Here is a 72089-nt window from a genome sequence, read left to right as displayed (position 1 = left end):
GCTTGTGTTTTTCGCGAATTTTAAGCACAAAAAGAGCAGAGCTTCTTTGAAGTTGACTGATACTGTTATTTTCACGAATTTGTTCATCGTGATTGTCTTGGTTAATTTTATCAATTTCATCATAATCATTAAAGTTTTGATCTTGAAATAAACCATCTACGTTAGCTACAATTGGTTCGCCTTTCTTAAAGTGATTTCTATAAACGTGAGTCTTAAGGGATTCGAACTTTAAAAACAACTTTTTGCAACCATGGAATGCACATAAAAATTTTCGATTAGGCTCATGAGAATGGCGAATTCTTAGGTGTTTTATCCATAAATGGGCCGTTTGTCGGTTCACTCCACAGATGGAACATGAATATGACATTGTCCTTTTCAGTTTGGCCACGACCTTGCAAATCAAAACCAAAAAACAATACTGAGCAACATCTAAATCAGTTGCTTTATTTAGTAAGAGCTTGTATATAAGGGAACGACGTTGCTATTGGGTCTTTGCGCGTGACGTAAAGTTACCTTCCCCCTTTCCTCTCCCTTGCCGGCTGCCCGCTCTGGCCACGTTAGGACGCCATGTTGACATCCCCTGAAAACCGGTTTTCGCCCCTTATTTCTTCTCCCTTTTTACGCTCGCGGAAACACCCTATAGATAGTTTTCACACATGGAGGATTCATACCATTTACACCAGGAGGCCGGGCTATCTGGAGGACAAAAACCCGTCTTTTGTCCTCCAGATAGCCCAGCTTCCTGGTGTAAATGGTATGAACCCTCCATGTGTGAAAACTATCTATACATAGCAGTGAAACTACTCTATTACGGCCCAGCCCTTGGGCCATCTTATTGTAAATGACTTTCAAGTTACTTAAACTAAGTTAATAAAAATTATCATTCTCCCATAAATCTTGTTTTTATATCCATTAGGATTAAGGCCTAATAAACGTCCCTGCAATATAATACCCATAGCGCTAAAGCTATGAAACCTTGGCGTCATTTCCTATTCTTAATGTTAATTTTTGTACAGAATTTAGAAATCATCACTTACCATAAGCTTGTTCACGGTGTTCTTAATCGTTCCTCAAGATTTAGCAGTCTCGGAAAACATGAGAATTTGCCAAAAACCTGCTTCAGGCTGTTTAGGATATTTAAGCCTAACGGTGTCGAACGTTAAGAATTCGTCTAAAATATAAACGTAGTTTTACTCTTTGTTTAGAATCAACTTTGATTTTAGATTAAAAATAGAAACTAATTGCTTACCTATTTTCCTTTGTCTTGAAGCGTTGATAAAAATAATTTCACCTCGCCGTACAGAATTTAACAGAAACTGAATAACCGATTACCGATAAGCTTTGAAATAATTTTCTGCCTCCGAAAGCTTCGGACCGAACCCTAGATCCTAGCCTAAACTTGTGATAATGCGAGGAGGGGAGGGGTATCGAACGGCCAAAAGAGGTTATCGTAAAAACCCCTTCGCAACTCTCCCTTTTTCCTACACAATAACACTTGGGACTAGGGAGTCTCGCTTTCTACCTGCAGCATGATTCTCCTGCAACATTCCTTTCTATAAACTCCCTCCCCCCGGCAATATGGAAAGGCCTAGAGGCTGAACTCTTTTTTTTTGGGGCAGAAAAGTAAACATGAACTTTAGCACGTAGTCCAAACTCCAAATACCAAGAAGCGAAGTATGTGTGTGTCACGTGGTCCCTTGTTCTCCATATACTTTGAAGAGTACACGAAGGTCACGTAGTCCATTTCGGGGAAAATAATCGTTAAAGGGAGAATGAACCATTCAAAGGAGGAGTGAAATATATTATAAACTCTCGGCTGATAGAATCTGTTGTTATCACAATTACATTGATGCAACAAGGTCGAGGTTAAAACATCATGACCGGATAGGTTAAAACATCATGACCAGATAGGTTAAATTATCATGACCAGATAGGTTAAATTATCATGACCAGATAGGTTAAATCATCATGACCAGATATTATATTAAACTATGGTGAAATATATTAAATCGTGATAAAATATATTAAATCAAGGCTATATGAAATAAATTAATTTAAGGCTATATAAAATAAATCATGGTTATATAAAATAAATCATGAATATATAATATATAGCATGAGTTTGATAGCTTTAAATCATATCCAGGTCGCGTTTAGATAGAGTAAATCATATCCAGGTCGCGTTTAGATAGAGTAAATCATATCCAGGTCGCGTTTAGATAGAGTAAATCATATCCAGGTCGCGTTTAGATAGAGTAAATCATACCCAAGTTACGTTTAGATAGATTAAATCATATTTAAATATATTAAATCATATTTAAATATATTAAATCATATTTAAATATATTAAATCATATTTAAATATATTAAATCATATTTAAATAGATAGTTAAATCAAGTTTAAATAGATAGTTAAATCAAGTTTAAATAGATGGTTAAATCAAGTTTAAATAGATGGTTAAATCAAGTTTAAATAGATGGTTAAATCAAGTTTAAATAGATGGTTAAATCAAGTTTAAATAGATAGTTAAATCAAGTTTAAATAGATGGTTAAATCAAGTTTAAATAGATGGTTAAATCAAGTTTAAATAGATGGTTAAATCAAGTTTAAATAGATGGTTAAATCAAGTTTAAATAGATGGTTAAATCAAGTTTAAATAGATAGTTAAATCAAGTTTAAATAGATAGTTAAATCAAGTTTAAATAGATAGTTAAATCAAGTTTAAATAGATAGTTAAATCAAGTTTAAATAGATAGTTAAATCAAGTTTAAATAGATAGTTAAATCAAGTTTAAATAGATAGTTAAATCAAGTTTAAATAGATAGTTAAATCAAGTTTAAATAGATAGTTAAATCAAGTTTAAATAGATAGTGAAATCAAGTTTAAATAGATAGTTAAATCAAGTTTAAATAGATAGTGAAATCAAGTTTAAATAGATAGTGAAATCAAGTTTAAATAGATAGTGAAATCAAGTTTCAATAGATAGTGAAATCAAGTTTCAATAGATAGTGAAATCAAGTTTAAATAGATAGTTAAATCAAGTTTAAATAGATAGTTAAATCAAGTTTAAATAGATAGTTAAATCAAGTTTAAATAGATAGTTAAATCAAGTTTAAATAGATAGTTAAATCAAGTTTAAATAGATAGTTAAATCAAGTTTAAATAGATAGTTAAATCAAGTTTAAATAGATAGTTAAATCAAGTTTAAATAGATAGTTAAATCAAGTTTAAATAGATAGTTAAATCAAGTTTAAATAGATAGTGAAATCAAGTTTAAATAGATAGTTAAATCAAGTTTAAATAGATAGTGAAATCAAGTTTAAATAGATAGTTAAATCAAGTTTAAATAGATAGTTAAATCAAGTTTAGATAGATAGTTAAATCAAGTTTAAATAGATAGTTAAATCAAGTTTAAATAGATAGTTAAATCAAGTTTAAACATATCAAATGAAGTTTAAATAGATTAAATGAAGTTTAAATAGAATAAATCTGTGCAGTTTTGGTAAAGAGCGTCCAACACTGGCTGATTATTTAAGAATCTGTGCAGTTTTGGTAAAAAGCGTCCAATACTGGCTGCTTATTTAAGGATCAGTGCAGTTTTGGTAAAGAGCGTCCAACATTGGCTGCTTATTTAAGGATCTGTGCAGTTTTGGTAAAAAGCGTCCAACATTGGCAGCTCATTTAAGGATCTGAGCAGTTTTGGTCTGAAGTGTGCAACGTTGGCTGCTCATTTTAAGATCTGTGCAGATTTGGTCGAAGAAGTGCAAAGTTGGAAGACCTCTGGTCGATTTTTTCTAAGAGTGTAGCTTCTGGTAATTGTAAACAAGAATGGAGTATTAAACAGGCTGGCGACGATTTTCCACCACAACCAGAAAGAAACCTGTGGGACTCCGGTCCAATTACATGTTTGTACGCTACGTGGGTCATCGTCAACTATCCGGGTAGAAAAAAGGCAGAAAAAGACATTCTGCAATGTTAAGAAATTTATAAAAGTGAAATTGAGAGTGGTATAATTTCAACATGAAAATGTTTAAAATGTACCAAGTTTTTGTTTGGGAAAGTGATTCATTTTAAGTAGTCCGGTATTAAAAACACGTTGCCTAAATGCATCTAATTCTTTGACATCAAGTATTACTGAAAATTCTAGAAATTTAAATAAATCTGAAATAAAATTAATTTTTTCAAATGTTTTTGTAAAATAGAAATCAAATTGGTATAATTTATAACAACGGCATTTGGTACACGGAATTACGTCATTTGAATTTGGGCAGCGACGATTTACATAGTGATATTCCATGGTTAGGAAGGTTGAATAAGAGAGAGGGGTCAATGTGCCTAAAATTTAAATAGAATAACAGATGAAGCACAATAGATTTACATTGACCCAGAAGTTCATATACGGTATGATGACACTATCTCTAGTACTTATTCAACCTATCTTATGACTCCCAACGGATTTGTTCCGTAACAATCATACCAGCCTTCCCGTGGCGAGAGTCGTAAGTAGCCAGTGTTTAATAACTGTTGTGAAATAATATTATTTCAATATTAGAACGGATTGTAGGCATATCGCCCGAATTTACGGCATTAAAACTTCCAAAGAGGTAATACTGGGAGAATACGCCAGTGGCTGATCCCTCGGACGACGACGTTGTTTTCTCGTTGACGAGAGGAAAGCCACTCCGTAATAAAGTGTTTCTGAGGGTGTATTACGCTAGTTGCCTGATCCCTCGATCGATGTTCTGGGCTCGCAATGTTCGACCTTCGTCTAGGCGCCTCGCTATCACGGCGATTCGATATTATGTACGTAGGTAACCTCGTATTTTAAGCTTAAGATGATTACCGAGAATAAACTAAGGGGAGATTGCAGCTTTGAAGAAGACCGCGCGCTATTAGGGGGCGCCTCACCTTTACAGGGAGACGGGAGTCTTATATTAATGTACGCGGGAAGCTAATATTTTCATTGCCGACTGACGACGGCAATGCTCTAAGCCTTTGCTAAACTGAATTTTCTACTTTGATTTAAATATTAAATTTTCAAGCTGAGTATAATTTTTGTGATATAAGTGAGACCATTTTGTTCGTAATATATTGTTTTACTAATAGCTCCTTAGAAGGTTGCGTCAAGTGTTGTTTATTTACTACTTTAAGATGAATTTTAGCTTGACCATTGACGATGGTCAAGCAAATAGTATGAGGCCATTGCACAACGTCCACTGAGCCGCTTAGTCACATTATCTTACATTATCACATGTTATGATAACTCGGATCTTCTGTTGAGATTGTTTTGAAGTTATCTAATGTCTTGTCACACTTGAAGTTCCGATATAATTTTATAAACAGATTAGCATCATTAGCCGATATTGTAAATTAACCGATGTCAATATCAAAGCTTAACCAATAATTTTAACTCAATGAATGAATAACAATATAATATTAATTTAAAAAATATTCAGGTAGTATTTATGAAATATTAATTAAAAGACGCAGTAATTGTCTCGATTAGTAAAATCAATTGTCGGCAAGAGTACTCGTACAAAAGGCCATTTGATTTAAGTTCCTCTATAGAAACTAGTTCAAATAAAACGAAAATTATATATTTCTACTTTAATATCACAAAACGTTGAACTTTATATATTTAAAGAAGCTGCCAATTTTTGTGTCAGAAAATAGTAAAATTTATCTTTATTTAAATTCTAACATGAGATATTAAAGTTAAAGAATAGCTTGATATGTTTCCCAGTAGATAATTGTTTGATATTGATATTTTAGTTTCATTGATTTTAAACAAATTGTTATTGACATCGGTTAATTTTTACGATATTGGCCAATTGATCATCACTAATAGTTTAAATAATTTCAATTAAACGGTTCAAAACCTTTAGGAAAAGCTTAGTTTTATAATGAGTAAAATTCTTATTTTTAATTAATTTATCGTAGATAATTAATTTATTACCTTAGAGTAATCTATGCTGAAATAAAATTACGCAATGAAAGAGGAAGTGACGTACAAATGTTTGGCGGGGGATTAAAATGTCGATTTGGATTCGGGTTAGAAAAGCACCCTCTCCAAATGGACCCAACCCTATTGTATAAATTTGGGTTTCTAATCATTTAAAATTTTAGAGAATAGTGTCCCTGGATAGTTTTGACGTGTTTTCCTTATTTCCACTCTCGCGAATTTCCTGGAGGCTGAAAGTATTTCGCCCCTTTTCAACTTTGTCTTGCTGAGAGTTATCAGGGTTCATACAAACCTGGAAACAGGGAAAACTCAGGGAAATTTAGAATTTTTAGTAAAATTCAGGGAAATCAGGGACGTTTGCGTAAAAATAGTGCCAAGTAATTATGCAAAATGTTCATAAACATCCCCTCCGTAGAAATAACATTACACTATACTTTGGAGGCTCATAACTCTGGTTATATTAGAGATACGGGGATGCCCTTTGATTATGTAATAGTTCTATTTACCCCTCCTGCTTCGTTAATATTTGCTCCATAGGATACTCCATATACGGGAAAAACCTGGAAATCTCAGGGAAATTTGTTTTCCAAATGTTGTATGAACCCTGCCTATTATGTTGGTTTTCTTCTTAGCAAGGACGGAAATAAGATAACTTTGAGACACCTATAGGGCCGGGTCACTGCCTTACTGGACCAATGTCCTATAAATTTATTAGGTGTTCAAAAATTTTACGGTTTTGCTGGACAAGCTTGTTCCTTTTAGTTTCCATCTCTGCGAGAATTACCTTATAAATTTTCATGGTTAGTCTGTGCATGAACGCTGGATCTCTAAAGACACCGGAAAACGCCAGTCCTACGCTGTTCAAACCGAGTCTCGTTAAGTAATAGCATCGGGGGGAGAAATGGGGACTGCGAATTTGGGAACACTCGAGGCCATTCGGTCTTTTGTGATTATTAATAAACCTATTGAAAAAAATTAACGACCTTGGCCGTTCCCGCTTTTTTATTCTTTTTCAGCCACATCGTATTATACGAGAGGCTTTTAGTTTGACCCGAGCCGTAATAGAATAAGTAGTAGTTGTGGCAGGAGTTTTCACTTCGTTACCGTCAGATTTTAGCTTAAAAGGAACTGTTTAGTACCTCAACCCACCCTGAACTCGGTTAAGGCGCATTCAGATTACCCAACTTTTGTCCTCTGACAATTGTGCTCCGACTAGTCTGTCGGACAAAACTGTTGGTGTGAATATACCGTATGAGCTGATTTTAGTCATGTCGGGGACCCGTTTTTAATCACCTGGGGACCTAATTAATATTTTTTTGAGGTTTCAATGCGAAGTGGGTCTGAGGACCGCGGCAAGGATGTGATTATTCAGGTTTCAATATATGTGTAAGCAGGGGAAGGAAATGAGGTTAACTTGGGAGGTGACGGACGGGGTGTGGGGGTCAAGTCACCTCCGACGGACACGGGGCAGTCGGCACCTATAGGGTAGGATCGCCGACATGTGTCTTATTCCCTCAAACTTTGCCGCCCAGAAGCTTGGCTTACAGGAGTGTGCCACACTCCCGGCTGGGACCTAATTAAATTCGGGCTGACAAAAACCGGGTAGCTCAATAACAAATCACAGCACGACAGATTATGTCGTCAGAATCACGTGACTAACGAGCTTTTGGCTCGCAGACGACACTCCTCGAGTTTAGACCTAGGCTTAACGAGTGTGATGATGGCTACGAAGAATAAAACGGTAATGTTACGATATTTATTTGTTGTGCATGCATATTATAATGCGTTTAATTATTTGTAGAAGTTTACTTGGGGTAGCTCCGATAGCCGACGTTTGATAGAAGTTATTCAATCGCAATAGTTTTTTTTTTTCAATTCGAAACATGTGGACTATAAGAAAACGGGCCTGAGAGATAAAGGTTTTGAAGACGCATCTACTTTATTCGGCTGTTCTGTTTTTTTCATTCTGTATTTATACATTTGTTTGTTAAAACGTGTATATTGTTGGCGTTATGGATATTTTATGTTCTTCGGGCTTGTTGTTTTTAAAATCATCTTTGCAACCCAGAAAAGCTCGTTCTAGTCTCGACGTACTTCTTCCGAAGGGTGTGAAACCAGTTCGCACGGAAGAAAACAACAGGCCAACATTTTCTAGTGATGAAATTATTGGGCCTCTTGAAATAGATTCTGATTATGATGAACCTGATAACGAAAGCACCACAAGACTCCCTTGCTAATTACAAATTGGTGGAGAAAGTTCACGAGCAAGTATGCATTCTGAGTACGCCACTTTTGAATGAAAGAAAAGGAAACAAACTACCCTCAAACCCATTACTGATGATTTTTTGGGAGAAGCACTGTCGTGCCTTAAAACACCGTCGCAGCCTATTGAAAAGGCAAAGGTTAATGACGAGCATGATATTTTTGGAACTTTTGTGGCAAGCCAAATGAGACTTTTGGAATCAAAAGATGCCGACATACTCCGATGTCAAATCATGCAAATGATTTTTGAAAAAAAATATGAAGTTTAATGTTTAAACTTGATTTGATTACCAATTTGTACACTTTTCCTTTGTTTGTTTTTCTTTGAGGTATCCTAAAGTAAAGGACATATATTCTTTTACCTTTTAGGTTGGGTTTGTGTGTCAAGGCTTCTGGATACCTTCCAGTGCAATTTAACCATTGAGGTGCCTACGTTCGAATGTGTATCTACTTCACACCTCAAAACATTCATTTTATTGAAATAATTTACAATGTTGAAAGACAACAGTGTCTTCCATAATAAAAAATGGTTCTCATTTTTCATAAACCTTTTCAAAGCATCTCATTGAAATGAATGTTTAAACGTATTTCATTAAATCAAGTGTATGGCACGCCGAACAGGACATAATTCAGCTTTAACATTTAAATACAATTCAGGATTTATAAAACGTTTTCAGGGTTGATAAAAATAATTCAAGATTTATAAAATAAATCAAATCAGGATTTATGAAAATAAATCGGGATTTATAATTTAATTAATTTATTTATTTTTAAAAATTTTGAATTATAATTCCTGAATTATTGTTAAAAATCGTAAATAATTTTTATAAATCCTAACTTATTTTTAAGTATCCTGAAATATTTCGGTCCGCGACGATTTGGTCTCGCCGTTATGGTCTTGCCGATTTGGTCTCGGGACAAATGGGTCTCGGGACAATTGGGTCTCGAAGCAATTGGGTCTCAAGGCAATTGGGTCTCGAGGCAATTGGGTCTCGGGACAATTGGGTCTCGGGACAATTGGGTCTCGGGACCTAACCCAACCCAGCCTTGTTTGGAGGTAAGAAGATTATTTATATGAGTATTAAAAGCCCGCCTCTTGCCACGAACAATTTATTAGCAATAATAGAAATATATTGGAAAAGGTGTCAGAAATTAATGGGAGAATATTTTGGAAAAGGTGGTAACTAATTAGTCGGAGAATATTTTGGAAAAGGTGGCAGCTAATTAATAGCAGAATATTTTGGAAAAAGAGGCAGGTAATTAATAGGGGAATATTTAGGAAAAGGTGGCAACTAATTAATAGGAGAATATTTTGGAAAAAGTGGCAACGAATTATCAGAACCATTGTTTTGGAAAAGGTGGCAACAAATTATTGGGACCATTGCTTTGGAAAAGGAGGCAACGAATTATTGGGACCATTGCTTTGGAAAAGGAGGCAACTAATTAGGTGACCAAATAATCACGATACCAAATAGTCCCGAGACCAAATAGTCCCGAGACCAAATAGTCCCGAGACCAAATAGTCCCGATACCAAATATTCACGATACCAAATAGTCCCGAGACCAAATAGTCCCGAGACCAAATAGTCCCGATACCAAATGGTCCCGAGACCAAATAGTCTCGAGACCAAACAGTCCCGACACCAAATAGTCCCGAGACCAAACAGTCCCGAGACCAAACAGTCCCGAGACCAAATAGTCCCGATACCAAATAGTCCCGATACCAAATAGTCCCGAGACCAAATAATCACGATACCTAATAGTCCCGAGACCAAAAAATCACGATACCAAATAGTCCCGAGACCAAAAAATCACGATACCAAATAGTCCCGAGACCAAAAAATCACGATACCAAATAGTCCCGAGACCAAAAAATCACGATACCAAATAGTCCCGAGACCAAAAAATCACGATACCAAATAGTCCCGAGACCAAAAAATCACGATACCAAATAGTCCCGAGACCAAAAAATCACGATACAAAATAGTCCCGAGACCAAAAAATCACGATACCAAATAGTCCCGAGACCAAAAAATCACGATACCAAATAGTCCCGAGACCAAAAAATCACGATACCAAATAGTCCCGAGACCAAAAAATCACGATACCAAATAGTCCCGAGACCAAAAAATCACGATACCAAATATTCCCGAGACCAAATCGGTGAGACCAATTAGTTCCGCGACCAAATCGGCGAGACCAAATTGTCCTGTTCCCAAATATTTTTATTACCGGCCAAATCGTCACTTTTCGCCTTTTTCACCCCGTTTCTATTTGAGGGAAAAAAAATTTGAGAGTGGGTCCTTTTTCGTTGTAATTTTCATATTTTTTGAGGAATTGCACATGGCTGGATTTTAAATATAATTGTAGGTTTCAAGCCTAATTTCATAATTTTCCACCTTTTCATCGTCCCACAATCTATTTCTAAACTTGGCACTTTTTTTAAGAAGGTGAAATTACGCTAAGCCTTACCGTTGATTTTTGGCATTTATGAAAAAATAATTTTTCCCCTCTTTTTAAGCTCCGTTACTTGGCCATTTCGTTGCGTCGTATTTTTAAAATTTAGACTTTAAAATGAGTGCCTTGTTTTCTCAAATATTACATAATTGTAGAAAATTTCAATATTACAATTGCGCAAAACGTACGTATATACGAATTCATTGTTTCCTTGTTGAAGGGACGCGCCTTGCATCTGAATTTGCTTCCCTCAAAACTACCCCCTTTAACCGGCCGGTGGTTTTTTCTTTATCGCCCTCTATTTGTTTTAGGTCGCTTCAGCCCCGAAAACAGCTGTAGTGAGAAATGCTACTTACTAAAAATGTATGTCTTCAATGTGTTGTTTTTGCATTTTTATGCTTCTACTCGTGGTGCGCGTCGAGGTCTACAAATGCAACGTGTTTTGCGAAATAAAAATCAAGGGTGAACACTTATGATCTATGCTTTAAAAGGAATTGGTCGACTCATCTATAGTGAGCCTTCGTCAGATTATCACATATCAATGATATAATAAATTAACCCTTGGATATCCTGTGACGAGGAGATTGTTTTAAAGTTACTACCTTTTTTGGAGGTAGATACTGTCTAGTGACACTTGAAGTAACGATTTAATCTTATAAACAGACTATCATCATGAGCCCATATCGTAAATAAATCGATGTTGATATCAAAGCTTAATTGAGATACATACATCAAAAATTATCTACTAAAAGAGATATCTACTAATATTCCATTCAAATTTCTCGAAACATTTCAAATTAACGAATAGAAATGTGCAAATGAAGTTGAAACCGATTAATTGGGAAAATTGCTATATTGTCACCGTTACCGATCACAGATAGATTTGCGTCCTTCAGTAGTGTTTAGTATGCTTGTGAAATGGTAAGCGAAACCTGTGATCAAAGTTTAAAATTGACATGGGCAAAAAGGGTTTTATTCATATCAACACGATTACCGATTATCTAAATTTGACTAAAATTAACAAAATATTCTCCTCATGATTAAAAATCTTGTTTGAAGCAGCAAGCCATCTAATCCATATTTACCTTCTTTTGAAAAAAAATAGGTTAATACCTCTTTCAGTAGATGATTGATTGATATTTCAGTTTCATTGAGTTTAAAAAAAATTGGTTCCACGTTTACAGACCAATAGAGTTGTCAATGCAGCGCTTTTTTCCAGAAAGTCACATGACCTTCTGTGCAAATTGTATGTATCCTCCTAGTCTGAAAACAATTTATAAGTCGAAATCGAAAGGGGAACTAAACGAACAAATAAAGCGAGGTCAATCTGTAAGGGGAACTGAAGTTTCTATTTTTTAATTAAAATAAGATTACGTGAAAGCTATATTTCATAGCTTATTGTTTAGTGTACGTACAATATGGGTTTGCTCTAAATAACAGTTAATGTAAATTTTTATGAATATTTAATTTTATTCCATTATTTCGGAACCGCTCAAACACCGTGTATTGTAGCGAGAATGAAAATAAAATTTCACTGTTCTTAACGTTTTATACTTAGTGTGCCCTTTTGATCAGTTGAACAGAATTTAATCAACACTGTTTTAATACACACACTTGAACCTTGAGCATCGTAAAATTTGGCCTTTACAAATGATATTTGCGGGAAGGGATACTTATTAAATTTTTCGCTAGTTTGTCAGCATGAGTCAAGGGTTGACATAAAAGGTTTATGTGGGACTAGACTCTAAAAATTAGGAATATAAATACTTGTAGCTCGAATTCGCCGATCAATATCTATTGTCCTATCCCTCGGCACGCAGCTTGGGTATAGCTTCATTAAAGATCTAGCCACCACTTCCCACGGTTCCGTTTATTTAACGAATGCGACTCATAGTTTTATTGTAAGTCACGGTTTCAAAGCAAAATTTCGTCACGAGTCGCTCTTGTTTTAAACGGTATGCGTTTTTGAAGTAATTCGGGAGCTACGCCGAGATTTGCGCTTATGTATGGAGAGTGAATTCTTTTTACGCTCTAGAATAATTGCTATAGCAATCTTTAAAAAAAATCATTATATTTTGCTTTCTACTCTGCGATTAAGATAACAATATCTCTGGTATTTCTCGTTTACCCATTATGGTACAAAGTTAGTCACCTTTAACTGACAATGCTCGCGTAACAATACTTCCATTTTGGTTCTTTAACCGTTACATATTGGTATCCCTAGCTTATTGATAGTAACAAATCAATTATATATTTATAGGTTGTTGGAGTTAGTGTTGATCGCGACTCAAACGAACTTGACTTTGTATATTGGCAAACCGGAAGAATGCTCGACACTTTTGAAAGATACCCAGAACTTCTCCTTTGCGACGCCACATATTCTCTGAACCTTTGTAAAATGCTGTTGTACATAATCGTGATTGTGGATGGGAATCCAGTGAGTGAAATTGTGGGTCTGGATAGGGAAACGTCACAATCTGTTAATTGCTTATTCATTCACGGCAAACATTTACAGAGAAAACGTTGAGTGCATGCTCCGTGATGAACGGTTTGCAACTGTATCAGCGTTCGTCAAGTATCTTCAGGACAACTTGTTGTCTATAAAGGAAATGTGGGTGATGTTCTACCGAAGACAACACTTTAATTTCGGAGATACTACAAATAAAAGCCGGGAATCGCTTAATCTGAAAATTAAAAGCGTACGCCGTAGAAACGCACCCCTAGACGAGTTCTACAGCGATCTGAAACTCCTGTATCATTTTATTGAAAACCAGCATGATTTCGAAAAATTCAAAGCTAAAACCAAGACAAAATTTCAAGAAATAGACACGAACGACAAAGACGTCCGCCACGCCAGTAAAGTAATTGCTGAATTGTGTGTACCGCAGATGGTGGATAGAAGAACAAAAAAAATTATTAAAAGGCGTCACTATTGCCGATTGCTACTCAATTGACAATAGTAGAAACTTCATCGTTAAAAGCAAAGGCCACGCTGATGCTGTCTCTGACGGTAATACTTGTTCGTGTTCAAGTTTCACGATGCTACAAATACCATGTATTCATATATTTTGCGTGAGAAAACAACAAAACAAAGAGCTGTTTAGTCAAGAAATGGTTACTCCTTGCCTTTGCAAAAAGAGATGGGTAGAGGGAATTGCATCGAAAGCAGCTATTCTAGTAAGCTAACAAGTTTTCTTATAAAAGAACAAGCAAAATACAGCACCAAAATCACGTGGATGTCAACAAAGATATTCGGAACTTTTCCCTTACGTAAAGACCTTATGCGATGTGGCTTCAACGTCAAGTAAAGAATTATTTTCGAAAAGAAAAAATATCATTAACTTATTGACCCAACCTTGGTCGGATCAAAAGAATGTTAAATTACAGATAGATGGGAAAGTATTCGAAAACAGACCAAAGTTTTCAGTATTTTTTGGTATCACAACATTCAATTTAAGCTATTATTTCATTATTGGTCTTCATCATCTGAAGAAGCGCAGCTTCAGTGGTATCTCTACGACCTTCCTCTATTCTTTAGGTTGGAGGTCGGCGTCAGTATCTTTGTCAGAGGCTCTTTCTGGCATGTTTGTCTTGGTAGAACTAGATGTTGATGCATCACATATGTCCTCGGTGCTAATGATAAACTCCCGAGCATCCGTAGTTATTTTTACGTTTTCTCCACTAGTATTTGTCAAATTGTCTTCGGTTGTGTTGGTCACTTGTTCAGCAACTAAGCACGTTTTACTTGACAGACTGCTTGTGGTCCTATGTAAAAAATCACGATGGTAACTAAGTAGCAATGATGCATGATTAAACTTTTCTTACGCTCTAAGTTGAACATTGTCGCTCAAAAACGATAGGGAATCCATTAATTCCCAAACCTTTTTGTTCGTCCTCCCAGATCCACTAGTTTTAATTTTATTTATCTGCTTTTCTCTCTTGTGTACTTATCTCGAATTGATTTCCAACGATTCTTTGCTTTATTACCTGATTATGGATATAATATGAAAACTACTGTGGATAATTTCCGATTATGGATAATGTAAACAGAGCCAAGGCTTAAATGTATAAACGTACTGGAGCATCCCATCGTTATTTTTATTTTCATCTAGGAGATTTCTTTCATTTTCGTCATCCTGTAGCTTTGGAGAGAAATATTCCGCAATTCGGGCCTTTTCCTAACCTCATTAATTAATAATTGATCGTTAATTTCTCGTGGTAAATGGTGTTTTTCCATGTCAGACGCCATTTTTAGGAAGGACTTCTACGACATCAGTTACGTGACCAAGATAAGGTCGCTGATTGGATGTGCGTCGCGTTCGCTTGCGAGACCGACGCAAAAAGTTGAACATTTTCAACTTCGTTCTCTCTCTCTCGCCAGCTTCGTCGAGTACGCTGAGCGCGGAAAATTTTGAAGTGCGTACAGCTGGTTTTCTCGGCTTGATTGGCGAGCGTAGCGAACGTAGCAAACTTAGCGCAATTTTTGGCCTTTTTCCTTATTTCTCACTCTGCTTAAGTCTTTAGAAGGAAAGTTGTATGCTGCGAGTTCTACTGTTAATATTAACTAGTCTCGCTCAAAAAACTTGGAACATATAAGCCCCCTAGAATTACACATCAAATCTACGCTTCGCGCACCCGGTTTTTTCAACAAGTGTACTTTATCTTTCGTCGGTGGTGCCATCTATGTTTGTGGCGCATAACTAGAATTTTCTGTATTTTTTTGTTGAGAAAAACACTTTTTTGTGCTAATTTCAAAGTGTGCAAGTACAAAATGGGCAAAAATGTTCAATTGAGGAATGTAAAAATACACGGAAAAATAAAAATATTTTTTCTTTTTTTGCGCTCCATTCAATTGACGAGCATGGTGTCAATGTGGGATAGACAAAAACATGATGATGGTGGTATTAATTAGCAAGTATATACTGACTCGTGTCCGCTTGGGATAGACCAGAGGATGGTGATGATAGACAGACATTGGACCAATATCCATTGTAAAAGGTATACAATTTTTCAAATTTCCGGGAACTGTAAATGCTGTACGGAAATTTAGAACACATTTGCTCCGATACGCAAACTGCGAACGCGGTCCCCTGGGTTGTAACTAGTAACAGATACGTCGAAATTAGAACCTTTCCGTGACATACGTCACTCGGAGAGGTAAAAAAATTTCTTATGGTACGGATAAGGATGCAAATAAATAATTTTGGGGTATTATTTTGACCACCTCTTCTTGAATATTTAAATTGATATGATTAAAATTATATATTTTGCTCAACAAATGTATGGAATAAGATACGTTACACCGTAATAAACCAATACCGTTCTGATTTGAATCGCGCATTAATTAATATTATGGTTTGAATCCGAGCATACCCCGTCTGCCGCCATTACTGTCATGTTGTACTATATAAGACTCTCAGTTATCAATGCATTATAGCAATATCACATATTCCTGAACTTTGAAAAGTGAATCAACGCATTCACACTGGGGAAAAACCATTCAAATGTGATCAGTTGGAATATCTATTTTAATATTTCCAGTATATCTCTTATAGTAAATATATTTTACTAATTCTTCTTTTATACATTGCTTTAATTAGTTTCTTTTCACAGCTCCACTTCTTGTTTTCATTTATCCCTAGTTTATTTTTGCATATGTATTCTCTACTGGAGTCTCAAGTAGGCCACCACAAGAGGCCCGTGTAATTGTCCATGGTTTCGTGTCGTATGTTGGGATGGCGTAGCGGTTAGCGCTTTCGCCTCGCAGCAAGAGGATCCCGGACTGTGGCACCGGGTGAGAATCTCGGTACAAATCCTTCTGCGTAGAGTTTGCAAGTTCTCTCCCCGCTTGTTAAGAGGAGTTTTCCTCCGCGGTCTAACCCGGTTTCTCCTTTCCATTAAAACTTGCAGAGGTTAACGGTAATAGTTAGTATAGGGCGCTGTAGGTTACCTGTAGTGTAGGGGCTAGCCACCACCCCTCTATGCATTGTAAAGGGACCCACCTGTAAATAAGCCACAGGCGTAGTGTGGAAATCCCTTCGTAGACAAAGCTTAGATTATTATTATTATATCTGAACTGGCCTCGCAATTAGGCCACTTAAAACGCCTTGATAAAAGATCAATGTATCACCCCATTTATATTTTCCTGTTTATTCACGAAAGGCTAAGCATGCGCCTCTTTTCACGGATAAAAGAGTAAAATAGCAATATTATGGAAAAGGCGGTAATTTATGGTTAGTGGGCACAATGTAGCAATTCATACTATTTTCTCCAGAATAGGTTTTGGCTTTCCACGTAGGGGGAATACTACTATTTTACTTCTATCCTACTAAAACATTTCCCACTATAATTAGGAACGAGTCTTAATATTATTCACAATAAATAATTTGTAGAAACACGATATTTAAAAACATTTTCATTACCGCCTCTATGCGCCTAAATTCATAAGAAAATGAAACAAATTCAGCTTCAGCAAAGCAGACGACTGATAATTATTTGGTCTCAAGCATTATAGATGGCGCCACCAACGAATGATAAAGTCATCGTTTAAAAAAAGTGGGCTTGGAAAGTGAAAAATTCGAGCGTGGCTGTGTAATTCTAGGGGGCTTATACGTTCCAAATTCTTTGGTCTCGCTCATTACTGGAGGTTTGGCGTCAAGGTAAGAAATTTTTCTCTCATGCTCGCTAATATAGCCCCTATTGTTTCACTTTTTTATTATCTTACATATCACGCACGAGTATCCTTTCTGTTGGAGCAGATTGTTAGATCCTTAATATTTTTCTGAATAAGAACTTTCTTTAAGCTTTATCTCTATCAATTCTCTGATTTTTGGTTAATTATTCCCAAAAGGTTACCGGTGGTTCTGTAGGTTTTGGCTACTTGTAAAGCCCCGCATCTGACAGTCATTTATCATCCTCCTATCTCTTTGTATTACAAAAATGTCCAAGTGAAGGGTTTTGGGTATATAAGGGTTAAGAAACTATTTTTGTATTTAGGCGGCTTAGGCCATTTGAACTTTGATTTTTATATTTTGTTATATTCTAAACATTTATTGTGTTCAGACGGTTCGCAACTTAAGGTCGCCACTTGATGGCATTGGTACCAGACTATTTGCGTCATAAGGTCGCCACTTAACGGTTCCAGACTATTTGCGTCCTAGGGTCGCCACTTAATGGCATCGAGAATACTATTCCCTTATTGCTCTCTCGGGTCGCCTTTGAGCCGATGAAATAGCTCTCTCGCGCGTGACCTACGTCCTTACTTGAGTTCGGCGAACTTATACAAATCAGACAGGGACCCGCTACCTTATTGGTTTACGAGAATAGTCCTGCGAAAAGGACAGTCAAGGGTCATGGTCCAAAAAGAAAAAGAACACACACTTAAGAAGAAGAACTAGACCACGAAGGAAGCATGGTGTTCACCCCTTCAAAGAGGGACAACCAGGCTCGAGATCTAGCCAATTTGGTAGAAACTCAAGCTCCGAGACTCCAATTTAAATCGGCGAAGAAGGCATCCAGTTCCTTTTTGTAGTAAAATTTTTGCCCAGCAAGGTTAGCATCCTTAAAGGATTAGTTTTGCTAACGCTAAGGGGCGTAAGTTTTCTACTGTGTTGAATTTGAATGTAGGACATAATCCCCCTGGACATAATCCCCCGGCCAAAATCCCCCATCAGGGAAGAAATGGACATAATCCAATCACGTATGCGATAAAATCCCCCGTACAATTTCCCCCGAATGAATGTCTAGGACAAATTCCCCCCGGCCCCAGGTCCAATCCCCCCAGCCCCAGGTCAAATTCCCCCCAAACGGCAATTGATAGGGAGGAAAATCTCTATTATATTAAGTATACAAAATACAGAAAAATATTTTGCAAAAAGGAGTATTGTTATATCGGAAGTAAATTTAAAAGGTAATTTTTTGGAAAAAGCATATTATTTTGGAAAGTGAATGAAGATAAACAACAATATTTTGAAAACGGCATATTATTTTGGGAAGTCAATGAATATAACAAATAATATTTTGGAAATGGCATATTATTTTGGAAAGGCATATTATTTTGGGAAGTCAATAAAGATTAACAACAGTATTTTGGAAAAGGCATATTATTTTGGGTGTTGCTATTTTGGCCGTTTCAATATAGTTTTTAAAGCGATTTTTTTAGAGTCCCCACTTCCCATTTCCCACTGCTAAATAGGGGGTTTTGAATCATTGTTATGGTTTTAAAGATAAGGTGAACAGTTGAACATAGCTAGTCCAAATAACTGAATGAAATTCCTGTAAAAGGGCAGTGATGTTAACTGTAATATTCTGAATACACGTCCACCACAGAATCAATGAATTGAGCCTTTAATATTGCATAAATATATGTATAAATCAACAATACAATTGTGGTATGAAACTTTAAATTTTCCTCATGTGAAGATATGGCCACTGGTTTATTGTAATTTCATTTCATTTAATGTTTTACACGCTTAGTCTGGCATGCGCTTTTATTGTAATTTCATTTCATTTAATGTTTTACACGCTTAGTCTGGCATGCGCTTTTATTGTAATTTCATTTAATTTAATGTTTTACACGCTTAGTCTGGCATGCGCTTTTATTGTAATTTCATTTAATTTAATGTTTTACATGCTTAGTCTGGCATGCGCTTTTATTGTAATTTAATGTTTTACATGCTTAGTCTGGCATGCGCTTTTATTGTAATTTCATTTAACTTAATGTTTTTCACGCTTAGTCTGGCATGCGCTTTTATTGTAATTTAATGTTTTTATTAAGCATGCTCATGCTATATTTAAAAACGATTACTCTCATTATTTTCTATGGCAAGTTCTTGATTTCATGGTGTGCCTCGCACCTTTATAGTCTGTAGGAGGTTCATGCTTCTCACGTTTCTTGCGTTGCGTAATTGTTAAAAAACATCTTTTCACCATTGCAAATTCAGCCTCGTCCTAAATATATGGAGCGAGAATAATAAGCACTCACTTTCTTCACAGGTTCAGTTTACATCATTTTGACCATCGTCCAATCACATAGGTTCATCGAAGATACGCTTAACGTCATCAGCAACGAGCTACACTCATTTAACAGATATCTATTTTATTTGGTCGTAAATGCTAATATATTTACGTCCATAAATTAATACATTTCCTTTTCAGCGTTACCAGGCTCTACAGAGAAAGCTTGAGCGATATGGGAACCATCTCTGGTTGTAATGACACATTTTTGGCGCCATCAAAGGCTTGAACTGAACCCTAGTCAGGAGAGTGGAACCATAGACGTATGGACAGAGTGATAGGCTGGACCAATGCCTGAGAATTTGACGTGGCGATTCGCATTGTGTTTAATTTGGATGATGACGTCACATTAGTTAAAGAGACGCATAAGACGCCTTTCGGTTACATTCGCCTCAACATGTAGTCTCAAACCGGGATGGAAACTAAGCTGCTGCGAGTGATAAGTTTACCATTTCTGTGAGATGAATCATCCAATGTAATGTGATATTCTACAAAATCTGATGATCATTATTTCTTCAGTTCATAATTGAAACAGACCTTCTGATAATGTGCTTAAGTTATTGAAGACAGAGGCATTGTGTTGACGCGTTCTTCAACTATGTCCTCACGAAGGGTAGTAATTGAGTGTATTGCCACAATTAACTGTAACGTCTGCTGTGATTCGCCATAATCGCTGTAGGGAAACAGACAATTTCTTTGGCAAACCTGTACAGTGGCGATGGCTTCAATGCTGTAAAGGCTACCATGAAACGTGATATGGACATTGCTAGAAGTTAAGTCGTCTCTGAGGTAAGTGGTGTTGGGTTCATGTAGTGATTCAACATAGAACACTCAGGGCTCGTAGTGTAAAGTGTCAAATAAGAAAGGACAGACCTTCACTGTACAATAGTTCCCGTTGATGAGGTTTATTGGCTTGCCACTGTCATCACTACTAAGACGGTAGGTTGCTTAAGTTTGTTGCAAGCGTTGTAGATTTCTCAGTCATTGTGTATAGAGAGTTCTAGTAAGTTGTCTTGTCAAAGCTGAACGTTCTATATATATATATATAATATTTGGGAAAGGCCAAAGTGTGGTTTCCAGTGCAGTACATCATGATCATTAACAAACTTAGCCGAGATGTGTTTGTGATGCATAAAAAGTGGTCTCGCCAGATCGGCACGTCCGTCTATAATGAACAATTATTATGGCTGTTGAACAGTTGACGCAAACGAGTTCTTTGAATGTTCTCTAAATCATTATCTTCAACCAAGAATGGTTCTACTGCGCTGTGAGCCACATCTCATTATCTAATTAGTGACGCGCGATACGGAAATAATGAGACTCCAAAGTTCTCAACTAATGACCCCGAATATGATTAGTTGTGAGATCAAAACGTTTAGTGTAGCTTTCAACTGAGCACACTATGCAACCTTCCACGAAGAATGGGTCTGTGTGACCGACACAAAATATTTCGGTTTAAAGCGTCGTGAAACGTCCAGGTCAAATTGTTAAGGGTTATTGTAGACGCATTTTGTTGCGTAGTAGAAGCTTTATCTACCGACACAGCTAACTGACAGCGTCCTATACAAACTATTACTGTTAACCGTAGCACGTTTTGATGGAAATGCGAAACAGGGTGAGACCACGAAGGAAAACTCCTTTAACAAGTTATGGGGAGAGAACTTGCAAAATCTACGCAGCAGTAGACCGGTTCCACAGTTCATGATCAAAATTTCCCACTTGGTGTGAGGCGAAAGTGATAACTGTAACGCCACCCCACTTTCATGATGCTAAATGCTGTGCTTCCACCCAACGTCAGCGTTTACAGCGCTATCAATGTTTGCCGAATCGTTCGTCCAGCTTGAAGCAGCTCATTGTGGTCATGGGCTTGTTCTGCTTCAAGTTCGTCATCGGTGTCATCGGTATTTGGTTGCTGATTTAATGCAACTGGTGCAGCTAAAACAAAAACCTTAGATTAAAACTGGTTCTTATCAAATGGAGTCATGAAGCTGTTGTACCTAATTTAGATTAGTACACACCCTTTACTGACCATGGGGTTAACAGTTAGATTACAGGATGATGCGTAATCTGAGAGAAAAGCGCACGCTTAATGTATCATAGCTCAGGTCGGATAGGACCCCAAAAAGGGGGGAGGAATCGCCGGACTCAACACTAAGGGCTACAGATGAGGCAATTACTATTGAATCCTACTCTTTCTTCCCCATTTTTGGCTAACCATCCAACCTGAGCTGTGACACATTAAGCGTGCCGGTTTCTCTCAGATTACGCATACTCCCCCCATCATCCTAAAAATAATATATCCATGCACATGAATAAATTTAACATTCAACATATATAACTATAATTTACCTTGCTCCCTAGGCATTGGCTCATCCAAACAGAAGTTCTGTAAGATGCAGCAAGCATCAATTATGTCAGTGACCATTCTAGGGTTATAGCAAAGGGCACCTCCTGATATGTCTAGGCATCTCCAAAATGCCATTGACGGGTTCAATAACATTCCGACCTAAATGTTAATAACAATTCATTTACTAAGTTAATACAGCAACACTAGCTTTGATTATGTGAGGTATCAACGTGACCAATTGTTTAAAATATTTTTGAAAATATCACAAGTGACAACTATCTCTTAAATAGTTAATGTCAGTCAATAGCTATCACTTGCGTAATTGGTCCGAAAATTGGCCAGAATGGTCTATGTTATTTATCAATTACAGAACTAATCAAAATGCAATTACCTGACATACGACGCTGATTATAGCGTTGTTCATTTGGTGTTTCAGGGTGGAGTATGGGTGTCATTAGGAATGGCTGTAACGGGTAACCACTATCGCCCAAAAGATACCCTTGTGGCATTGTTCCAGCCTTAAAACGTCCAAATATGTCGCTGAAACGCCAAAAAATTGAGTCATGCGTCACACCAGCATGTTTTGCCACAACATCGGTGATACGCATTTCATTATCGCAAATCTGGTACAGAAAAAGGACTGTCAGTATGCACATTGTCATTCAAGGAGGACACCATTTACCAATTGGCCATTAAGGGAGTAATTTCCTTTCCTATCCATGTGGGCATTTGGTTCAACAACTGGTGCTTTGATTAGCACATGAGTGCAATCAATTGCACCCAAAACATCTGGGAAAAAGCACTTGGCTCTAAATGATGCCTGTAAAAACCATAGGAGATACTTAATTTTCAATATTGTCTCTATGTTCAAGAAAAATGGAACTCTGAATTGAAGTTAAAATTTTTGGCTCCATAAAAACTTTCTTGCAAACTTAACTTGGCATGATGAAACCCCATTTAAAATGCATGAAAGTACATAAGCAAATATCACCAAAACTAAACCAAATCACATTTCCGAAAAAACATTTTGATTGCCTCTGACCAATTCGCGGTTGTTTAACATGAATATCAACGTAGTTTTCAAACAAATGTCTATGCTGGGGGAGAAGCTACGATCGAAGAATACTTTAAACGGCTATGCTTCTGATTTTAATACAAAAGTAAAGTTGAAACCCCGCATGCCCGCCAAAACCGTGCTAACACTTTGGAAGGTTTCTCGTATCACATAATACCAACCTATACCGCAGCCACTTCAGCTTCACCAGTCGGAAAGTTTACGAGCTCCTTCATGGAAATAACGATTGCCTCGGTAACATTCTTTATGGCTCGGCTCCCAGATGGCTAACTCATGCCGTGCTCGTAGTTACTGGCGAGCACATGCAGAAAGCTATCGGAACCTTAAAATAGAAGGGTCACATGAACTTGGTTCTCCACCTTCAAAACATATTTCTGATTGGGATTATTCCCAAGTTTGGGTCTTAAAGGGATGTAAAATCCGTTATGTATGGGCAGGGCCTATATCAAACTTATCTTCCATCAAATATAGCTCTACTGAGCATGCGTGAAGTTCGTAGCATTATCAGTGCATTGGGAATGGGCATCGGCGTTTTGTTTAGATTATCCGCCGGGTCGTTCGACGCTTACTACCGTAGAAACCAGATTAGTTTAACCGTCATTATGTTGAGTTATGATGATCGCATCCTTATAAATCTTGCCAACTGGCAAATCAATAATGGCGATGGCGAGCGGTAACGGTGTTTTAGATATCGATGAGGAAAATAAAATTTACAACGATTTAAAGAAAGAGCAGCGTAAGGTAGCGCTGCAGAAAAGCAATAAGACAAGAGTCTGTTTAACACTAGTTTTTAACGAGTGGGAAAAGGAGAAATCGTTATGGCTTAGTGAGAAGTCCCAGAAAATCCTTCCTGATGCTAGGCCTTTACCTGTAGCTGGAAGCTCTGTAAGAGTTGATCAAGGTGCAACAACAACTCAATTTGTAAATAACGATAACAGTTTCTTTGCAAACCATCTTTTGGAAATTCACAAACAATATTGCACGGATTGTTATGTTTGCAATAACCATCAGGGCTGCAAAGAAACTGTTCTTGAGGATGTGGTAGAAGGGACTGGTTTTCAAGTTGCGGCAGAACCAGAAGATAACACTATTGAAGTTATTAATTCAAACCGGATAATGGGAGCTTTGGATCCTTGTGTAGATTTAATTGAGGCAGCAACACTCTGAAGAACGCGCAATGATTGCCAGAACCTTCTAGATTCAGTAATAACTGTTGTCAGTGGTGTTGAGGAAATTGTCGCGGGTTCAGTTTTTGTTTCTGGACAATTGACTGATGATTTAAATACTTCTAAAGAGATATTAGAACCCCCAGTTCAATACGAGCAATTTATGCAAGAGAAAACTGTTATGAGCACTCGAAAGAGGGAAAGTACAAAAGGTTTCGTGCATGGTAAAAGTAAGCGAAGCTTGAAACAGTCAAAATTATGTGATGGTTTTGATAACCTTGATGGTGGAGACAACAGTTGTAGCCCATATCTAAAGAAAAGGTATTGTTACTTATATTATTCTTAAAAGTAAGAAGATAGATACTAATCCAAAGTATTGACAGGCTCCTTGAAACCTGAACTATACCAACTATGTTAGAAACCTCGGAAACATCAAAACAAGCAACACCAAAGAAGGCATTATTCCCATCCATTCTTGAGTATGATCAGTATGTAACCATGGAATTCATAATTTATATTAATTATGAAGTATTTGTATTAGTATTGAGCTTGAATTACCTTCAACTCCTGACAAGCTAAACGTGTCGTTTAATTCAAAGTAAATTAGGGGTCATATGAAGCTTTACCGTAATCACTAGAACGTTACTATTTGATTATAGCGCTACGTTTGGGTCTTTCTCAAGTCCAGCGTTATCTGAACTGTCAATGAATTGGGATCATGAAATTCCAACGCCATTAGAAAGAAACGAGGAGAAAACATGTTTTGCTTCAACAAAGAAACTGTTGTCTTTAATTAAACAAGTTAACGGACTAGTATGCCAAGTGAATGACCGTGGCTCTCAACTTATACTACATACTTCAACGGTGGCACTTATATTATTTCATGGAGATGTGGTAAAAGGAAATAACACTCTGACAAATGGTGTTCAACTGCTCCAAAGTTTAATGACCGTTTTGCTGCCAGTGTTCTCTATTCTGGGACATCATTTGCAATGGTGACTTATCTTTTGATTTAAACTAGTGTCTGGAATTTTAAACAGTGTAATGCTTTTCCCTTTTAGCTGGATTCTTTTCTTTCCTTGCTGAATATTAACTCCATAAAAGAACAAGCCTTTATAAGTCTCAAACTGAGCTATGTTATCCTGTGATTTTGCAATATTGGGACTCGGAGCAGGTGCCAAATTCTTAACGTTTTTGTCTGAAAATGCCCCATACAGCATTTATGTTTAATTTAATATTGTTTTAAGTTGCGTTGCTCACAAAACACAAAGAACCCCTAACAATTATTGTTGACGCACGGTGTGACTCTCCTGGCTATTCTGCTAAGAACTGTACCTTAACCGCCGTAGATATTGATACAAATAAAATTATCGCCATTGTGTTTGCTGATTGCAGAGTTCAAACATGGAGCCGTATTGTTTCCGTAAACTTATGGAGCAGTTGCGACAACATTGCAAAGTAAAAGAAGTTATAACGGATGTTCATCCCCAAATTCGTTGCATTTTGAGTATTGTCTAGTGTTACGACTACTAAGCCAGTGTTGAAAGGTATTTAATAAAATAATATTTAGGAAAAGATTATCCGAACGTGAAACATTCTTTGGACATATGGCACGTTTCAAAAAATTTGCGCAAAAGGCTTGGAAGTGTAAAAACAATATTTCGATAATGACTGGATGAGACTCATGAGCAACATGACTAAAACATTCTTTGCTTTCTTGGCTGTGTGATGAACCTGAATGCTATACAATCAAACCTTGGATCAATGACATTATTAACCATTTTTGGTGGTGTCTGAAAATTGTGAAGGAGATGCCAACAGAATGCGGGTTTGTAGAATGAACAAACAAATTGTTAAAGAACCAATTCTTGGAAAAATAAGATTGTATGTTTAGCTACTATGGTTGACTTTATTGCATCATATTCGTAATAATCACTAATGGTATACTGGTGCATGTGATCACGAAGCATTAAGTGAAGCTGAGCGAAACTCTGATAAGCCGTGGCTCGAGAATAAGAGTGTGGCTTATCAGAAGTTGCGAGGACTTGTTAAAGATTTAAATTTTCTGAAAGACTTTCACTTTTATGCAAATTTTAGGTACTAATCGTAGAACCGTGTCGCAAATGATTTATATTTGGTTTGTTTTTTAATAACGAATTGGTTTTGAAGGCGGCCCTATGGAATCTTTCCATAACCTGATTTTGAAATACGCTCCAAAACGAATTGCCTTTACGTAAGATCGAAATGAACAATAAATCCTAGAGCGTATCAAAGTAAACGTATTGTTTGTACTGTAGTTGGAATGGATATATAGCGAAAAACATCTTGGCGGTGCTTGATTATAATGATAATAATTTTCGGCCATATTCTTTGAAAAAAGATGGAACAGAAATGTATATAATTATTATAAATTTGTCCTAGTTCATGACATTTGTATGATAAAGCATAAAATTGTTTCAAACTTTCAATGGTATAGGTCAAGGGTGAAGTACTCTAATTTCAGTTCAAGATGGACCTTGGTACCTGTAAAACCTGTCAAATCTTCACGATTTAGTAGGAATTTACTTGAACTGACAATGTCAGGAGAAGTTAAGAGAAAATCGATTGACATGTTTCCCGAAAACCCACAAAACATAAGGAAAACCATTGCCAAACAACCCTGCCCTGACAGAGAGCTTTTGAAATGTCTGAGATTGAAATATAGTCGTTTTAGAACGTTCCAGGAATGAAATAATAAAGATATAAATTACGTGTATTTTGTTTTCGACAACTTTAATAAAATGCTTAGTAGTTACAGGCTTTAGTTTTTTACATTGCCTCTTCTCCCACGTCCTCTTGCAGGTGGCTTGCATCCTGTGTATGTACCGTCAGGACTTGGTTACAAGTTTCTTATTTGTAAAACAGCGCATGATGGTACAACGCGACGATGGTTTCTTCCCAATTGGCCGTGGCGCCACCATACATATTGTTTGTACGCTGCATGGCGAAAATTATCAGTTTTATATTGTAACTCAATGCCAGACACGTCAAATGCATTGTCCAGATGTATTCTAAGCTGTTCTTGGTCGAGCACGAAAAAGTGAAACCTTTCTGTATATGTAATACAACCAGTATTGCTATAAAAATAAAATCTATTTAACAATTGTGTGTTACGACATTCATGAACCAAGTATATTACATTCTCCTTGCACAACATAGATTTTCATCTGGTGTTGGCATTGGTCTGCAATTATTGCATTTGCACCATTTTGGTACATCAGAAAGGGATGAACTGTATGGGCTTTGAGGTGCCATTCCCATTTCAATAACTCCCATATAGTTTGATATGTCAATGTTTGGGTTTTTATCTAGTATTTCAAACAAAATACCTCTCAGTTGAGCTGCCGAAAGCTGGTTAATGTTATGGATGGTCGCTTTGCTTGTAGAGCGAAGTTCTTCGTTTATATTTGTGCTAGTAACCACAACATTTGGCCATGTAATTGTGTTTCTATCAGTAGCATTGTCCAACTCTTGTGGAACTTCGTATAAATTTGATTCATTAGGTTTTGACCTAGAGGTTGATTCATTAGGTTGTGACTTAGTAGAGGTTGAGGACCTTGATTGTTTTGTGTTTGATTCTAAGGGCATTATGATTTACAATTAAGCTACAAACAAGGGCCACTAAAACATGTTTATACCTGTAATAATACCACCATCCCTTGAACGTTTCAAAGATTTATCACTTTTCTGGACCGTTTATCACAAGGCAAAGTAATAATTATAAATTCTTCAACTTCAGTAATTAACTGTAATTGTTTATCTTACCATATGCACAGTCCTATTAAACTTGATGCACATGTGCGCAAGTTATTGCATTTTGTTCCAGACCTGCGGCAAATACAACCATTTCTACCACTACTAGACAAGCATTTTGATTTTCAGTTGCATGTAGACATTGCTTGAATTACTCTACATAAACGCGGTAACTATCACAACAACGCGTCTAGACTCCCGAGCTCGCTTGTTCAATACCGCCGAAACTGTGAACAGACGTTCAAGCAGACGACAGCCTAATCACTACTCCAGGAAATAGTAACACTACTACTCCAAAATATAGTTCTTGAGTCTTATTGACACGCCCATACATAACGGATTGTGCATCCCTTTAATTTAGAGTGCCGACTGAAAATTTAGCCTTTCAAGCCAAAAAGCATATGCATTTTACACACAAGTGATACATTGGTGTTTGGCGGACGACCTTGAAATTCACGAAATGTCTCAGTGTGTCACTGGGTTTAGAGCCTGAGACCAAAAATATTGTAGTTCTACCCCATCAGATTCCATCAAAAGCGTGGCTGTCAAAAAATGATGGGGGGGGGCTTAGTCTGCCGGTCCCTTTTTGAAATTGGCCTTTAAATAAAATCCCTATGTTGCTGGGGGAGGAAAGCGTGGCCGAAGGGTGTTCATCCCTCCCGCGAAGAGAATATTTTGCGGGGGGGGGGGTAGAGATGAAGGGTGTTCTTACCTTTCCACCGAATTAGTTCATGAAAAGAATCCTTTTAACAAAAATTAAATTCCCAATTTTTTTAGCCCTCTTTTCGAAACTATTACCATGGATAAAGAATGCGCGTGAGGAAATTTGTTTTCACTCTACAGGATAGGCAACTCCCTATCTCCGACGGCAGCTTATAGGGTGTTTCCGCGAGAGTAAAAAGGGAGAAGAAATAGGGGGCGAAAACCGGTTTTCAGGGGATGTCAACATGGCGTCCTAACGTGGCCAGAGCGGGCAGCCGGCAAGGGGAGAGGAAAGGGGGAAGGTAATTTGACGTCACGCGCAAAGACCCTATTCTGTATATACTCTGTTACAACATCGGTTGTCAGCACGCGCAAACCCACGTCTGTATGTGACGTAGCTTTGTACGTGCTGTCAAGAGACAAAAACTTCAGGATCTAAAATATCCGCCAGTTTTTTTAGCTCCAGTGCACTCTAGGCCCTAGTTTCAAATACGTGTGAAATTGCCTACAGCCTTTTACAAGTATTTGAAACTAAGGCCTAGAGGTCCGTGCACTCGAGCTAAAAAACTTGCGGATATTTTAAATCCTGATGATCCTCAAGTTTTTGTCTCTTGTCAGCACGCGCAAAGCTACGTTACCTAGAGACTGTATGGCTAATGTACCCGCCTATCCATTACTACTTCTAATTTCCTAGACTTTTCCAGGTCGTGTACAAACCCTGCGGTACCACTAGAAAATCGTAAACGCGGGTGTGGGGTAAGCCATTGTTTTTAAAAATTTGTAAAAAACTATAAAAGGAAATTGAATTTCTATCTTGAAGGACGCTTATTTTGTAATTCTCTTCAAAACTATAAACAGCAAAAGAGGAGGAGGGCTGTGACAGGATGTAGATCATAATAAAAAAATAGGGAAGAATAGTTTTTGGGCAGAATCTTTACTAGGGATATGTTTGTAGGCATGATGAAAAGTACTCTATGGGGTATTTCTCTCCTTATAATAGGATAGGGCTCTAACAGAGTAGCTTCTCTGAATGGACGTTACAGAATGGGGCCCAGCACCATAAAGAAAAAGAGTGAATTACCTGAAAAAGGTGTCTTTTCCAAAAAAATGTACATTGGAATGTTGCATAAATAACGCCACTTTTCCATACTGGTTACCAGAGAGAACTATTGAACTTGCAAGTGATAAATTTCCAGCATAGAGGCCGTGAAAATTGGGTTGGCTTTCCCATTTGCCCTATAAGTGTTGAGATATACCTTAGGCATTTGTGGTTGAAAGAAAACAATGGAAATCTACTAATTACCTTAGCATGTTTTCCACCTGATCCTTCGCAACAATTCCACGTATAAATGAAGGCGGTAGCTCGCCTATGAACTTTGTAGGTGATGGCTGATTTGCAATATTGGCACTTTGTTCCAAAAGCTTTTTGAACAAGAGATGTCAGAAAAGGAGTAAACACAAAACACATAGGCTCCCTTATTATTTCTTCAGCCGTTAGATGTTTAGGTTTTTGCGGCACAGGCTAAAAAGAGTAACATATAAGTATTAATTTGAAATTATAAGAAGATTGAAGAATTAAAGTGGGAGAACTTACTTCCTTGTACTCAATTATTAATTCTTCATAATCAGCATCTTTATCGTCATCTTCCGTAAAATCATTTTCAAAATTGAGATCATCACATTCTCCTTCATTACTATAAGTGTTTGCGGAGATTTAGGAAAATTTCTAACAAATTAATTAAACAATATTCCAAAAAATATTACTCTAGATTTTCAAGTTCGTCTCCCAATGCCTCCTGCTCTAGTTCATCAGCGTCTCTTTCCATTTCATCTCCATCTTCCTCCCTGAATTAAGGTTGCCCAAATTAGAAAGAACCAAGACTGTAGGATTGTTTTAAGTTTAACACAAATGAAAAGGGCATGTTTACTTTTCAAGCTCTTCCTCCTCTTCCATTTCCACTTCAAATAAAGTACGTTTTGCCCGTTTTGTTGGAGTTCTTTTAACAGGCGTATTAGCCAATGGTGACTCCATAGCCAAACCTAGCCTCTTATAGGTAGGAGTCTCTGGTTTTTCTGCAAATAAAAGAAAAAATAAACTCCCGGGCTTGGTTAGGTGAATAAAGCATTGAATATCTACCTTTTGGTGTCACACGCCGATAATGTCTTTGAGGAGGAAACCCTGGAGAGGTCATCATCTCAAATGTGGTAATGGGGTCCGTTTGAGTATTTTTCTCAGTGGTATCAAACACACTTTGGGTCCATTTATGACACATTTCCCCCTGGCTTGTTTTCAATAAACATATAAATATATATTAGCTAACAGCATAATAATTACTGTGAAAAAGAGGGTTGGGGGCCTAATAAACTTACTGCAGTTTGTCAAGTAGGAATGTCACAAATTTATCATTTTGTGATCCGATTCCCATACCCCACCGATTCTTCTCCGTTGTCCATCTTTCAAAAACTGCTTTACTAAGCTTTATTCTATGGATAGGTTCTGCAAAACATAATGGATTTCTAATTTGTCAGACAGTAGTTGGTTTAGTTAAATTTTTTATCTTTAGTCTTCATAGTAAGTTTACTTATATATAAGTTATAAATCAATTTCCAAAGCCAAAATTTCCAAGTTTCCTAAGCCTTGGTCAAAACAAACGTTTCACTCACTGTGATATTTTCCTTAACTACAAAAATTTTTCTAATATTTCAGTTACTAGTACTATTAATTCTTAAATTATGTTATGAAAATTATAATAAATGTAACAAAAAATTATAAAAACAGCAACAAATTCGTGTCAACTTTATATTCAAATCGTAACGAACTAGTCTAGTACAGCTCTCTACGACAGCAAAGTTAGAATGAATTTCAAACCTAGAAAACCGTTGCGAAAACCGGATGAAACCGAATCCTGAAAGAAAAAGACGCGACAATATACCCTAAACGGACGCTCTACGCGCGGGTTCTAGCAAGCCATGATTGATATTGTATTGGACAGTCCAGAATAGGGTCTTTGTATGACGTCATATAATTCAGCCAATCGTGGGGTATGGACTTTTTTGGAAATCCTATACAACACTGTCTTCTCCTGGCGCCATCTAGCGTACCAGATCGGTAATAAACGGCGCCGACGTAACCTTTAAATTCGTAATATGATCAGTTTTAATTTGCACTGGGACATATAATTTTTGTAAAATTAACGCTTTAAATGTTTTAAAAACATTTAATGCAACAATTAAGCTTATTCTGTATTGCCGGAAGTTAGGCTTATCTCGGGATTTGTGGAGAGGAGTAACGGGAAGAAATTCCGTCTGTCGTCTGCTACAGAAGGTATTTTTGGGCTTTTTAGTAGACGACAGACGCGTTTCTTTCCATAACACCCCTATATTATTCCCGAGATTAGCCTAAATTCCGGCCATAGGGAATAAAGTGGATTAAGCTTGTAAATTTTGATCGTACATATTCAATACTTCTTGAAAAATAAATATTAATTTGATATATATATCAAACTTTGTGTGTTAATTTATGTTAGAATTAATAAATATTCCCAATAAAGTTCGTGAGATACATTATCCATAAACTAAAATGAAAATTTAAGGAATGTTAGAATTTGGGTGTTGCTTCATTCATTGTATGATAAATAAATGCCAAATATTTGAATTCTTTTAATAAAAACCTAATTTTTTATTGGTTAATGACGTTAAAGAAGCCAGCATTACTTTTATTAAAGGAAACATTCAGCTAACGTTACATTATACCTTAAATGAACTGCCTTTTTCTAAATATGAAAGGAAAAATTTTAAAAACCAAAAAATGAGCATTTAATTATTTGCAAAAACGAGGACTACGGCGCCATCCGCCATTGGTATAGTGGTGTCCGCTAAATCGAACCTGTTACACGCGTGATCGAGTGAGTTATGCCCCCTTGCCTCTCTGCTTTGGTCCCATTAAACCGAATTCCCATTCGACAGAACGGCTTTTTTGTGGTGTCCCATTCAACCGAACGTAGCCAAAAGGTGCGATTTTATTATAGTCCCATTGGACCGAAACTCTATTGAACTGGAAGAAGACATACTGTATGGTTTTGCATTAAATATATTTTTAATTAATAGGAAAATCTTTTGGAAAAGGTGGCAACTAATTAATAGAGGAATATTTTAGAAAAGGTGGTAGCTAATTAAAAGGAGAATATTTTGGAAAATGTGGCAGCTAATTAGTAGGAGAATGTTTTGGAAAAGGTTGCAGCAAATTAATAGGAGAATATTTTGGAAAAGGCGGCAGCTAATTAATAGGAGAATGTTTTGGAAAAGGTTGCAGCTAATTAATAGGAAAATCTTTTGGAAAAGGTGGTAGCTAATTAATAGGAGAATGTTTTGGAAAAGGTGTTAACGAATTATTGGAACCAAACCAAACCTAACCTAACCTGACTGAACCGAACCTAACCTAACCTAACCCACCCGAAACCAAAATATTAAAATTTTAATTTAGAACTTAAAGACATTGATGGAACTACCATTAAGACTGTACTTCATTTTAAGCACAATTTGTTTATTAATTCTATATATCTCTTGCCTTGAAAGGAATGAAAGTGAGCGTTTTATTTAGTATCATGAAACATTTACTTTTAATATTATTAAAATACCTTTCGGAGATTCGAACCAACAACCTTTCGCTTCGCAGTCCAACATCGTATCCACTACACCACCGAATCGCTGACGGCTACAGTGTTTCAAGTTATATTCATGTATTTTTAGGGGCATATTCGGACGATTGGGATTTCGGTCCATCGGGAATATAGCCATTGGTCTGGAAATCTAAAATCATTGCCGGATATTCGGTCCATTGGGAATTTGGTTGAAAGGGACGACTCCGCCTCTCTCAGCCTCTCAGAATTGAACCAAACCTGAAGGGGTAAGTAGTTCGATTTAGCAGACGCCACTAAACCAATGGCAGATGGCGCAGTAGTCCTCGCTTTTAAGACTAATTAAATGGCAATTATTTTGTGATAAGAGATCATTGATTTATGTTTTAATATTTTTCCTTTTATATTTAGATAAAGGCCGTGCTTTTAAGGTATCATGCTATGTTATGTGAACTTTTCCTTCAGCTCCATAAGTGCGTATTCAAAGACTTTTAATGTTGGAAATAATCGCGATTTTAATTTAACTACCATTTTTATTCAAGCACTTTAAATTGGGTCTAAGATAAAATATTTTGGTTGTGCACTTCCGCCGGTCTAATCAGAAACAAAGCAGTGGGAAGAACTGAATTTTTTTTAGAAACGTTCCTAGATATAATTCCATCTTAAAGATGGTTTTCACAAATCCGATTTTCGCGCCGTTTTTTCAGATGTAACTTGCAACATATTTTGGCGTGTTCTGGGCGGCTAAGTAAGAAATTGGTTTTCTAATTTTGCTCAGATTTTTACAAAAAGGAAAGCGGTGTCCAATAGGAAGCGACGAATGTGTGTGACGTTATAGGCGTGGTTTTGGTCAGCTCACGAGAAGTGTTTTCAAGTAGGGTAGAAAGAGGGGAGTTGATGCTAGCAATTTATTTATTTTTTGTATTTTCCTCCTAATATCCGGTTAACCGTATTTCAACCAGTAAGAGGGTAGAGAAAGCTGCGCGCGCACACCGGAAGCTTAGAGGAAAACTTTCAATGCGAGAACACTCCAAACAAAAAATCTACTCCCCCTCTTTCTACCCTCTTTAGTTTTTTCGGCGGCATTTTTTCAGTTGAAAGTGTTTTGGTTTTCGAGTTGAATTTCTAAAAATATTTAGTCTCAAAGAAATATTTTTTGGAATTTTGGCTTAATTATTACTCATGATAAAACTGAACGGTTTTAAAAAGACAAAGTTTAAGAAAATCGATGTGTCCATAAGTTTATAAAATATGGTCAATAAATTTGTCACTGGTTACTGAGAGCTTGTCACGAAGTGACGTAGATGAAACGACATAGATTCTCGTGAAACGACGCCTGGTGAGTCGCTGTCAAAGACTTAGTACAGCCTACATGTGTTTCGTAAGAAATACTAACCGAAATCGATCAAGTTTTGCTGAGGAAAAGAATAACATATATTATCACGTAACCTGTGATTCAGTTAGATTTTAAATAAATTACCGAAGGTCCGACGAACTGAAGGGGAGTTTTATAATTTGTTTTCCTTTCTATCAAATTTGACAAAAAAAATGATAAAAGTTTGATAGCCCATGTAATAAAGCTCAAGTATTTTCGCTTAAAAATAAATTGCTATATATTGTTATCCTACTATTACGCTAACCAGAAGCGAGATGAGAGTAGAAGTGAACGGCTCTAGCATTGGTAATAAATCTTGGCACTAGTGAACAAATTTGAGGATTTTATGCCGCTTCAATCGCGCCTACACTAAAGAGAAAAAAATTCGTCGAGTTCCAAAAAAATTTCTTACCCCCTTCCCCTCAACCTAAAGCGGCGGGACGCGGGTGCTTGAACCTAGTTCCGCCGTCTACCGCCGCGAGCGTCTCACGTTCTCGATGGGAAATTCTGAAACCACCACCAGAGGATTAACTGTTGGTGTGTTATCAAGATTATTTAATTTCGCTAAATGAAGAATTTGGTTACCTCAGTACTTCTAGTCTCATCTCACTTCTGCGCTAACCTAGACAGTGTTGTCGTTATTTGTGGATTGAACAGTTAAAGTGTGACCAGGTTTTCCTTATTCGTGTTAGCAGTGGAGAAGGTGCGGGGTTAGCTAAGAGTTGACTGCACTTTTATATATTAACATTAATAAATTGACTTAAGTCTTATCACTTATCCATGTGAAACCAAAAGAAATAATTAACAGATATTAAATTTTAGTTCAATATTGAAACCGTGCAATTTTTATAACCAAATCCTTGATGATGAGAAGGATGCGTAATCTGAGGTAAACTGTGAAACGACTCAGGTCCGATGGAACGCTAGAAATAGGGAAGGAATATTCGGAAAAATGGCCGCCGGTCTACGTCAGACGAATCAGGAAGACTGCCCGCCAATTTGCCCCCATTTTCTAGAGCCCCACCGGCCCTGAGCTGTTCCTCAGTTAGTAGGCTAATTTCTCTCATATTACGACTAATCCCAGCATGGCCAGCATCAACCTTGCTTATATGATTGCAATTTCCGTGATCTACTACATGAGCAGTAGAAATCCCCTAATGACTTCATGGATCAAAACTAACACCGCCGGAATAAGACTGACTGATAATTTGATTATTAATAGACGCGTTTGGTCGTCACTGTCGTTGAATTCTTCATCTTCCAAATTAGTTTCCGAAGTAACGCATTTAGAGTCCGCCAACCAAAAATGTAGTTCTAAAGCTTTGTCGCATAAGCAAGCTGACGCCGCAAATCGAATTCTGCAAAAGTTATTTAATTTTTCATCATACTGAATTTGTTCCGCATCAGGTTTTAAAAAGTTACTTCAGCAGGATATTTGAGTGATATTTGGGAAATCAATAATTTCTTTTTTATAAGATAATTGAAACTTACACATAATTGTGCCTTAATGAAGACTAATTTTCGAATAAATGTTTTTTCGAAACTAAGCAAACAGGACCTTCTACTCTCAGAGTAATTATTTGAATTTTTTTATGACATTAAGAAAACTTTATAAAACCCATCAATTCGTTTTCAGTATATCATACCAGGAATGTATGGAGGGGTTGGAATGGCTAAGGTCAAATCCTAATCGGCGTGAAATGATCTTGGAAACAACTGGCGTGGCTTAATTTACGCTAGTGACGTCATAGCCTGACGTAAAAATCGTATTTATCACTTAAATTATTTTCATTCATTCATTGGCTGCCAAAAAAACTTGTTTGCTATAATTCTCCACCCAAGGACCTCTGCCTAAGCTGAGAGAATCGAATACGAACGCGAACGGCGGCGAATCAGCGCATTTAACTTTAAACAAGTTGGAAAAACCAAAATATTACCTCTCCTAGTCAAGAGGTCTACTACTACAAACTTATTTACATAGATATGGAAATATTTCTCTTTTTTTTGAAGTAAAAATTTACAAATTATTGAAGCAGTATTCCAATCATTGTGAATATACAGTAAAGCAGACAACATTTTACATCAAATAAGGATAAATCTTGGACACATGGAAATCAGTCAATGGGGCAAAGAACAGGAAATGAAGTGTATAAATTTTGGAGAGATATAAACTTTATGTGCTTGAAAAGGCCCAATTGTCTTTGCTTCATCTGTTTACCCAATATACTCATAGCTACATTCACAACTGGTTTGAAGTGTAAACACTATCGTCTTGTCTCACCTCAACATTGTTCTTAGTTTGCAACATGCGTGTTAAGGTTCAATAACATCAAGCTTATTTGTTTCTAGACGCACTGAAAGTCTTGCGCACCATAAAAAGAATGAAAACTCCGTAGCTAATACCCGTTTACCATTAGCCCTTTCACTGGTCTAATTGCCACCATGATCTTTTCTTCTAATATAATATCTACACCTGATTATTTAAACGTGTATTTAACTTTCGGCTCACTCTGAACAGTTAATGTCTCTTCAATACTGACACTAAAATCAAAACGCATAGTTTACTACAACTTGGGCCTCAATTATTTACTCTTTAGTTCACAAGGCCTATTATGGATAATACTTGATTTAACCGACAGAATGTAAACATATGCGTTCTTCTTGATATAACTAAAGCAAGGATTATTCTATTTACAGATGTAGTATAGATTAAGTAGTATATAAACAGCCATTTCAAATAGTAATATTGAAAAATGTCCTTGGAATATCAAAATGAAACAGAGCTTTCAAGTTACAAAACTACTAAAGGCATCGTAATTACGAAAACTACTTCCACATTATCACTTTATATTATAGAAAAAGGGAATATTAAGGTTCTGTATGATTTCTTAACACATCAACACAAGGCTAAATGCTAACGCGACGCACTAGTGTAACAATGGACGGACACACACAGACTGCTTTTTAACTCTTTCCGAATTAATTTTGAGTTGAGAAACAAGATTATCTTAAATATTAAAATAAATATAATTAATATTAAATATTTTCTTCGTTAGTTGTTCGCCTTATTGAGCGTTACATCGCTTCGATAAGGAACAATTTAACATTCTTGAGAGACTTGATTAATATTGGCGTTTGAAATGAAGCATTCGCCGGATGCTTCGCCTTAATCAAATAGGTAGTATATAAGGGTGTCGAACTACAGTTAAAAGCAAGAACAACCGCAATTGCGAAAACCTAGGGAGGCTAGACGTTTCTCCTAATCTTAGCTTATCGCCGCGAATGTCTTAAACCAAACGACGACGATGGATTTAGAAGCCAATGAGACAGATTGGTGTCTATGTGGAATAGACGGAAGACCAGCAGATGGTGGTGCTTGCAAGCCAGTATGTACAAACTGGTGTCCAGGTGGGATGGACAAAGACCAGAAGATGGTGGTGTTTAGAAGCCAGTATATACAGACTGGTGACCAAGTGGGATGGACAAAGACCAGAAGATGGTGGTGATTAGAAGCCAGTATGTACAGACTGATGTCCATGTGGGATGAACGAAGACCAAAAGTTGGTGGTGATTAGAAGCCAGTAAGTACAGACTGGGGGCCGTGTGGGATGGACAAAGACCAGAAGATGGTGGTGTGAGAACTCAAGTAGAGGAGCCCTTTTCCGTGACTGTGAAAGCAGTTCGGAAATGGCGAACACGTTTGCTCCGATTTGGAAACTGCGAACGCGGTCACGTGGGTGTAACAACAGACACACAGACACATACGATCGTTACAGAGCCTCTCCGTTACATACGTCACTCGGAGAGGTAAAAATCTAAAAGGTCAATTCTGCCATGCTTTTTCTGTCATGACATTTTTCGCCTTCGGTAGACAGCTAAACAGACGTAGGGGGAGGAGCTACACTTCTAAGAAAAAATGGACTCGCCTTATGTTTCCACCGTCAAGGGTACAACGAGAGCCCCCGTAGCCATTCCAGCCCCTCCATACATTCCTGATCATACTTTTATAAGATATGTTCCATAGTTATGACACTACTTAAACTTACTGAGAGCTAATTCGAGAACGATGTATGAATTGAGTACACTCGGCTTTGCAGTCCATCTTTTTATTTAGTCTGTATAAAGCCTTTGACAGAGCCTCACCAGACGTCGCTTTGCGAGAATTTATAACGTTTCACCTACGTCACTTCATGACAAGGTGTCATTAATCAGTGACAGACTTATGGAACATATCTTATGAACTTATGGTAAATGGTAACGCAAGGAATATGTTCCCTCAAAACTAGACTGCTCGCAAAGCCTTTGATTTGTGTTTATTTAAATTTAGTTTGGGACAAATTTTTAACACCATACGCCTCTTCCATCTACTACATCGTCCTTTTCAGATATAATTATAAGCAAATCTCTAATTACAGATCAAATAAGGCTGAGAAATAAGGCGGTGGCCTTGGACAAATGTCCACTTTAAAAATTAGTTGAGCCTGCTTAAAAATTAAATGTTTGGAGATCTACAGGCCTTCTGGCCAGGCTTGTCTTCAGTACATTTATTTAAATAATTGGGCTCTACTGGTCACATGTCCAGTTTAAAACAAGTCCTTATCTCTCAACCTTTACATTTTAGATTTTAGTCGCCGACTAAAAGGCTGCACGTTAGGGAAAAAAGAATACAATTTTGGGTGCTCTTACATCTTATTAATGTTCTCCAGCATGTCCTTGTCGATGGAATTATTTATTTTGATTTGAAGCGCCGCAGAAACCGTTGTTATGGGAAATGGCGACTTGTAAAAGAATGGCCGAGCATCTTCTTTCGTTAGAGTTTCCTTGCAGTAGTTTTCGACATCATCTATTTCATCATTCCAGACAACATACACCCCCTTTCCCTTCGACACACTCGCCATAAAATCTCTCATATCGGGTTTCTCGTCTATACGTCTACTGTCAATTTCCTTGCCTTCAATTCCAGGTATAGACTTCATTGAAAAAGATGTAAAAGATATATTTTTGAACATCCAGATTGCAAAATTAGAAATAGTGTAGCAAGTGAAGTAATTGAAGGTAAAATTCTACTTCAAAGCCAAATATAACCTATGAAATGGTATCATAGTTTCACGAGATATGTTCGATAAGTATCACTGGTTACTGAGAGCTTGTCATGAAGTGACCAAGGTGAAACGTCATAGATTCCGATAAAGCTTCTAGAGACTTACTGAGAGTTTAACGGTAATAGTTAGTATAGGGCGCTGTCGGTTAGCTGTGGCATAAGGGCTAGCCACCACCCCTCTATGCATTGTGAAGGCGTTAGATAAGTGGCAATAAGTCGCAACATGACTTGGTCCAATTAGCTAGCTGAACTTGTTTTACAACAACATGAGAATTGACTACACGCGGGTTTTTAGACCATCTTCCAATTAAGTTTGTACGATGCCTTTGACAGCACCTCACCAGGCGTCGCTTTACGAGAATCTATGAACTACGTCACTTCATGACAAGCTCTCAGTAACTAGTGACAAACTTTTGGAACATATCTAGTTCACTTATGATATACTGGATTTGCGAGAGGTATTACTGTGGGCGCTGCCATAACCTGTCCGCGGAGTTTAGTTAGTGGCTGACATTTCCTGTCGTCGAACGCGCTCCCTAGCCTTGACAGTGCAACTCTCCGAATAGGGGTCAAGTTACGTACACTCTAAGAAAGGGAAGTGTTAAAAACGTGTTAAAAGGGTGAAATTTAAGAAAACCCTTTTTTTACACCATAAAAACACCCAAAAGAGAGCTCTATTACCTTGAGTTTTTGTGGCCAATTTAAAGTGTAAATTCGGTGTAAAATAAAACTTTTAAAACACAGTTATGAAATTAAAAATAGAAAATTATGGCATTGTGGGTATCTTAAATAAGGTCATTCATTTTCATAAATGTTTTAATATTAAACTCAATCCAAACAGTAAAAATGTTTTGTAAAATTTAAATGTTAACTATTTTTTTTAAAGATGAAATTCAAGAAAGAACTAGCTATTTTCCGCGGCGTCGCTCGCGTGTAATAAGAACTTCCATCAAAATGATACAAAGAATGGGCAGATTTTACTGATGACCAATTTTTTGTAGCACCCTAGGAGCGAAGGCACTCGGCGTTGCCCGTCAGCCCATCGGGACCTTTTTTTTATGACTTTCCACGCGGACATTATTCCATAAAGAAGGGTTTTTAAATTTCTGGCCGCCATTTTAAAAGATGGCAACAAATCGAGCCCAAAAGAGCATTCAGCCCGTCTACAGGTTAAAGGAAAACAGTGTACTAAATATTTGCGAAATCGGTTGAAACGCGCGGACGTTGTTGCATAAAAAATATTTTTTACATTTCTGGGCGCCATTTTTTAAGATGGTGGCGGATTTGAAAAACCTTTCTTAGTACGCGCCTACTACTTATGAGTAACGTTCCTGCAAATTTTCAGCCTTCTAGGGCAAGTGGTTTGGGCTGGGCGTTGATTGTCAGTCTGTCTGTCAGTCAGTCAGTCAATCAGTCAGTCAGGACTTTGATTTATATAGATATAGATTATACACCTCGGCCTCGCCGGATCATGTTAAGATCCCGGAACGACGTGGCGAAGCATTTACGAAAATTCCCGAACCCTCAACTAGCCATTGAGGACTTTGACTATTCAAGAAAGCGATTTATGCGCCTCCTTGGGAAATAACCCGGATGGCTCGTTAAATTGCCCTTATTTATTCAATATTTTATACAATTTAGGACGTGCCGCATCTTCATGATGACGAGGACTTAGATGATGACAAAGACATATTAACGGTAGCACCAAGACCACCGGTTTCGACACGTGAAGTGTCGGTTATTTATTCAATATTTTATACAATTTAGGACGTGCTGCATCTTCATGATGACGAGGACTTAGATGATGACATATTAACGGTAGCACCAAGACCACCGGTTTCGACACGTAAAGTGTCGGTAACTACTTCTACCGCCCCGAATGTACAACCTAGTCCTGGTGTCGCTCCAACCCTTGCTGGGGTGCCTTCTCGGGGTATTTCTCGAGGGGCACTCCTGCGACGGTTGACGACACCATCTTCTTCGGTTGCCGTATTGCCGACGCCTCCTCCTCCGTCTTGCCAGGGTCGGGCATTGTTGCCGACGCCTCCTCCTCCGTCTGGCCAGGGTCGGGCATTGTTGCCGACGCCTCCTCCTCCGTCTGGCCAGGGTCGGGCATTGTTGCCGACGCCTCCTCCTCCGTCTGGCCAGGGTCGGGCATTGTTGCCGACGCCTCCTCCTCCGTCTGGCCAGGGTCGGGCATTGTTGCCGACGCCTCCTCCTCCGTCTGGCCAGGGTCGGGCATTGTTGCCGACGCCTCCTCCTCCGTCTGGCCAGGGTCGGGCATTGTTGCCTACCCCGGCAGCACCATTTAATCTAACGTGTTACCGATGTGGGTGCCCGCACCACGTGTGGGATTGGCCGTATAGGTTGATCGAAAAAATGTATTCCTTCCTCTGATATAATAGGTAATAAATAAACAGGTTGTGGTTTGCAAGTTAATTTAATAGTTTAATAAATTAAATAAATTATTTATTAGAAACATTTCATTTTGATCCATGTTATATTTAAATGCCTAGTTGCTACCTGGTTGATTAAAAATATTTTATTGCCTATTCCGTAAACACGTAAAGGCAAGGGCTTTAGGAGGTGGTTGACCCGTGCGGAATTGTTATGAACGGAATTTATTTTGTGATTCATTGCTTTTTTTAATTGTGTAGGCTGACTTCTCGCCTACACAACTTAAGGTACAATTTTTTTGAAAAGTGTACAAGGGTTTTTATGACCTGTTAGAGAAATTCGGAACGTTATTATTTAACAGACTTGAAGATAACAAAGGATATTTTCACAATTGAGACTCACTAGAAACTTTTTACACACCATGTTTTTTATTTATTACCCCAATAAAGTATTGCCCCTTATTTGTTGCGTTTGTAACAAAAATCTATTTATAGACCACTCTTTTCTTGACAATTTATTTGACATAAAGCAAATCCAACGTTCTTTTGTTATAAAATCGGTAAACTATTAACAGGCGTGTGTCAGAAATGCATTGTGAGAAAACATCTGGTGACTGAGGAGGCAATAAATCAGGCTATTGTTATATTATTGAGGAATGTGGGCGTGTCTATTAAGAAATTTAGTATAAAAGCGGCTTAGGAAATGATCAAAATACGCAGTCGATCTTCAAACACCGAAAGTTAAACATGGATCCTGAAACTCTCCGTACAACGTTGAACGAACTGACTATAAATAGACCCTGGCCGTTACGTTTGATTTACGAGTTTTATTTCTTCCTATGCGCCTATCTGAGAATAGATCCGTTGTACGGACCTCAGACTCTACCAGAACTCGTAGTACAGGCTGACTTAAATGCTATTCAAGCTTGCCTCGACTTACTTGAGTATATGAAAACAGTCGCTCGAGGACCAGAGGATTGTAATAACTTAGAAGAATTGGAAAACCTAAGGAATCTAATTCCTGGTCCCTTAAGAACCGAATATGTAGATCGTCTAGCGAAACGACAGGAAGAAATTGAGCGTGGTATACAAGAAGCTCAAATCGCCGACTTCAACAACTCGCAATATGACAAAGAGATAGCCGAGTTTTTAGACCGAACGGACCCAGGACCACCCTTAGAGGAGACACTATTGAACGATACCCTACCTAGGGAGCACGGTTCTGAAGAGGCGCTTTCTGACTATGATATCGACGTACAATGGGGAGGAGGAGAAACGGACCAGCCCATACCTATTGACAACGTACCTTCTTGCGAGATACTAGGACAAAGTGAGAAATTTTACGAACATTTTAACATGTATGGTCGAGAGGTAGTTCTTAGAGTTTCCGACGATCCAGTCGATAGTATTTGTACCGTAACCAAATGCATTCTTAGTAGGTACAAGCCTACAGATTACGTTCAAATTACTTTAAAGAGTGCGGCAAATGTTAGCAGATCCGAACTAGAATTATCTTTTAGACGATTAGATCAAGTCGACCCTAATATTATTTTTGACCAACTTAGTGTTATTCCCTATGATGACGAAATGGAAGCATTTTTCCTAGGTCCTGTTAAAATTATTTTTAGCATTGTAAGGTTGCCTGAGGGCAAGACCCTCGCGGTAGCCCGAGGCATTAAACCTTTCAATCTTTTCTGTAGAGATAGACGTGGTATTGCACGTATAGTCAATTCAGATAACCTGTGTTTAGCCAAATCCCTTTGTGTGGCTAAAGCGCATAGAAGTTACACAGACGATACAACAGAAGCTCTTAAAAACTCAATACGAAGCTATATCTAGGGCAAGACCAGTGTTGGAAATTCTAATTAAATAATACTTCCGTGGGTTAAGTTAGTATAAATTAAGTTAATTTGTTAATTCAGGGCTAGCGCCCAACAATCTTCAAAAATCCAAAATTAATCAACTCATACAGCCGATAATATTCCATAAACTAAAGATCAACATGGACTATACATAATCGTATTTAATGACACCGGAGTGCGTTCAGTGCATATTTTCAAATTAACCATTCAACACTCCCCCTTAATTAGATAAATATGCATTTCTTTAACATAACTTTAGTTTAAGACAAAATTCTTGGAACTTTCTTTTCGGTAATATTTTTGTAAATAAATCGGCTAAATTATCGTTAGTATTTACATATCCAATATTAAACAATCTTTTCGTTAAACAATCGCGAATATAATGAAATTTTATATCTATATGTTTTGATCTGTTATTTTCTATACAACTTTTCGAAAAATATATCGCGGAAAGGTTGTCACACTTGATAATTGGAAGATGCTCATCTCTAGCATTGCCAATGAGCTGTTCTATTTCCAATATGACACGATTGATCCACACAAGTTCTTTTGATGCTTCAGCCATGGCAACATATTCTGCCTCCATTGAGGAAAGCGCTAGAACTGTTTGCTTAACTGATTTCCAGTATATGGGGTTCTCGCTGATGTTGACCAATAACCCACTTGTCGACTTCCGGTCATCAACATCTGAGGCCCATGATGAGTCGGAGTATACCTCTAAATTGAGCTTGCTCGAAGGAATATATGTTAAGCTATACTCTGCGGTATCAAAGACATATTTCAATACATTTTCTAAATAATTTAGATGCTTCTTCCCAGGACTTGACGTAAACCGTGACAAGCTTGATACAATGAACGCTATATCAGGTCTTGTATGTTGGGATAGGTAATTCAATGATCCTATTAATCTTCGATACAATTGTTCTATCGAGTCTGTAGTTGTGTGATTATCTTTCCTTGTTAAGATGATGTCCTTTGGAAGTGGAACTAGCAACTTCTTACTCGTTTCTTCAATCTTGAATTCCCCCTTGAGTTTCTCTATGTAATTTGCTTGATGTATTCGTAGCGAACCATTTTGTAGGAACTCAAATTCCACACCAAGGAAATAATGTAAATTTCCGAGAAACGTAAGCTCATAATGGTTATTGAGCAGTCGTGTAACATCATTCTTCACGTCTAGTGTTTTGGCCAAAATTATAATATCATCAACATATACTATAATTAGTGCATCACATCCATAGGTGTATATACAATTACACGCTTTTAGTCGCGTACATCCAAAAATGAGTAATGTAGCGTCTAATTCAGAGAACCATTGTCTGCCACTTTGTTTTAGCCCATATAAGGCTCTTTTTAACTTCCATACCCAATCGTCCTTCCCGGGTTCCACAAATCCAATGGGTTGCGTTACATAGATGTCTTCGTCCAGCTTGCCATATAAATATGCTCCTTTTACATCGACCTGTATATGTACCCATCTCAAGCATACCACAAATATAAAAATGAACAATCGAACCAGTGTGAAGTTAACTACTGGAGCATAGGTATCGTAATAGTCTTGTCCCGCTTTCTGCGTAAATCCCCGAGCTACCAATCTTGCTCTATATCTGACAATCTCCCCAGATGCCATACGCTTCACGTCAAAGACCCAGCGGCTTCCAATAATACTCCTATTATCTGGTCTCTCCACTAGTTCCCATACATTCCGTTCCTTTATAGTTGTTAGTTCTGTTTCCATAGCCGTTTTCCAATTTGCTTTTTCTTTACTGTTTGTAGCCTGTTCGTAGGTTGATGGAATTTCTATACAATGGGCTTCAATAACGTTTGGTGCAATTTCCACTGTCGGCTTAAAATTAAAATGTTCAGGACTATATACTTCTCCATAGTCCTGTAAGTATCTTCTCATTTCGTCCTGCGAGCGAATGCGTAGTTTAGCCCCTTCGCTGTATTGATCATAATAATTTACATCGATTCTTCCCTTCTCCGATCCCTTTTTCCGGGGTCTTTCTATTCTCTTCCAACGGGGCTTCACATTTTCCATATCTTTGGCCTGCTCTATCTTATCTTCTTCTGTTACGACTACGTCCAATTCGTCTGCTACTCCTTCGTCTTCCAGAATATTGCTTGGGTCAGGCCAGAGATCATTATACACCGGATCAAAGATGTCATCCGCTCCACTAATGTTGTCGATACCCAGTTTTGTTTCATCAAATTTAACATGCTTCGTCTCAAGAACTCTCTTCTCTGTTGGTAACCAGATCCGGTAGCCACGAGTGTTTAAGACATATCCGACAAGAACACCTGGTGTTGCACGTCTCTCTAGTTTATTTCGGTAAGGTAGACAACCATATCTCTTTAAATGTCGTACGGATGGTTTTCTGTCGGACCATCGTTCTTCTGGTACCTTGTTTTCCCCTTTCAAATGAGGTAGACGATTTGCCAAATACGCATATGCATGGAGAGCTTCACCCCACAAATTTTGAGGTAAATGAGCATCTTCTATGAGTGTACGAACCCCTTCCATGATTGTTCTGTTATATCGCTCAGCAATGCCATTCATTTCCGGTGTATAAATGTTGGTTCTTTCTATCTGTATCCCATTTTTAATGCAATCGTCCTCAAAATTCTTACAGCAATATTCCATGCCATTATCTGTTCGAAGTCGTTGTAGACGATTTCCCGTTTGTCGTTCTGCCCATGCTTTATAAATGGTGTAGTACTCAAATCCTTGACCTTTTGACGTCATTGTGTTCACCATGGCCAGTCGAGAGAAATCATCAATAAATGATATGAAATATTTTGCTCCGGCTCGTGTTGTGACCGGTGATGGCCCCCACACATCGCTATGAACAAGCTCGAGAGGTTTCTTCGTAACAATGGAGCTTCTTTCTTTACAGACGGCCTTTGTCGCTTTTGATAGTCTGCAGGAGGCACAGACACCCAAATCTCCTTTCAGCGTTGGCAACCCGTACACCATCTCCATCTGTGATAACTTTTTCATGCGATTAATACTGGGATGCCCAAGCCTTTGATGCCATATGCCCATTTCCTTTGACACGCTAACATGACATTGACGCTCCTCAACCATTTCAGCATAGGCATCTACCTCATACAACTTATCATCTTTAAGCTTTGATACCATAAGTAATGGCCCTTCTGGTGTGTAAACTCTGATTTCACCGTTATTAATAACAGATCGAAAGCCTTTTTCATCAATCATGCGGGCGGATATTAAATTCCTCTTGTAGTGTGGCATGTGGTAAACATTACGCAAGTATATTTTTCTTATTCCCGAGGGGCTATTAACCATTAAAGCCACGTCTCCTTTTCCCACCGCTTTAGCTTGTTTTTCTGCCGTATCAACTGTGGTAGATAGTTCTTGGTAATTAAACATCCATTCTTTCTTGGTACAAAAATGGTGGGTCGCTCCACAATCATAAATCCATACATCCGATTTTGCTACCGTAAGCATCGCTGATAAGAAGGATATATCTTTTCTTCCTCCTTGTGTCCTATCTCTTTTATTGCTATCATCCTGATTCCGGGCTGGCTTCGCTCTACAATTTCGAGCAAAATGTCCAAGCTTGTTACAACGATAACACCTTTTCTGCCCTTGTTTATTGTGTACTGCAATGTTCTGAGTCTCTTTAATTGTAGATGAATATCCTGCTTGCGTCGTCACGACGTCATCACCTTCTAAATGCTTTAAACGGTCAGCCTCCGCTAATAATAAGGATTTCACTTTCTGAGACGTAAATGATGCTTTATCCAGTCCATAAGGAATATTAGCCGTAATCGCGTACTGTGGGGGTAACTTATAGATCATCTGATGAGCAATCTCATCATCAGGGACCGTCTTTCCAGCATTCTTCAATTGTTCAGCAACCGCTGCTACCCTTGCTATGTAACCAGCCATTGTTTCCGGGGGTGTATACCGTAGGCTAACAAATTCAGTACGTAATGCCCCTATCCTAGCCATGGTTTTCGGTTCATGAACGTCTTGCAAAGTTTGCCATGCTTATTTATCCGTTTTACAATGTGCAATAATATCCTTGTGTTCATTATCGAGGGCAAGAGTTATTTTCGACAACGCACGTTCACTTCTCGTCTCATACCTTTCAATCTCCTCCGATCTTGCCTCTGCACTAGGTTGAACCGCTGTCCCTTCGGCGAATTTCCACAAACCAAAATCCAGTAACGCCATTCGCATATCTGCCTTCCATCTTTTATAATTTCCATGGTTTAATTTCGGAAAAGAAAACGTTCCAGGTTCCGCTGCCGCCATAATCGCATTTAATAGTATCCCTAACTTAAGCCTTAGTCCATTACTGTTTACTTCTCGCAACCACGCTCTGCTACCATTTTTGTTGGAAATTCTAATTAAATAATAATTCCGTGGCTTAAGTTAGTATAAATTAAGTTTATTTATATCATTTAAGTTAATTTGTTAATTCATGGCTAGCGCCCAACAATCTACAAAAATCCAAAATTAATCAACTCATACAGCCGATAATATTCCATAAACTAAAGATCTACATGGACTATACATAATCGTATTTAATGTCACCGGAGGGCGTTCAGTGCATATTTTCAAATTAACCATTCAACAACCAGGAAATAAAGCGCAAAAAGAAGCTGCTTTAGAGCTATGCCGTAAGGCAGACGTAAGGGTTAGTGAGTGTGGGACGGCTGAATCTTTTAATAAGTTCAAAATTTATTTAAATCAATATTCGATTTTCGTATACAAATTCGAAAATAGCGTCCCTATCTTGATTTTAGGCGAAAACGATCCCGATGATACTAGGCCCCGCCTTTTTTTATTGAATGATAATAATCATTATAACGTTATTACAAAATTAAAACCACTTTTCAACCATGATAATTTTTGCGAGAAATGTCTCGTACCCTATTGGCGAATACAATCTCATAAATGTAATGACTTTTGTTTTAGTTGCATGAGACCCATTATCTGCCAAAGCCCCAAGATAGCTTGTGGGTCATGTTTACGAAAATTCTTAGGCGATGATTGCTATCAAAGCCACTTAGCATCTTCAAGCAATAAAAAGTCCCTATGTGAACGTCTTTTTCACTGTAAAGATTGCTTAAAAATTATTGATTTTTCCCGAAGAACGGAAACGCATACGTGTGGGGAGATATTTTGTCAGGTCTGTTAGAAATATCAGCCCAGTAATCACTTATGTTATATCCAGGTTATCAAAGATAAACCCCTGAAAGTGCCTTCCGTTAAAAAACTAGACCTTTTCAGCCTAACCTTGTGTACATTTTCTTTGACGTAGAATGCGTACAAACGAAGGCGTGTCAGGAAAAGTTAGGAGACTATGAACACCAGGCTATCCTATTAGTCAGTATAACCGTGTGTGAGTTTTGTATAGACGAAACATCCCTAAATTTCAACTGTATTTTGTGTAGTCAGTTTGGTAAGCGTAAACAAAACTTTTCAGTCGGGAATCCTATATTTTTATTTTTAGATTATTTAATGCAATTGCATACCGTTAAGAACGTCATCATACTTTCACATTTTGGCAACAATTATGATATTCAACTACTAAATAGAGAAATCATTAATCGAGATGAAAAATTTGTCCCATCTTTGAAAATTAATGGAACTCGAATTTTGGAGATGAAATTGTTTAACTTGCTATTCTTGGACTCCTATAATTTCATCCCTATAGCTTTAGCAAAGTTTCCCGCCACTTTCGGTATACCCAATACTGCCAAAGGGTATTTTCCACATTTTTTATTCAATGTAATAGAGACAGATTGAAACCAACTATGTTATAGAAACTAATCTGCCCCCTATCGAAGCTTATGGTTGTCAATATTTTACAAGAAAAAATTTAGATGCCTTCTTAAAATGGCATAGCTTCGAAGATAGTAAAGGTAAAGGTTTCTACTTCCTGAACGAACTCAATAGTTATTGTGAGAACGACACGGTTTTACTATTCCAAGGATGTATAACGTTTCGTACACTACTGCTTAAAGCAACAGGCGTTGATCCATTTAATTGCGGTGCAATTACTCTTCCCAGCGTGTGCTCTTATGTATTTCGCCGAAATTATCTAAAGCCAAATACTATAGGCATCATACCCTCTAATTATTATAGACTTAGCGAAAATCAATCATTAGGGGCTATAGAATGGCTGGAGTGGACCGCCCAAAAAAGAAATAGATCTATCGAATCCTCCTTTGGAGGGAGAGAAACCAGAATACAAAAACTTACAGTAGACGGATTTTGTAAAATCAACAAGGAAATATTCGAGTATTGGGGGTGTTTCTATCATGGGTGTAAAATACACTTTCCCTTAAACAGAAACAAGCCTTTGCATGGAGACCCTGCGCAAACTTTGAATTCTAGATATATTAGTAGCATGAACGTGTTGACCAAGCTAGAATCACTCAACTATAAAGTAAATGTCAAATGGGAGTGTGAATGGCAGAAGGAAAAAGTAAATAAACCAGAAATAATAGAGTTTTTAAAATGTAATGATATTAAGCCTAAAATAGTAAAAAGATTAGACCCCCGTGATGCATTCTTCGGTGGAAGATGTTGCGCAACAAAACTATATCATAAAACAACAGGATCAGAGCGAATTCATTACGTTGATTTCACAAGTTTATACCCTTTCATTAACAAAACCTCCAAGATACCTATAGGACATCCTGAAATCATATTAGACAACTTTCCAGACATATTTTCGTTCGATGGTCTTCTAAAATGCGACGTATTACCGGCCCAAAACCTAGTTCATCCCGTTCTGCCCGCTCGTATTAATGGAAAATTAACATTTCCATTATGCTACACCTGTTGTAAAACCCAGTTTCAAGGTGATTGTGAACATACTCCTGAAAAAAGAGAATTGAGAGGTACATGGGTAGTCGACGAGTTACGTCATGCAGTAGAGAATGGTTACACAATCACACGAATGTACGAGGCTTGGTCAAACAAAGTGACGCAATACGACCCCAAAACAAAACAGGGAGGACTGTTTAAAGATTATGTTAATACCTTTTTAGAGTATACAAGTTGGGAAAACCAAAATATTACCTCTCCGAGTCAAGACGACTACTTACAAACTTATTTACCCAGATATGGAAATGTTTCTTAAGTTAAAATTTATGAAATATTAAAGCAGTATACAAAGCATAGCAAATTTACTGTAAATCAGACGACATTTTACATCCAATAATGATATACTTGTACACATTAAAATCATCCGATGGGGGAAAAACGGGTCATCGACGTTTTATAAATGACGCTAGCCTAATAAAGCGTGCAAGGTACCAAGGCTTAACAAAAATTGTAGGATAACATATTTATAGAGATAGATAACAACTTTTATAATTAAAATTAGAAACTAACATATCTCTTAAAATTCTCGCGTGATCAACTGGTTTCACGCCAATTAAATAGCTATAGTCCCATAGAGCTATTTGTATTAATTCCTCCATAGTTTTTTCGCCAAGCTGAGAACTACGCGTTTTACGTCACGTTATCCAAAAAGCCGACTATTTTGTTTGAAGACCGCGCTAGCTCAGCGCTAAGCACCGTAACGTCAAAATTCAAAAACAAAATCCCTGGGCCGCGTTCAGCAACGCTGGGCTCTGCTGAACGCGGCCCAGATTTCCACCATGATAATAAAATTTAAGCCTAATTATTTAAAAGTGTATTTAACTTTCGGCTCACTCTGAACCGTTAATGTCTCTGCATACAGAAACGAAAACCAAACCCAAAAGTTTACTTTTTGGTTCACTAGGCCTATTGACAAATAAGAGGTCATTTGACCAACATAGCAGCATTGTGCTTGTATTCACTGTGATTTTAGAAAGGATTATGCTATAAACAGATGTAGTATAGCTTAAGTAATATATAAACATCCATTTTATATAATAATATTAAAAAAAATCTTTGGAATATCAAAATGAAATAGAGCTTTAAAGCTACAAAAGTACTAAATGCATCATAATTACGAAAATTATTTCCACATATTCACTTTATATTAAGGATAAAGGGAATATTATGGTTTCTTTACACATCAAAACAAAACGAACTTCTAACGCAGCGCACTACTGTAACAACGGACGGACACACACAGACAAAAGCATAGACTGCTTTTAACTCTTTCCGTATTAATTTTGAATTGAGAAACAAGATTATCTTAAACATTAAAATAAATATAATTAATATTTAATATTTTCTTCGTTAGTTATTCGCCTTATTGAACGTTACATCGTTTTGAAAAAGAACAATTAAACATTCTTGAGAGACCTGACTAATATTGGCGTTTGAAATAAAGCATACGCCGGTTGCTTCGCCTTCATCAAATAGGTAGTATATAAGGGTGTCGAATCGCAGCTATGGATAAGAACAGCGCAATTGCGTGAACCTTTGGTGGAAGCCCCACCATTGGGAGGCCGGACGTTTCTCGTAACCCTGGCCGATCGCCGCGTATGTCTTAACCTTAAGGAGTAGAAGCCAGGAGTACAGACTGGTGTCCATGTGGGATGGACAAAAACAAAGACCAGAAGATGGTGGTGTTAGAAGCCAGGTGTACAGGCTGGTCTCCATGTGGGATGGACAAAAACAAAGACCAGAAGATGGTGGTGTTAGAAGCCAGGTGTACAGACTGGTGTCCATGTGGGATGGACAAAAACAAAGACCAGAAGATGGTGGTGTTAGATGCCAGGTGTACAAACTGGTGTCCATGTGGGATGGACAAAAACAAAGACCGGAAAATGATGGTGATAGAAGCCAGTAAGTGCAAACTGGTGTCTATGTGGAATGGACAAAGACCACAAAATGGTGGTGTTTGAAGCCAATAAGTACAGATTGGTATTCATGTAGAATAGACAATTGACTAGTCAGATGAAGTAATAGTGGCCAGTTGATTTGTGGATAGATTCAAGTTTTGAAATTTCCGGGAACTGTGAATACGGTCCGGAAATAGCGAACACATTTGCTTCAATTCGGAAACTGCGAACACGGTCCCCTGGGGTGTAAGTCAATAACAACAGACAGACAGACAGACAGACAGACAGACACGTCGAAATTAGAACCTCTCCGTGACATACGTCACTCGGAGAGGTAAAAACCCTAGGTAGCGGCTTTCCAGCAGATTGCCAGACTGAAGAAGATGAGGAGAACTATGTCAAAAGTTTCAAAGACGAAGAGGGTGTAGAACTGGATATCACTAAAGTAGAGAAAAATGAAGGTCTCAGATGTCTTAGCAAACTTATGCTCAACTCTTTTTGGGGCAAATTTGGCCAGTAAACAAGGTACACCTCTACCGAAATAATCAAAGATGCCAACAAATTGTATGGATTAATATTAAATCCCGACTTGGAGGTTAAAAGTTTACTAACAATCAACGAAAACACCATACTAGTAAAGTACGAACACATTCTAGAAAACGAGATTGTGCACAAACACACAAACGTAGTTATCGCTTGTTACACAACAGCTATGGCGCGATTACATTTACTAAAACATCTTGAAAAGGTCGGTGACCTTTGTTTTTATTATGACACGGATAGTTTAGTGTACCTTTCGCCAGACGGCGCTCATTTGCTACCCACAGGCGATTATTTAGGGGAGCTCAAAAATGAATTAGAATCCTATGGACCAGATGCCTATATTTGTGAATGGGGGAGTGCTGGACCAAAGAACTATTCTATGGACATTCTCGACCCTAAAACAGGCACTAAAACTAACATTATCAAAGTTAAAGGATTTTATTTAAATGCCTCTACTGAAAAATATATAAATTTTGAAACAATGAAGAACCTACTAGGCGTAAACAATGAAGGTGAACCTATACAGAACTCGGTTCAAGTCCCTATTGGCCCTCAAATCAGACGTCTACAAGATCACACTCTGATCACGATCAACCAGACCAAAACATATCAGGTCGTAGTGGATAAAGTTAGAATGATATCTGACTATAAAACTACCCCATACGGTTATATTAACTAGAATCCTTGACATTTTCCACATAAGTTACTCGTATTTATTTTAGATACCCAGTATCAGTATTTTAATTAGTATCTCAAGCATTATTTATAGTAATATTAACGTATTTCAACTAGCAACATGTAACAATATTTTAACGAATACGGAGCTTTTTTTTGGTAATATTTTTTGCATTTAGTAAGCTTTTTTTAATTAGTATATATTAACACTTTAGTTTAAAAATTAGTATTGAATTTGTATAAGTGTAATTTTTGTTTTTTGATGATAATTATAGTAACGTTTTTAGCGTGTATAACGCGTCAGAAAAAATATATTTTTTCGTCAATCCTGTGAACATTTTAGTTTAATAATTAGCCTAATATTTGTTCTAAAATCGTATAATAACCATTGTAGACCTTAAATCATATTAAAAAGTAGTATTGCTATATTTTCTATGAAGGTACTTAATAATCTCGCGCATAGTAATATTGTTCTATTTTCTATGATGGTAAATGTTTATGTGCTTAATCATCTTGTACTACCATTTTTTTTGAAGAAGTATTAATTTTGCATTTTAGTGAATTTGTTTGATATCAAAACCATTGTAATTCGTATTTTCTAATGATGTTTTTTTAGCAATGATTACGTGTATAAATATTTTAGCGCGTAGGAAAATATATATTTTTCAGTCAATCCTATGAGGATTTTTAATTTAATAACTAGTATTGTGCTTATTTACCATGTATTCTATGTAACCCGTATTTTCTGATGTTTTTTTAGTAATATTTCGCATTTTAACTCAAGTAATTGTACTTATTCTCCAAATTCGTATTAAAACTAATGTAATCCTTATGTTCTGAGTTTTTTAGCAGTACTGCTTCATTTTAACTTCTAATCAACTATCCAACTGTGCAAAAACTGCCGTAATTTCCCTTTATGATACTAAAGTGTACTATTGTTTTCACATAGTAACTTGATAAACAATACACAAAACAGGAGAACACTTAGATCCCGATTAATTTGTACCCTTTTTCAATGTAAACCATATCTCATTTAAAACCGGTTCTTTAAGTATAAAATAAGCCTACATGGAGAGATCTCAAAATCGTACAAAGAACAACACTACTAGAAGGGCGGGTGTAGAAAGGGCCTACTAAACATATATAAATCATGCCCTAAATGAACGTAATATCCTAAAGATACACCTAATAATAACAATACAAAACATGAGTACACCTAGACCTTCGTCGTAGCTTAATTGGTATCTTTTGCAATGCAAACCCTATATCACTTAAATCTAGTTCTTTAATATAACATAATCATACATGGAGATACCTTAATAATAATAACATTACGGGAGGGGTGCGTTTAGAAAGGGTCTACTGAACCTATAGAATTACCAATAAATCATACCCTAAATGTACACAATATCCTAAAGATACACCCAGATAATAACAATACAAAACATGAGTACACCTAGAACATCACCATAGTTTAGTTTGTACCTTTTGCAATGTAAACCATATCTCAATTAAAACTAGTTCTTTAATATAAGAATAACATAAGCATACATACAAACAAAGAATAACATTACCGGCAGGGTTGGTATAGAAAGGGTCTACAGAACCTATAGAATTACCAATAAATCATCCCCTAAATGTACACAATATCCTAAAGATACACCAAATTAATAACACTATGGACACTGAATGCCTTCAACACCAATAAATTACGTGACGTCATACCAATACACGATAAAAAACCCTATAAATTCAAATTTCCCGCCAACAACATCACGTGACGTCATCAATTCCCCCTTGCAACCCCCTCCCCCAGGCACGACTAGAGAGAAGAACGAAAAGGGGGGAGAAATGACCCCCCTCCTCCTCACAGTACCACCATATAGCTGACGCCTGTATACCGAACTTAGTTCGGTATACTGGCGTCTATACTCTCTGACGCCGCCAGCGCAGAAAAGATGGCCATTGTTAAAAAAAGGCTCCGAAGGCGGTCGTCACGGAGGAAGACGTGGGCCCAATCCAGAAGGCGATTCTTAGGGCGCTGGATGGGATACCTTCGGGGAGCCGTCTACCGCGCCTTGCGAATTTTAGCCTGACGGCCGGGGCCCTGGTATACTCCTGTGAGGATTCGTTCACTGGGGAATGGTTGAAGGTAATCTTAGCCTACTCGGTGGTGGGGGATGCGGTTCTCTCAGTAATGAGAGCTAGCGAACTCCCTAAGCCGTTTAAGGTAATGTTTCGCACCAAGGACCAGATTACCAAAGAGCCGGCGGTGCTGTTTCGGCGCCTAAAGGCCCTTAATGCAGGTTTTGCCACTGAACGTTGGAAATGCATCCGGACGTACGTGGACAGGGCCGTACGGTACTGGGTACTGCTCATTGATGGCTCCTCACTGGAAGCCATTAAGAATGCTGGTTTCGTGGGCTTTACTGGAGTGGACAAGGGTTCCTTCAAACTCCTTCAGAACACGGAAACCACCAAAACCACTGCAGCCGAGCCTACGGCAGGGGGTGGGACTAGCGAGATGGGGGATCTCGCTGTGGAGCTCGCTGGTGTCGCTCTAGACACAGAGGGGGAGGGGGTGGCTCATTCAGAAGCTTGTTCTTCCATGGATGAGTCCACCCTACTGGAAGAATCGAATGGGACCCTTCGGGACCCAGCCGAGGTGCGTTCTAGTGGTCCTGGTGAGGGGGAGGATCTTGGGACTGGGAGCTTGCTTGTCGGGGGCGGAGGTGTCACTAGCCCTCTCGGGACCGATGAGGTGTAGCTTGGTCCCTTCTGAACCCCTCTCTTAAGGACCATGGGGACGCTACGTGCAATTCAAATCAATCTGCACCATAGCAAGGCGGCCTCTGCGGTACTCTGCTAGAGGGTCTCGATCTGGCCCTCATACAAGAACCGTGGATTTGCCATGGCAAAATCCACGGTCTTGACGCGGCGGGGTCACTATTTTATGACCATACTGCTGCTAGACCTAGGGCGTGTATTCTGGTTCGGAGGGATCTTTGTTGTATCTCTCTACCGCTGTACACGTCCCAGGACACGGCGGCCGTGAAACTAGTCCTGGCCACTGGGCATGTAGTCCAGGGAATCTAGACATTAACCTTGAATAAATTAGGAGAAAGCTGAATTTTTGCACAATGCTAGGATATGATGACCTCATCAAAATACCAAAGGTCCCCAGTAATCCGAGTGGTGCTTCCCCCGTTTCATCCCCCCTTAAATCAAATTTGTCTTGTCAGGCTCTCTTGACATATCTATTCACAAACGTTTCTCAGAATGCTGAAATACGGCTCATTCCTTAGAGAAAGAGCCATACTACATTTAATTATAGTACGCCAAACACCTATCTTTAATCACAATCAAATTAATTAAGTCAAAATAAAAAAAACTTAAAACTTAACACTAACATTTACAGTTTAACTGAGTTTTCCAAATTAAAAATTTGAATTATACTTTTTTCTTATTATCATCGTTTAGAGCTGGTTGTAAGCTTTAAAATAGTATTATTGTACATTATAATTACTTTAGCGAAAATTAGCTGAAAAATTAAATAAGGATTCCCTCTCCCTGAAAGGGGTGTTGCCAGTTGCCACGGTATCTGTCTGTATGGAACTCAAGGAAGAAGACAATTCTTTGGGTCCTTGCCCGTTTCGCCTTCTTTCAAACCAAAAATTAAGAATTTAATACTATCACAAGGTAAATAATCTAACACCAAGGACCTAGCTTTCCAGCTTAGGAATGAGGGTATTGTGTGTCAGGTTCTCTCTAACGAACGTCTCATCTCGAGTGTTCCTAAAACTTGATATCCCAAGGCTAGGCCGAATGTATCTACTGTAGAGTAATAGTGGTTGAACACCCAAAGTTTTTCTCTCCTAACATTTTTTCTCGGCGCCAACTAACATTAGCCGCGGAAAGCTGGCTCTCACTAAAAAAATTCCACCCCCCTTATAAAAGGTACGAAACGGATTAAGGGCTCTCAAAACAAACTCAGTACATCCGTGACAGAAAAAAATAATTCTGTCGCCTTCTAATTTATCCATTATGTCGACTTAATCACCCTCTTTAAAAACGTTAGCACTCCACTCGATACGCCGTTGCCATAAAAAACGTAAACACCGTGGATGAACCCTCCATGCTTGAACTTACTCAGATAAAAAAAATTAGCCCCGCCTGTTTTACTTCACTCTCCACCGCTGTGGAGCGCTGCTTCAAAAGCTCGTTCTCGGTCGTGGCCGAGATTTTAGAAATTTTATCTCTCCATCCACGCAAGCTCCGTTGGAAACTTTAAAAAGCTTAACGTCAGAACTTTCAGACACAGAGGCTACGGCAAAAAATCTTACATAGGAACTTGGTGTAAGATTATTCTACTTGTGATACTATATGATTGAAATCATAATGATTTTTAACCAACTCAAACAAGTGAAACGGGGTTTAGCATTTAAAGTTCTTTTATCACTTTTATCACAAGTAGAATAATCTTACAGATTATTTATTAGATTATATACCTTGTGCTTTTATTGAAACAAATTTACGATAAAAGTTTCGTCAATTTACAACAAATCACAATCTTCTTCTTCAGCAGCGAAACTTATTGTTTGTGCATGAAGTACCATTACATTTGCCACACATCGACGTACAAACTAAATTGACGAAACTTTTATCGTAAATTTGTTTCAATAAAAGTGATAAAAGAACTTTAAATGCTAAACCCCGTTTCACTTGTTTGAGTTGGTTAAAAATCATTATGATTTCAATCATATAGTATTAAATTCTTAATTTTTGGTTTTGAAAGAAGGCGAAACGGGCAAGGACCCAAAGAATTGTCTTCTTCCATGCAGACATATACCGTGGCAACTGGCAATACCCCTTTCAGGGAGAGGGAATCCTTATTTAATTTTTCAGCTAATTTTCGCTAAAGTCATTGTTATAGATGTAATCATTACTCTATGATTAAGATTCCTATCTAGGATTTAATTAGTCTATTTTCCATTATCTAATCTATCGGAGTTTTAGACCATATGACGTAGCACCAACCTTATCTGTATATAAGCGAGCTGTTTATCGTAACGCGACACTTCTTATCGGGCTATGTAACGGACTACACATGTTGTATTTGAATTGACGTAATGTAAAATAATAATATTTTAAAGCTTACAACCAGCTCTAAGCGATGATAATAAGAAAAAAGTATAATTCAAATTTTTAATTTGGAAAACTCAGTTAAACTGTAAATGTTAGGGTTAAGTTTTAAGTTTTTTTATTTTGACTTAATTAATTTGATTGTGATTAAAGATAGGTGTTTGGCGTACTATAGTTAAATGTAGTATGGCTCTTTCTCTAACGAATGATCCATATTTCAGCATTCTGAGAAACGTTTGTGAATAGATATGTCAAGAGAGCCTGACGAGACAAATTTGATTTATGGGGGGGGATGAAACGGGGGAAGCACCACTCGGATTACTGGGGACTTTTGGTATTTTGATGAGGTCATCATATACTAGCATTGTGCAAAAATTCAGCTTTCTCCTAATTTATTCAAGGTTTGGCCATTTTCGTGCCTAGATTTCTTGGAGTAATGCCAAGTTGACTATCACGGCAGCCTCTGCATACTTTGCCCACGACGCGGACTCTTTCCCGACAATTGAGTTGATCAATCTGGTCAATCAATGTGAAAAGAGAGGGGACAAATTAATCATTGGCTGTGACGCCAATGCTCATCACGTCACGTGGGGCAGTTCTGACTGCAACAGGAGAGGTGATGATTTACTAGAATATTTAGTTGGTTGTAAACTCAATATTCTTAATCAAAACAATGAACCTACTTTTGTTACTTCTAATAGAAGGGAGGTCATTGACCTCACGCTAGCCACGGAAAACCTCGTGTCCTCCGTGTCTAACTGGCATGTGTCTAATGAGCCGTCTTTGTCGGATCACAGGCACATCTGCTTCACTGTCGCGACTACCTCTGTCCCGGCGGGGACGGAGATACGCAATCCAAAACGGACCAATTGGGCCGGCTATAGGGAAGACCTAATCCTACGCTACGGAGGGGGGTCACACTCCTAAACTTACTTCATCTAAGGATCTTGACAGGGCTGCTGGTGATTTACAGTGCTCCACCATGGAGTCGTTCCACCGGAACTGCCCACTTAAGACCGTCAACCGCTCGAGGCTTGTCCCTTGGTGGAACGCGGATCTCAGCCGGCTTCGCAAATATACGCGCAGGCTCTTTAACAAAGCCAAGCGCACGGGTGACTGGGCTGGATACAGGCAGTCCCTTAACACCTACAACAGGGCCATTAGAGCTGCTAAGGACTCCTGGCGGACCTTCTGTGAGCAAGTCTCCAATGTCTCTGCTACGGCTAGGGTCATGAAGATTCTAGCGCACGACAGCTCACATCGACTTAATGCTATTAAGCTGCGGGACGGTGCGTACACTAAGTCTGGGGCTGAGACTCTCAAGCACATGCTGGAGGTCCATTTTCCTGACTCTACTTTTATCAATTCAACAAACCCTGACTCTCTCTGCCCTGTCCTGCACAGGGCTAAAAGGGAAGACTGACTTGTAGCCAGACAGGTTGTCACGATTCCCAAGCTTCGGTGGGCTGTCAACTGTTTTGAGCCCTACAAGTCTCCGGGACCCGATGGGGTATTCCCTCTGCTTTTGCAGGAGGGCTTAGACCACATCGCCTCTCCGCTATGCAGGATCTACAGACTCTGCATTGCTCTCAGTCACATACCTCGTGACTGGAAACGCTCTAGGGTCATCTTTATTCCCAAGCCCGGGAAGACTTCTTATCTCGAGGCGAAGGCATTTAGGCCCATATGCCTGACCTCCTTCTTCCTCAAAATTCTGGAGAAGCTGGTGGACAGGTACATTAGAGACGAGGTACTTTCGGTAACTCCTCTCTCTTCTTCACAATTTGCTAACCAAAAAGGAAAATCCACTGAGACGGCCCTTCACGGCCTTACGAATTGCCTGGATAGGGCATTCGAGTTTCAGGAAATTTCACTGGCCGTCTTCCTCGACATTGAGGGGGCCTTTGACAAGGTCTCTAGCTCGGTTATTACTGAAGCTGTTAAGAGATTTGGCATCAGCGACACTCTTGACCGCTGGATCAAATCCATGCTTACCGACCGCGAGGTGTCGGCGTCCCTCCTTGGGGACTCTCTAGGGGTGACTACCATCAGGGGCTGCCCTCAGGGTGGAGTGCTCTCCCCCCTGTTGTGGTGCCTGGTGGTGGACGAACTCTTGGGGAGGCTCGGGGGTGCTGGGGGCTGCTGCTGCTTCGGGTATGCGGACGATGTAGCGATAGTCTTTACCGGGAAGTTCCCGGATACTGTTACCGCGCTTATGAGATCTGCTCTCTCTAGCGTGAAGCAATGGTGTCAGGCGGTCAACCTCATCGTTAATCCTGATAGAACTGTCCTTGTTCCTTTTACGAGGAAGAAAACTAAGGATCTGTTCAATGATATCTCTTTCTTTGGCCAGGTCCTGACAAAGTCCTCCGAGGTGAAATACCTGGGGGTGACCTTTGATTGCAGACTCACATGGAAGCCGCATCTTAAGAATTAAAAATTACCAAATTTTCAAACCACAATTGCCTACAATATACCCCATGAGCCGGATAATGAGAAATTTTAATATTCATGGAAACAATGTAGACATTTTCAATGATAAGAAGTTAAATGTGAAAAAAATAGACCTTACTTAACATGAACCAAAATGAGCATAGTTTTAACTTTTAAACCCCCTAATAATTTAAAACCACACAAACGACGTATCATTATACCGATTGTCCCCGCGTGCAAATACTTGAAGGTCACACTTACGCTGTACTGTTTATTTGCACGAAATAAAAGCTTTATTATTATTATTATTATTATTATTATTATTATTATTATTATCTTGGTCGGTGTATTAAGAAGACCAAGATGCTCTTCTGGAGGACCAGGAGCTCTGTCGGCCAGACTTGGGGCCTCAACCCCAAGGCTGCACACTGGCTCTATACTGGGATCATCAGACCCATACTATCTTACGGGGCACTTTTCTGGTGGACAAGGGTCCGGCTTAAGACGGTGCAGGCTGCCCTGCGCAAGCTTCAAAGGCTTGCCTGCATTGGTGTTACGGGGGCCATGAGATCGACCCCAACTGCTTCCCTGGAGGTGCTCCTTGACATGCTTCCTCTTCATCTCTTCATTGAGGAGGTGGCTGTCATGGGGCCTACAGGCTCAACATTAGTGGCTGCTGGGCTCCAAGACTTTGGGATTACAGCCATACGAAGCTCTTTTGGGAGTACGCCGCACTTGAGCCGTCGCTAACGATGTGCTCTGACAAAACCGTTTCCAGTTTCGATTTCACAAAGCCATTCAGCATCCACTTCCCCAGTCGAGCAGAGTGGACTAGCCTGCTGCCTCTTGGCACTGGGGGTGAAACTATTTGGTTCACCGATGGTTGCAAGACTGATTCCGGCGCTGGCGCCGGCTATTACTGCCAAAGCACAAGGGTCGGCTTTTCTGCTTGCCTGGGCACCTTCGCTAGTGTGTTCCAGGCGGAAATTGCCGCAATCTGTTATTGCGCAGATTACTGTATTAACAAAGGGTATACCGGACGGACTGTGAGAATCTATTCTGACAGTCAGGCCGCCCTGAACGCGCTGAACCAGTGTCAGATTACCTCTGAACTGGTGCGCATCTGCCTTGATCTGCTAGCGCGACTGGCATCCTGCAACAGGGTTCTGTTGTACTGGGTGCAAGGGCACAGCGGATATTATGGCAATGAGCAAGCCGATAGATTTGCGAAAAGGGGCGCGGAGGCCAAGCTCTTGGGGCCGGAGCCGGCCGTCCCCATCCCCTACAGGCACGTCAAACGGTGTCTGCATGACAGGTTGACCGTCATACAAAACCAGCTCTGGCATAACATGGAGGGCCAGAGACAGACAAAACTGTTTAGTCAATGGTCCCTGCAGGTCTCGTGCCAGAGACCTAATTTCGCTCAGCAGATGGGATATTAGGCTGGCCACCGGTCTTCTGACCGGGCACTGTCGGCTTAATAGGCACCTCCATCTGATGGGTTTTGCCGACGACCCTCTCTGTAGGTCGTGTCAGGAGAAGGAAGAAACATCCGCTCACGTACTTTGCGAATGCGACTGCTTCGCCTCGCTTAGACTAGAATATTTTGATTCACACACTTTGGAACCATCGCGGGTCTCCTCTATTACGGTGGAGCGAATTCTTCGCTACGCTGTGGCCACGGGTCTATTCAAGGCCTGAATACGTGGGAGCACAATATGCCTTTTGGCATCAGTGCAAGGGCGCGAGCCCCCTACTCACTAATAATAATACTGAAAGGGATCTTCGTTTAGGATTGATGTTGTAGCTATCAATGTTTTCTGAAGCACGAGGCTCATTAATTGGACCGGCTAATCTATCTTAAAAGAGCACTAAAAATGTATCATGAGATCCACCAATTCCCGATAGCGTCACCTCTTCGTGGTCAAATTATCCATTGCACCTCTAATAGATTAGCCAGGGAGAATAGCGGGTGTTATTGGAAGTCGATGAACTTCGTAGAATGGATCTATTAGCCAGCGCTTGGTCTTCCCTGAGAACATCGTCATAACTAGTACACAGGCCAAGTCGATTGAAGGAAAAAATCAAATTCTTTGACCTGCAGGTTTCATGTATCATCTCAGCGTTACTAATGTGCAATGGAGTCGTCTTCTGGCCGTTATGTATTAGGTTGTAGAAGCACTTAAACATCATATCACATTTTCTCTGAATTGATTGTGAGTTGTTATATGATGGGAATAACGTTCGGAAGAAACAGGTCCATTGCCTTGGACGGTTTTTCTAATATTCTTCAGTGGCTTCAAGAAGATCTTGCTTATGATAGAATTTCCCCTCAAGCTTGAAGTCATAATCCTCACATTCTTTTTTCAGCATTTTTGCGTACTCCTAGACTTGGTTAACTGATGCAATTATGCTAACGGTTCACTCTAATTGTATTTTAGAAGAAAACACTGTCTGTGAAAGGTTTTTCCCTCCATATATGCAAATGAAATACTCTCACCAAAGCGTTGAATTAACATATGCTTGAGTTGCTTGTTTGTCACGCCATGGTCCTTTAGGTATATCATGTTGAAGGTTGTTCTTAAATCGGAAAGACTACAACCATTTTTTTCTAAGTTAACTGTTAACAAGAAGTACTCCAGATTTTTTCTCATCGGTATGGTCAATTTACCTCGTTTGACTTTCTCCAATTTCTACACTTCACCTGAAAGCGCTATTAGCTGGACTTGAGGAATTTGAAATGTTCATTTTCTCGCGCTTGGAATTTTAAATGCTCATTTTCTCGCACTTGAAATTTGAAATACCCATTTTCGCGCGCGTTTCGGTCCAGCTATCAATGCCATCTCGCGGTAAAATAGGGAGAAAATAAGAAGTTGCGTTTCTTAAAAGTCGCCCCTTCGAAACTACCGCGCACAGGCCTTGATTAACGTAGGAAACGGACTAAGCAATGACACTAGTTCTTGAGAGTTTTTCGGACGACTATCATAACTATAGAGCCGTCTTTGTCTTTTAAATGCGCTACTTGTAAGTTCAATTTACCAAATGAAAAAACTAATATGGTAAGTTATTTATTATTTCGGGAATGTTCTTGCTCATTGTTTATCCATTTGTGATGAGGCTAGATCACTTTATTCACTTTAATCGGTTAATAAGACTAATCTAAACCTCATCAGGGTTAATATTCACGGCTAATCTAATCAAAAACTCAGTCTAAACCAAAGCTATGAAATATGGGAGCTAGTAGCTTAAGGGTTGGTTTTTAAGTTAATCAGATGAATGATTTGCGTCGTATAACTCTTAATTATAATTGTTATAATTATGAGTCCTTGAGCGCCTTAGAATAATAGCCAACATTTCCATAAAAACGTGATCGACGAACCTTCAGTTTTTTTAAGACATCCAAAAACAAAGCTATCAATTATTATTCAACAATAATATAGAAAAGTTTTAGAAAGATAGTACGTACGTAAGATGGAAGTACTATTGCAACTATTAAGTGTAATGAATACGACATCAGTTATATGAACTTATAACGCCTAGTTTAGAATTATCTAGAAAACTATAACGCATTGAATTAAGTTTTTTAATGTGTAGTACCTTCAGAGTAGTTGTAATATTGGAAATAATTGGTTGGAAAAGTAAATATATTCGTAGTATAGTGTAATATTTGAAGTTGGAAAAATATTCCAAATATTGTGTAATTTCGAAGTACTCAGTTTTATTTAGAAGTATATTCGTAGTATGAGGAATTACCGTGTAATATCTGGAAGTATGTTCGTAGTATGAGGAATTATCGTGAAATATCTGAAAGTATATTCGTAGTACCGTGTATTATAGAGGTGTGCGGTTAACCGTTTCAATCGAATAACTCGATCGAATACCGAACCGAATAATTCGATTCGGTTTTCGATAAGCCCATTTTCACTATTCGATTCGAATATCGAATACCGAACTGAATATTCGGTTAAAGTTCAACTACCATAAATTTAGGTCCTCGGCACTAGAGCGACCCACCTTATTTAAAAAATATCATCCCAATTTTTTTTGTCTCCCATCAAAAACTACCAGCAAGTGCATAGGAAAATTTTAAGAAATACTTGACCACCAATGAGGAAAGGTATTTTGAAATTTAGGAGCTTCTAAATGTTCTTCCCATTGCTTTGTATTGACTATTGGCGAATATTAAGGTTATTACCCGATTAACCGCGAATAGTTGGCCTAGTATTCGCGAATATTAGGGTTAAATATTCGCAGTTACTAGGCTTAACTATTCGCGATTAATCGGGTAGGAAAAAAATTACCAAGGCCCAACTATTCGGTATTCGATTCGGAAAAAACTATTCGATTCGGTATTCGATTCGGAAAAAACTATTCGATTCGGTATTCGATTCGGAAAAAACTATTCGATTCGGTATTTGATAAGGAAAATTTTTGGGTATTCGATAACCGGTTTGATACCCAAAAAGTGGTATTCGCACACCCCTAGTGTATTATTTGTAATACCAAGAATTTCGTAATAAATTCGTAGTACCGAGTAATATTTAGTATGGTGTACGTTGAAAACGCTAATAGCTACCCACTCGAGGGCGACTATAGACAACTGCATGAGAGGCCAAGAAGTGGGGAAGTTCCATTTGTGACATAGTTTATATCTATTTTGAGCGCATTTAGAGCCCAAATGGATATATTGTGGAGAAGATTTGGCTAAATGGAGTTCTGGTGCTCGAAAACCTCTTAATGAAAAGCGATTGTTATATTTCACAAAAACGTCTCTATCTGCTCTTGAATATTATGCCCTCAAAAAAAGATTTAATACCCCATACATTTGTACAAATTGAAAACTTTCTGCCTTTTCCAGAAGCTTTTAGTTTGTTGAAGTTTCTTACTGCGTTTAAGTTGATCAAATGGCCGCCTTTGTTTGCAGTTTTACACTGCATGTGAGAACTACCCTTACTTTAACGGGTATAGTTCTGCATGTACGAACTGCTCTAGCTACGGGGGATTTCGTTCCCTCAAGGCGGAACCTTCCTATAAATGTAGAGTTAATCGTTATTTATAATAATAAATTATATATATATAGTAAAACCATACGAAACCGTTATAAGTCAGAATTTAGCTATCCATAGTATTTTCTCCGTCGTCGGTTTAGCTTTTCGGTTGTAGGAAAAAAGACTATTATTTTTACTACTATCCTACTAAAAAAAATTCCCACTATCGAAGGCGGCCTCTAAAATAGGAAAGATCCGTGACTTTTCTGCTGCACAATGCACAGCAACATAAGCTTGACAAAGGCTTAGTTTTTACTGGGCCTGCCCTTCCCCCTTTCGTGAAAGAAAAAGAGTTTTCCCATTGGTTTTTGCCTTTGCCAAGGTATTATCGGTGTTTAGAAGATTAGGCAGCATACTTGGGGCGCCAATGGAGACGCGCTGTGCTTTATAGGGATAGAACCATATTTTCCAAACAAGTAGAAACTGCCTATAGTTTTTCACTCTAAAACAGCCCCCAATTATGTGGAACACACAAAAATTCTGAATTCTAAGTTTTAATTATAATATGCGCATTTAAAAATTCAAATTTGTAACGGCCAAGTTTGAAGCGTCCGCCATGAAATACCCGTGCTTACGTAACAACGGAAAATGATTTGATTGGTTGACAAGAGTGCAATAGGTTTTTGAGGACGCAGTAGGATTTTATAATAAAAGTAGGATTGATCTTGGGAGAAGCGAGTGACTCGCGAGTGGGAATCATTGCCGGTTTTTGAAAGCAATATGTCGGGAAGTGAGGTCTTTGAGTCTGACGCTGACCTTTCTGGTGTTGATTCTATTGAATCGGAAAATTACTACATCGCTGAATCGGACATTTCTGACAGTTTACATTCTGAAAAATCAATAAAAATCAATCAATCGAACGAAGAGGGCTCAAGTTCGGAAGTAGAGGAAGGTTTCGGTTTACAACCTTATCAATTTGAGCCTATGGTTCAAGACAATGTCGAAGGTAATAATGAAGAGGGTCCAATGGAAGAGGATCATGAAAGATTAAATAATACAGATTGGTAAGTTACAGGGTCTTATAGTTTTGGAAAATAGCAGTTACTTGAATTTTATATATTTTTACAGGTGCAACTGTGGCTACTGTTTTGTTATGGCAACAGTAGAGGGAAGTTTTTGTTGTAAATTTAATGACCGGCCAAATCATCGCTTAATTGAACAGATTGGTCCATTAAATTGTTTTTGAAACGGAAACATTTGAAGACATTATGACGCCAAACATTTTGCACATATTGTTTGAAGAGTTTCGAGAAATAACTTTGTCCCAGCGGAGAACGAAATAAACCCGTAAGTATTTTGTTTTCCATATTGTGTTACGCCTTTTTAAAAATATGAAGCTTAAGCTGGAAAAAAGGTGATAACCAGTCGCATTTCTATTTCAATCGAGCTCAAATTGGCTTTAGGCTATTGCCTCTCTTATGTGTTAAGGGCTAACTATTGCAAAATTAAATATTTTCAGCCAATAGGGCAGGAATTACATTTGGACAAAAGATAGTGCGGTCGTAGTCTGAATATGACTAAAACCAGTAAAACATCTTCAGTGTTTACAGGTATTTAGTCTATCGCTTCTACATTGATGGATTTGTAGAGTTTCCGTCTGATGACTATAGGGGCAACATGGAACCTGGCCATAGATAAAGGTGGCTCCACACTATTGTAAATTTGTAATAATGAAAGAATGAATGGAGTTTATTGTGTATAAAATAAGCCTACTGGGTCACGACAATAATAATAATAATAATAATAATCAAAACTGTAAAATTGCTTGAAATATTTTTATTAAAGCATGAATAATGTTTTGAAATTTTTTTAACAGTTTTTTGGTTAATGTGTAAATAATCGTTTTTTTATAAACTTCCATCGCTTCTTCCTTGTGTGGATGTTCAAACTGTGCTGATAATGGTCTGGGAGTGACAGATTCAGGTCTAGCCATTTCGCTTTCACTGTAACCTTCTTCGTACGTTTTCTGGCATTTTAGAAGTAGCTTTGCCAGCAGTCTGAACATATTGTACAAAAAATTCGGTGAACAAAACTGTCAATACATTTCAACTTTCTTACCAAACGTTGAAGCCTGCATTATAGGTTTCACAGAATATTCTCCCTTTTTAGTTTTTGGGAAGTAAATGTTCCAACTCAATTTTCCGTCTTTGGTTTTTGCTTGAATTTTATCCGAGTTCTCATTAAAATGCAGCGCCGCAATTTGCATCCTGTAGATAATAATCATAATATTCGCAATTAAGTTTGAAAGTGGCTTATCTAGAGATGAGAAATTACCGTAATTTTTAAAAATGGTAATTTACCGGGTAAATTACGAAAACATTACCGATTTAAATTATGAAATTACAAAAATTACCGTAGTTTTATGTTTCAACAGGCTTATTACCGCGGTAATTTGTAATTTACCATTCTAAAATTACGGTAAGATATAAATCGGTAATTTATGCGGTATTTGGTAAATTACGGGTAATTTACTGACGGTAAATTACCGACTCACATCTCTAGGCTTATCAATATACCTAGCTTCCATTCCATGGTACGAGTAGTGGGTGTTCTTTGGGGAAAAATGGATAAGAACTGAATTGTATGCATCTACGCATGATGTTTGTGTTTCGGGAGAAATTTGTAACATATCCTTCTCGAATGTACTAATAATTTTTTTACATTTTTTTCAAAGACCGGTGTTCCTATGTGATAACAAAATTGTTCTTGATCAAATTACTTCAAAAAGAAATATCGTCGTTTTACCTGGTTGAAGCCACTCTCTTTCTTTTTCATCCAAGGCAAGATCTGCGTGTTTGCATTTTGAAAAAGGCTTGCCATGCCCTTGATGGATATTTGCAATATGGCGAAGCACGGACATAAATTTAGCTTTAATTCGATCAGGTTTTGTTCCATTCGTTTAAAACTGAATATTCCTTTTTGGCTGCAGCATGAATTTTTTTCTTTAGAGCTATGACGGATATTATAATGGATGACGTGTAACATCTTTCACAATTCTTTTATAAAGTCAAAACCCTTCCAAGAACGCAACTTACATTTCACCATGTGCCAACAGTCAAACAGATGTTTTATTTTTGGATGAAATTTATTCAGATATGAACGAACCTGAACATGGCGATCTGTAACAATGGATGCTACTTTGAGTCCACCCCCAATTATGTACTTTAGTCCACGAGTAAGGCTCTCTAGCTCCATGGCCACACTATTTTTTACTTTGGTACTCTATAATTTATTCCAAATTAACTTCTGCTCTTTCGTTTATTCATGATAACACGTAAATCATACTTGAACCAGAACCAAGTGAATAATTTTTCTTCTTTGGCTTTCGAGAAAACATACGTTCCATATTTGGCACTAAAGCCAGGTGAATCTCCACCCAATTTCAGCTTCTTTCTTTTTAGGCTATCAAATAACTTGCCTCGCTCTTCTTGCCAAACCTAGTTGATGAAGACCACAGAATTACACGGTTGTAATTTAACCTTTACCGGGAGAGTAAAAGGGAAAATGAAGCGATTTTATTATTGACTACTAAGCTAATTCTAAGACCTAATTAAGGAATTATTTCCCCAATGACTTTAAATTCAAAATAAATTAAGTTGCCAATGATAATTTTTTATAAAGTAGTAGAGCCAATAATGGGTAAATAACAATCACACACTAAATAATATGGGGACGTTTTTACGTCTTACAATTGACAGAGGAATCAAATGAAAATCTCTTTGTTTTCCTTTAAACACTCCTTTTAAATTACGTACTTCTCCAATTGTTGGGAACAGAAAACTTTTTTGGATTCGAAAAAACGTTGTCCGGCATATGCTTGCTATACGAGCAAAGTTTAACATCCGTAGGGCTTGTGTTGGATTAAGACCAGAAAATAAGATCGACGCAGCGATAAGAATGTTTCCTAATGGCTTTCGACCTAACAATGGTTGTCTTTTCCATATGAGAAAATGCCCTTTCTCGCAAATAGCTTTAATAGTGATCATAGAACCCAAAGTACTAGTAGTTACAGTGCAGGGCAAGAGACATTGAAAGCAAAAGTGGAATAGCTGGAGAAGCGCACTTTCAAATACTATGAATTTTTTCTCCTTCATAGCTATGTTTGTATCCAAATTGAATTTTCGAATCCTTAAAATATGAACCCTGAATATCAGCAACGACATATTCATTTCCAACCACATAATTACTTACTCATTTATATCCTCCACTGGTAATTCTGATGGAGTGTAGCTGCTGTCTAATGGATTGAGGGTTTCTCCTTCATCTGGCTGACTATCCAAAAAGCTCTCAACTTCTTCACTTTCGCTCATTTCAATTTCATCAGTTTCATATGTTATTTAATCTGTCTGAGTTGCTTGATCACGCCTGATGGGTGGGTCCGTTTGGCACCCTATGGCAAACCAAAGGAAACAACTCTTAGCTGAAACATCAGAGTTGCCAGTATTGGCTTACTTTTTACGCCCAACTGCTTAAGAGGCGTTTGTGTTTTGGCATCTACAGCAAAACCCAGCATTTTAGTTGGTAGCGTTTGAATGTATTGACTACGACTCAGTCGCAAGATGCGCCATGATGAACATGACTCAATTTAACGGATTGCATGGGTGTCCTTGGTGTAAACACCAAGGAGAAATCGTGGACAAAGGCTTTGGAATCGCTCGTGTTTATAGTATGGAAAATATTGAGACATTTGAGACTAGAAATCTTCAATCGGTTTTGGATGACGTTCGAAACGCAGTAACTAGAGGAGGAGAAAGGCCCGTCAGTTTTGCTGTATCTTAAACATTTTGACATTTGTGACGCAATGGTGCCTGATTATATGCATTGTTTATGTTTAGAGGTAGTTAGGACCACCACAAATATGTGGCTAGATAGCAAAAAATAACAAGTTATCTTTCTTTATTGGCAACAAAATAGAGGCTCTTGAGGAAAAATTGCTAGATATTAAAGTACCAAAAGAGTTTTCAAGGCGGCCACGATCGTTTACTACACGTAAATATTGGAAAGCATCAGAATGGCGATCATGGGCCTAATTCTACTCATTTTTTGTGTTAAAAGATATTATGTCCAAGAAATTCCTCGAAAATTGGGTGACATTTGCTATTATTTTTCAAACTCTAATGATGTCAACTTTACCCCTAGATTGTCTGTACGACACCAAAAATAATTGCATAGATTTTCTCAGAAATTTTGAGCGCTTATACGGGAAACAGTCTATGGTTTTTAACTATCATCAATTAACTCACTTAGTTGAATGTGCATCTAGGTGGGGCCTTTAGGCTTTTTGCTGCGTTTCCCTTCGAAAATAGCAATGGCCGTTTGCTTAAACTTT

The 72089-nt window shown here is 38.1% G+C and overlaps 2 protein-coding genes across 2 annotated transcripts in view; both read right to left on the bottom strand.

The window, feature by feature from the left end:
* LOC149655932 (uncharacterized) overlaps window positions 1–367 on the bottom strand; it is a 1290-nt gene extending 923 nt beyond the window's left edge. The window contains exon 1 of the mRNA XM_089845069.1: window positions 1–367. This exon is cut by the window's left edge and continues 923 nt beyond it. Within this exon, the coding sequence (XP_089701195.1) occupies window positions 1–367 (367 nt within the window).
* Window positions 368–29794: 29427 nt separating this feature from the next.
* LOC149655931 (uncharacterized) lies at window positions 29795–30744 on the bottom strand. Its single transcript, XM_089845018.1, has 4 exons — window positions 30544–30744; window positions 30374–30473; window positions 30083–30301; window positions 29795–30015 (listed from the first exon to the last, which is right to left on the bottom strand). Exons 1-4 carry the CDS (start codon window positions 30603–30605, stop codon window positions 29857–29859), a joined length of 540 nt encoding a protein of 179 aa, XP_089701144.1. The 5' UTR covers window positions 30606–30744; the 3' UTR covers window positions 29795–29856.
* Between the last annotated feature and the right edge of the window lie 41345 nt (window positions 30745–72089).

The sequence above is a fragment of the Phalangium opilio genome, unplaced genomic scaffold (genome assembly GCF_054372755.1).
Source record: "Phalangium opilio isolate 3A_F unplaced genomic scaffold, DU_Popi_V2 ptg000078l_1, whole genome shotgun sequence".
NCBI classification, from domain to species: Eukaryota; Metazoa; Arthropoda; class Arachnida; order Opiliones; family Phalangiidae; genus Phalangium; species Phalangium opilio.
Note: the sequence above shows the minus strand (reverse complement) of the source record. Positions and strands in the feature narration are given on the sequence as shown.

What these genes read in the sequence shown, in the direction of transcription:
- LOC149655931 (XM_089845018.1), bottom strand. Translation starts at nt 30,605, where the DNA reads ATGGAAAGAGACGCTGATGAACTAGAGCAGGAGGCATTGGGAGACGAA. An exon ending in TAATAATTGAGTACAAGGAA is followed by an intron (nt 30,302 to 30,373) that starts GTAAGTTCTCCC and finishes TACTCTTTTTAG; the next exon opens with CCTGTGCCGCAAAAACCTAA. An exon ending in CAGGTGGAAAACATGCTAAG is followed by an intron (nt 30,016 to 30,082) that starts GTAATTAGTAGA and finishes CAACACTTATAG; the next exon opens with GGCAAATGGGAAAGCCAACC.